The sequence below is a fragment of the Mytilus trossulus genome, chromosome 14 (genome assembly GCF_036588685.1).
Source record: "Mytilus trossulus isolate FHL-02 chromosome 14, PNRI_Mtr1.1.1.hap1, whole genome shotgun sequence".
Classification (NCBI taxonomy): Eukaryota; Metazoa; Mollusca; class Bivalvia; order Mytilida; family Mytilidae; genus Mytilus; species Mytilus trossulus.
Genome location: NC_086386.1, coordinates 76,305,143 through 76,368,124, shown reverse-complemented (window position 1 = coordinate 76,368,124; position 62,982 = coordinate 76,305,143). Strand labels below are relative to the sequence as shown.

The 62,982-nt window shown below is 30.8% G+C and overlaps 2 protein-coding genes across 3 annotated transcripts; both read right to left on the bottom strand.

Annotated features, from left to right (window-relative positions):
• Window positions 1-6,047: 6,047 nt before the first annotated feature.
• Window positions 6,048-38,031, bottom strand: LOC134696619 (transient receptor potential cation channel subfamily M member 1-like). Of its 2 annotated transcripts, XM_063558487.1 has the most exons (20): window positions 37,847-38,031; window positions 35,770-35,939; window positions 35,295-35,423; window positions 34,885-35,073; window positions 33,979-34,119; window positions 33,549-33,593; window positions 33,068-33,109; window positions 29,041-29,082; window positions 27,731-27,836; window positions 25,938-26,060; window positions 23,201-23,300; window positions 21,584-21,806; window positions 18,236-18,454; window positions 16,227-16,367; window positions 15,663-15,917; window positions 14,979-15,156; window positions 13,381-13,531; window positions 12,417-12,598; window positions 9,236-9,365; window positions 6,048-6,690 (listed from the first exon to the last, which is right to left on the bottom strand). In XM_063558487.1, the coding sequence occupies exons 1-20, from the start codon at window positions 37,908-37,910 to the stop codon at window positions 6,537-6,539; spliced, it is 2,784 nt and encodes a 927-aa protein (XP_063414557.1). In that variant the 5' UTR covers window positions 37,911-38,031; the 3' UTR covers window positions 6,048-6,536. The 2 variants fall into 2 exon arrangements, with proteins under 2 accessions (XP_063414557.1, XP_063414558.1); XM_063558488.1 differs by lacking the exon at window positions 18,236-18,454.
• Window positions 38,032-40,102: 2,071 nt separating this feature from the next.
• LOC134698075 (transient receptor potential cation channel subfamily M member-like 2) lies at window positions 40,103-62,616 on the bottom strand. Its single transcript, XM_063560366.1, has 8 exons — window positions 62,556-62,616; window positions 50,131-50,263; window positions 49,217-49,283; window positions 47,839-48,016; window positions 43,297-43,430; window positions 41,964-42,180; window positions 41,186-41,369; window positions 40,103-40,253 (listed from the first exon to the last, which is right to left on the bottom strand). Exons 2-8 carry the CDS (start codon window positions 50,175-50,177, stop codon window positions 40,103-40,105), a joined length of 978 nt encoding a protein of 325 aa, XP_063416436.1. The 5' UTR covers window positions 50,178-50,263; window positions 62,556-62,616.
• Window positions 62,617-62,982: the final 366 nt, after the last annotated feature.

The window sequence follows — 62,982 nt, the reverse complement described above, 5'->3', positions numbered from 1 at the left end:
GACATGTTTCTTGAATCAGACATCAACATTTTAGAATAATTCTTGATCCTTTTTTAAATTGTTTTACTACATGTATCCGAACACAAAAGTGTGTTTGCAGCTAGACGTATGACAGCCGCCGTCTTTAAATTAAAATATATAGCTTTGTTTAAACTATTGTGGAAGGTTTGATATATATATTATACTCTACTTTTGTACTATCTTTAAAAAAACGCCATTGAATCGTAAGAGATACATAACAAACAAAACCAATTTTGATTTTCGAAGAAATTAAACTCATAAGTTTAACCTATCAATAAAGATCCTGGTCTTTATTTACTCATTCTAAACTCGAGTACAACGTACATGTAGTATGTATCATACACTTAGGTTTGACTACTTTGAAAGGTCAGGGGAGAGATCTTTACAATCTTGTTCTTTTTGTAGTCAAAACACAAAGAATTTCAATTAAATTATTTGTGTATTGCCAAGCTATCAACACACATAACCGAAACCTAACAGAACCGAAAGTATCAAACTTAATCAAAACGGAACAATATATCAGAGATCTGAAAAAGCGCACTTGAACCCTTCAATTAAAATTTTAAATAACTAAAATGCTCCGAGGAAAACACATCATTCGTATGGATAACAACTGTCATATTTCTGACTTGTACAGTCATTTTATAATATAGAAAGTTGTGGATTACATGGTTGTATAGTTCGCTTATCAATTCAATGGTATGACAGTAGCTTAAAATTCCGAAATATTGACACTGATATGTGAACAAAACCAACAGCCATGTCATGTAGAAAGAAAAGTAAACAATAGCGATAAAACAGTGAACATTGTTTTATTATCTTAATCATTATAAAACAAAAAAATATGCAAACAAAGATAAAACTCATACTTAATTCGAATTAATATGGTCGTGATACTGAACATTGTTAAACAAAAGTAAATCAAAAGCATACTGAACTCCGAGGAAAAATCCCAAAAAACTAAATGTCCCTAATAAAATTGCAAAATCAGATGATAAACACACAAAACAACAGTTATATTCCTGACATGGTACAGACATTTTCACAGGTGGAAAATGATGGATTGAACCTTGTTTTACAGTGCTTAACCTTTCACTTGTCGCATCAAATTCCATTATATTTACAACGATGCGTGCACAAAACAGACATAACAGGTAAAAAAAGTCAAAATATTGAAATAGATGTGTGTTACATTCTCAAAACAAACAAATATGTATAAAAAATGTGTCACTATCTCAAAACAAACAAATGTTTTTCAAAAAAGCTCAAAGAGCACTCATCAAATTCAAAAATCACATGCATTACTTCGCACCATTTGATGTCATTAGATGTACATGTAAAATCAGAAGAATATAGGACAGACAGTCACAGGTTCATGAATATAGGACAGAAAGTCATAGGACAAAAAGTCACAGACAAAAAGTCACGGACAAAAGGTCACAGGACAAAAAGTCACAATTCATTTTTTCTGAGTATATTCTTTGAATAAAATACACTTTTTTCTTTGTATTTTTCTTGAACTATTGTATATAAATCAATATTGTAAACAAAATTTATCCAAAAAATATCAAAGATGATCAAATAATCAATGTTGCTTTGAACTTAAATGGCTTCATGGTGCCAAGAAATACCTTTTGCATGATTAAAATAGATAAATCTTTATTTTTCAAATATAATGACACTTTTCCTACAATAACTATGAATATATGTATCAAAAAGTGAATATATCAAGATATATCTCTTATATATTTAAATAATTGTCAACAAACTATTCGTGACTTTTTGTCCTATAAAATTTGTGACTTTATGTCCTGTGTCTTTTTGTCCTGTGTCTTTCTGTCCGTTTACCCATCGGAAAAAGTATAAAATAATTTTGCCGTTCAACGGTTTTTCAATAAAAAAAAATGACATGGGGAATGGTGGTATACAGGGTTCATAAATCAAAATAATGTAAGAAATGATATTTGAAACTGAAAAAAAGTTAAAACACAAAAATAATGAACTCCGAGGAAAATTCAAAAAGGAAAGTCCAAAATTAAAAGTCCAAACATATTAAACGAATGGATAACAACTGTCATATTCCTGACTTGGTACAGACATTTTCTAATGTAGAAAATGGTGGATTGAACCTGGTTTTATAGCTAGCTAAACCTCTCACTTGTAGGACAGTCGCATCAAATTCCATTACATTGTCAACGATGCGTGAACAAAACAAACATACTCAAAGAGTAAAAATTACAAAAATAGGGGTACAGCAGACAACATTGTGTTATCATCTTAATCACTTAAAACACAACAAATGTAACGAAGAAGCACAAAAAGGCGTACAGACATCAAATTTAACATCCTCATTTTGCTTATCTTATACGATATTATTATCTATGTAAAGTCTATCCGTAGAGGATGGAAGGTTTTCACTCCTGGTGTAAAATTGCAAGTTTGAAATTCGCACAGGTAGACATAAAATAATTTTGTCGGTCAAAGTATGACGGCATACATAAATGCAGAGTCACGTAAAGTTGATATAACAAAAGACAGACTTAACAGTAAAAGTAATAATAATAAATCACAGACTTAACAGAAAAAGTAGTATTATTGAATAAAATAGTTTTGTCATTCAAAATATGACAAATTCCATAAGTAAAAGTAATATTAATAAATGAAATAATTTTGTCATTCAAAGTACGATGTTTTAAATAAGCACAGAGTCACGTCAAATGAATATTTCAAAAAACTGAGTTAACAGTAAAAGTAATATTAATAAAGACAAATAAAAGAATACTATAAGACGTTATTAAGATGATAACCAACGTTTGTACGTAAAATCTATACTTCAAGACCATCTTGTATTATTTGTGAAGCTGATACGGAATAATTATCAACAAGTTCTTGGAAATGCATCTCTTGACAGATATATGAAATTATCCAGAACTTCTTGACAATTTTTAAGAATCCATATATGCTTCTTATTTTGAACCCTTCTTGGAGTTATTACCCCCAAACTAAGTATGGTACCTTGTGCTAGAATTACAGAGATATCCAAAGATATCCAATCACTTAAATAAAAGTTATTGTCAGGAAATTGCAAATAAACCTCTTATTGGTCCTTTTTGGTCCCCAATTCTTCTTCACCTGATGGTACCAAAACCCCCAACATCAATCCTAAGCTTACTTTTTTGATATTGAACCATCTGAAAAATTTCATAGAGATCCATTCTCTTAAATCAAAGTAATTGTCCCGAAAGCAAATGTGTGTTTGGACAACGATGACTTCGAATAAGACACCATACCAATATACGACGCCAAGAAATGTTTGCGGTCGTTTAAAAACTAGTGACCACGACTTTAAACAAAGTTGACTTATTCAATAGGGAGGAGAGCACAAGTTTGAAAGTCGTGCGAACTATTTTTTAATGTTATGCACACAAATTTTTGAAACTTATGCGCACAATTTAAATGTGTTCGCATGATGTTAGAAGTCATGCACATGCTTTAAAAAGTCATGTTCACCAGTTTTAAAGTCATGCACACGAATTTTCAAACTGGTGCTCACCTGTTTAAATCTGCAGCAAACAAAATGTTTATATTTACAAGGCACCTAAGGGGCTCTGTAAAGATTAAAACCGAAAAGTTTGAAAAGATAAAAAGATCAAACCTTTAATATTCACTTTAATTTCTATTTGATATGACAAAGAAGGAGTTATATGCACATGATACATAATTGATCTTTTTATGTTAGTTTAGATTTAATCAGGTATTTATACTTTTAAATTGTGCTTGTTATCCATGAATTGAGCGTGGGTATTTTCAAGTATCATTTGGTTACTAGGCATTTATGTCATGAATTAGTGTTGCTCAGGAAAGTTTCGCATACCTTAACGCACAATTTGACTGTTATTGTGTTTTATTTTATCACCAGCAGGCTAAAGTGACTTATTTTGTGCATTTTTGTTAAAAATCAACATTGTATATTTTCAGCCTCAGTAGGTTGCTTTGCAAAACAGATGGTTGCCATGGAAATTTAAGCATATTTTTCTACTCAATTGAAATCACTTTTATGTGGCACTTATTTTGTCAGTACAAATTAAATCATATAAGTGTTTTTTATGATAGCTTGACCCCTATTAGGTTGAAAAATTTGTAGTTTTTGAACAAAATTGCTTCCGAAACAGCATAATGTTGGGTAGCTGCTACCAATAAAATTCAATTGTCTACCCATTTTTTTTTCTTTGCATTATATGATAGTCACTCATTTTTCTCAGTACCATATTTTGTGTTATATACATCTAGATTTTTTATAATTTTGACCCAAAAATTGCTTATTTTTGTGTAAAATTCATAAACTTGAACCCTGTGATATTCTTGTTATCATAGCAACCATAAATAAACATTATTTTAAGAAAAGATTTTTTTTTTACTTTTAATTTTAAGGTTATATAATTAAAATATTTACTTGCAATGACCACTATTCTTTATTCTGATATTATATTTCATGTCGGAATATTTTTTTTTTTTTTTACCTCAAATAGTGTCTCAGATTCACTAGTTTCTATGCTAACCATTATTTAGCTGTCAAAAAAGTTTTTTTCCTCACAAATGTTACATTGTTTGTCGTATGATCTTTTAAGACTAAGATGTTTATTTTAAGCAAGGTTTGATGATTTTTTATTGTTTTCACTTTCCACCTAAAGCTCTAAAGCTTGCCACAGTCTCTTCATACCACTGCGCGAATAAAATAATTTTGTCGTTTTTAGTTCAAAGTATTTTTCATGATAATAATATAACAATATCATAATAACATATAATAGAACAAAAAGATTTTTGCGGAATCTTTTAAACTACAGAGTAATGAACCATTGACGAAACACAAAAAGTCCCACATAAAAAAACCCAATAGCAAAAATTAGAGATAATACAAACACATTACCTTACTGTACTTTTAAAGATTCCGCCAATATTTCAACTCAAATGAAAGAACAATATAACACGTTGTTAAGATGCTAAACAACGTCAGTACGTGGAATCTATACATTAGGACCATCATGTAGTATTTGTGAAGTTGATACGAAATATTTATCAATAAGTTCTTGGTACCTTCTGATGAACATTTTCAGAAAAAGGACAAGACCTTCCTTGACAAATCCATGGTTCATAAACTTTCTAATTAGACATGTTAGACACTGACGACGTTTTGAAAAGTCTAAGCTCTTGAATATCGAATAAGTTGGGAAATGTGTATCCCATATGCATGTGAGGTTGATATACTGCTACTAATGTACCAAGATACTGTTGTCCGGTAATTACAAATGACAATATTTTGGCTCTAATATTGATTCTCTTATAGTGTCTTTGCATCGGAAGTAAATACATTTATATTTTAACCAGTTGTTGGCATGTTGCTGGATATCTTCGTCTCATATATTTAATGATGGTATGATATTAAACCCTATTAAGAGTGATTGTTCTTAATATTCATATGAAACCCGCGCGTTTATTTTTTGCGTTAACTGATTGTGTAAAAATGAAATAGATTTTGTGTACATTTGTACAGTGTTTTTATTTTTATTTTGCTAAAACGACTTTTATCTCAATAATTTACGTACATGTGTTTGAACCCGTAACAATTCAAAAACACTTCGAAATAATGACTTGAATTAATTGCAACGAATCCATTCCAATAACGTTAAATGGCGGATTTTAAATATTTTCTTTTCCAAGATTGAAAACGCGTTAACGCGGAAAAAAAATCAATACAAAAGCAAACGCCCGTTTACTTTATATATCTTCTGAAATGTTCGAGTGATCGCAGAGTTAACTTTTCCGCCCTTCTACATGTAAACTTGGTCAGCACCAAACTGTATTTATCAAACGCTTGCAATCTGCTTTTTTCTATATGACTGACAAAAAATAACTACAATTTTTTATACACTTTATTATAAAGAAACATACTGAAAAAAGTTAGTAAATTTAGATACACCATATTGATTAAGTTTTCATGTTTACTGATTATTCAAAATCCACTGAGAACGAAAACTGTTTTAACGCATACGCGAATCATGCTATTTTGTTGTACATAAATGAATTCGAAATACATTAACAGTTACTTTCAATCAGTTTTATAATATGTATACAACATCTTTAGATGCTCATGACCCCAAATGAAACCTTTTATAATTTTATTAAAGTCAACATATTTTAAAGGAAAACGTGTGGCAAAACTAAATCTTGATCTTTTACAACACATACTCTCCACACTAAGAAATGTTACAAACAAACACACCAAACTTAATTAATGATCTACTAGTCTACGTAAATAAAACTCATGTGTGAATATATGTGTTTAAACGCTATGTACAATTACTTTTACTGTTTATTTTATATGAATGTCAAAAAGTCGATATTACTCAAACAAGATCGCAGTTCAAAACAGTATTTAGTTGCAAAAATATGATTACTAGTAGTAAGAGCCGAATTAGTGTTCTGAAAACTGTATCCAAGCATCTTTTAATGTCATATTATCGCCTTTGATAAACTGATGCTACAACTGGTTGACGATAATCTAAATGTCGTATCTCCTGAATCAAAGTGTCTCTCATTTGATGCATTTCCTCTCGTAAATCCTTAATGTTTTGCTGGGTAGGTGTTGATTCCATTTCTTTGTTTATATCCCTGAAATTTTTTACACGTCATTAAAAATCAAATGGTAATTTCGAAGAAGTGTTCAAGGCAAAGCGAATATAACTATTATCACGTGATCAGATGAAAATGTCAACAATGTTTATTGATAATTTTAATTTTCGGATGTTTTAACTGAGGAATAAAGACCATTAATCTTAGAAACGCTTGTCGGAGGTTTATTGTTGATTTGCGTATTCAAGTCTTGAGCCAAGGTGAAATAAGAACCAATGCCAAATTTGAAGCTGGAGTTTTGAAAGTACATACACACGTAATTGATTTGAACGAAAGTAAATTCTGTATCATTTAGAAATTATTACACTAGGGTTTTTGATATCACAAACTAATCGAAGCATTTACTAAATTTTTTCACCAGTACAAGGATAGCATTTGCAAATCATCAAGCAGACATCTTGTTCTTTCATGTATTCCACATTCAATCTTCAATGATACTATTAATAAAGCACAAACATGTCGGTTTTCATCTCAAAAGCTAATCAAACATTTACACAGACTAAGTAAGAAAGGATATAGTTACGATACTGTGGTTTGGTTATTAAGGAGAGCATATTTTGGTATTGATATTGATTCTTTGCATAGGAAATAAATACATTTATTAAAAAAACAGTTGTGGGCATGATACGGGTAATGCGTTTCTAATATTGTTTATGATAGTATGATCCTTGACCCTGAACGGAGGAAATTGTTCTGGATTTTCATTACAAGAAGACATACTCTTTCAATCAGTTAGATTAAGGTCTGAATCTGACATGATGTAACTGCTAGGAGTCCTCTGCTTGTTGATCTGAGCATTACAGATTAATTATATTAGCTAAGTCGATGCATTGACTATAATAAGTGCTTAATTTATTTACAGACAATCCAGATTGTAAATTTTCACTTATTCTAAATTGCGAAATGATACATTTGTATGAGCTTTGTTATGAAAAGAAAAAAAAAGAAATCATTAAAAAAGGCAACAAAAATGCCAAAGTAATTAAAAGGGACGGGACAGTCAAACTCATAAATCGAAAATAAACTGACAACGCCAAGGCAAAAAATGAAAAAGTCAAACAGACAAACAATAGTACAACATGACACAACATCGAAAACTAAAGCCACACAACCCCTTCCAATATCATATATGAAGAGATGATTTCAGATTGGCCTCCGTAAAATTTATAAAACGATGATTTCCACTTCACCATTTGAATCTCTTGACTCTAGTTCGATGGGATAGATATGTTCAACAAATTCACCAAATTTTTAATTATTTAGTGAGAGAACATTATCTATATAGCGGAAAGTAAATTAGGCAATGAAGTCTAAACTAATATTTGTAGTTGTGTATAAAATGTAACCAAAATAAATGTCCTAGATTGCAATAATGCAGAAGTCATGAGAGCAAATCATTTTAATACGATACATGTTTGTTCAAATTCATGATAATAACAACAAAGGGCAAATATGAAGTAGAAATAAGAACCAGTTAGCCTCTGCCGGACTAGATATTAATTGTTCTCGGCAAACATCGGGCTCAGCGTGTAAGGTTTACGGAAACGGTGCTGATATTATCGGATGCTGTTATGGTTTGGCGGAGCTAATGAAAGGTATAATGAGACTTAATGATGCTGATGTAGTATAACTATGACGGTAATTACATAATAACATCATAATATTTCCGGGTTTACTGTGATTTTAGTCTCATTATACTTTACAATTCGTTTATAAACTGCATCTAACCAACATATGTTACGTTAACATGTACAAGTCACAAGTTACCAGAAGATACATTATTTGCAAACGTTTAACCTAGATATGATTATTTAATATTAAAGTTTGTTTTGTTTGTTGTTGTTGTTGTTTCGGTGATTTTCCTTGGGGTGAGGGACTTGAAAAAATGACAAGTTTAATCATTTTGCTTGTCCTCTATCAATTTGTTTTAAATTACTAAATAAAAGATATAACAATTATGTCAAATTTTGTAGGGATACAGTAACAAATTTTCAAAACAGTATAAACAAAGTCTCAACATACGTTTCATTTTTATTGAAAGCGAAATGTATTAAACATGCTCAAAGAACTGAATGTGACTTTACTAATGTGAGTAAGTCTGAAACTAATAAGGACTGTCATAACAAAACAAATGCTGCTTTTAAAAAGAAACCGGACATTCTTATTGAAAATGTTTTTTCTTTCTAACTACAATATATATTACAATGTATAAGTATACTGTTTTCATCGAATTTTTATCAAGTAATTAAATACAATACTTAAGTTCTACGTTTTTGTGCTCTGAATTTATTATTTGACTGTCAAAAAGGCAAAAAAAAACAATATATTGCTCAACTTTTGCTGTTTTTTTTTTATTATACCTGAATGTAATGTTGATATGTACGTCACGTCATAGAAATTACTTTTAAAATACAATAAATCTGTAAAAGACAATAATGATAGGACATTCAGTATAACAAATTAAATAACAGCTATGTGTTTTTTATGTAATGTTATCTGTGTCGAATGAATAAGAATATTTTACCTTTCGTCAGTCATCATTTTCTTCGCATCATATCTACTACGAGCATACTCAGGTCCGTGTTGATAAGTTTTGAATGCCTTTTTTTCAACGACATGTAATCTTTCAATTTCGGCAGCCTGAACATCTTGCACTACAACAGAATAAGCATAAGTTAATAACAAATAACAAAATGTATAATTGTATCAAGTTTCTTATTAGTTATTTACTTTATTTTCAAATGATTTATACAAATATTAAATGTTATGTTTTGATAAAACCACAGGAAGATATGTTTTCTAAACCTGGAAAAAGTAAAGACTAAATGATATGATGACAAAAAGAAAATTTCGAAAGCTAGAGTACACTTACATAAATTCACCAAGGTTTAAATATTGCATTTCTAAATTTCTTTAATTTGTACTATCAATCATTTGATTAAAAGTAGAAGAGATTCTGTTCTTAAAATTCTAATAACAAATAGTTTTGTGAAATAACATTTTTTTTTATATTCAACTTGATTTTTATTTTTGAAAGGTAATAGCAAAGGCAGATAACCACTAGCAAAATTTGGCAACACCCCCCCCCCCCCCCCCCCCCCCCATTTCGTGTTTAAAATAACTTGACGTTTTCCATAATCAGAACTATGTATAGATATTCATAAAGTGTTTGTCTTAAGGATATACACCTCTGAGGAGCAAACAAATTCTAGAATTAAAATTTTTTTCTTCACCTGATTTGTTGGTTTATACATGTATGACTGAAAAGTAATAATTGGTGAAGAAAAAATCACATGGAATTGCGATTCTTTTTTTTGCTACGCCCTTTGAAAGTATCCAATGTTTATGATTTTCCCATTTGCATCACTTTTTATCCATTTTTGGGCTATTATCGTGAAAAAAAATCAAAGTTCCACAATTAAACTGTTTTTCATACTCTTAATAAAGATGAAGTGGACAAATCAGAATAAATTCAACTAAAATAAACTAGGTGTTAAAATAAGAAAGTTTTTTCATATTTTGATGCTTTTTTGTGTAAAATTTTTTCTTTTTTGTTATCTATTAATCATGTTTTTCTTTGTCTAATATGTTCTCCTATTTATTTGTATTGTAGTCCTGTAATATTATGTTGTCATCTCAATGTTTTCTTTAACTTTGCCATTAAAGTGCGAGGTTTGGCATGCCACAAAACCAGGTTCAACCCACCACTTTTATTCCCCTTTAAAAGTGTCCTGTACTAAGTCAGGAGGATGGCCATTGTTATATTATTGTTCGTTTATGTGTGTGTTGCATTTTAACGTTGAGTCGTTTGTGTTTTCTCTTATTTTTGAGATATTGAGATAAGACGTGGCACGGTACTTGTCTATCCCAAATTCATGTATTTGGTTTTCATGTTATATTTGTTATTCTCGTGGTGTTTTGTCTGATGCTTGGTCCGTTTCTGTGTGTGTTACGTTTCGGTGTTATGTCGTTGTTCTCCTCTTATATTTAATGCGTTTCCCTCGGTTTTAGTTTGATACCCCGATTTTGTTTTTTGTCCATGGATTTATGAGTTTTGAACATCGGTATACTACTGTTGCCATTATTTACCATGTTGTCAATTTTATAAATTTGTGATTTTTCTCTGTTTAAAGAACCAAATGCATATTATTTCAACTTCCTTGTAATACAAAATTGAAAAAAAATACGTATCTAAGAAATTTGAAAAGAAAAAGTTTTATGAGATGTTTATGTTTCTGGTAATATCATTTTTTTGTACCCCTCACCCATTTTCCTCAAAATTATAGCTAAAAATACTGACTTGATGAGAAAATTTGAAAAATTCATTACTCAAAAATAACTTATTGGAAAAACACAATGATTTTACAGATTTGAGTTTGATACTGGTAATTCATTGCTATTTTCCACTTGCATCACATGTTTCCAAAACGAGATTTCAATGAGACTGAATGAGACTTAAACGTCAGAAGAATACATCCTTAATGAGATGCTTTACCAAATCTTAGCTACGCCCAACATTTTTAACTTCCACGAAAATATTCAGATTTTTCGACCAAGAGACAGTTTGAAGATACAATGAAGTAGAAAGGACTTTGAGTTGACATGTAAGTTTTGACGAGTTAAAACTATGCATATTAAAGATTATTTTGGTTAATAAGTTTGTATCATATCAGCGATATTTTAGTAAGTACAATGAGGTTGTCTCATGAGCAGTTTAACTCATTACTACGATCACGTGACGCTATTGTTGCTGATAGACTAAGGGTCAATCTGTGACCTGCTTTCCAACTGACAAAGTATTTTTTTGTTAGAAATTTCAACTCAAACGTCATATCTTCATCATCAGTCGTTGTTGGGTTTTTCAATGATTAGGATATTTCAAAATATCTTTTTAAAACGTAATAACTTCTATCATTTTTCTTTTTTTTTGTTGCTTATAAGCTATATCGAAATTTTTGATTTATAAGCATTAAGCTTTCACAAAACTTTGATTTACTGATTTACGCAAAACATATACATTGTAAATGCATGTGCTTATTACACAATGATAAGTCACAGTTAGTAAAAAAAAATCATTTTCAGCATTCAATACTATTTCAGAACTAATTTATTATATCAGAAACTATTTAATATATATAATGTTATTTTATTAGTTGATTAAAATTGTCATATTGCCAGTATCACTTTTTACCGAAAAAAAAGAGAATCATAACAAAATTACAAAAAAAAATGTAATTACATTGTATTTAATGAAAGGTTCTTTTAAGGTATCTGATAAAACATATTGAAATTTAATAAATTTTTTGTGGAATAATTTTTCAGAACGAAAATATTCGATATATAGTATTGGTAATTGTTAAAATACAAGTTTTAGGGATTTTGCCTGCTTGACTTTTGTGTTTTAAATACAATGTACCTTTTGTTTTGTTATTTTTTCAAAATTGAATAATACCCTTAGTTTTGATTTTTGCATTGTTTTGTATTGTAACTTCGGCAGCTATTATAACTGACTCTGCTGTATCGACTTTGCTCAGTTTGAGAGGACGTAATGTTACAAATAGTTTTCAATCTCTGTGTCATTTGGTGGTCTCAAGTGCAAAGTTGTATAATTTGCTTTTACACGTTATCTTCTTTTTATACAGCATAATGCATTTGTAGTAAATACAGAATTACAATGTTTTTCGACATAAATAGGCAATATTTACCAAAGGCGCTTCCGTACTTCTTCGGAGTCCGTTTATGGTCGCGATAAAACACAATTAATCTCCATACATGTATAACTATTGGTATTGGAAACATTGGTCTGTCATAGTATTCATGCACCAATGCATACATGTGGAATTTATAAATCATTTCAGAGTTGTCCTGTACAGTGTCGAATGTTCGCCTGTGAAAAAAAATAAATGATTACGACATACTATGGATTAATTTATTTTCGTGGGTACCAATTTTCGTGGATAAGAGAAAACTTCCATGTTCATGGATATTTAATTTCACGGTTTTGACGAAGCATATAGAAAGTTTGTTATTCGTTGAGCATTTAATTTCATGGTTAGACTCTACCCACGAAAGCAACGAAAATTGGTATCCAACGCATATTAATGAATCCACAGTATATCACTTGTTGTTGTAATAAATTTATGGTATGAAATAAAGAGGTATCTCCGCATTAGATAAAATTAAACAATTACAACGTTATTATGAGGAATTTTGCAATAGCTTGTCCTTAATTGTTTTTTACAATGTAACAAAGGCAAAAAGAAAAATTAAACAAATGCTTTTTGTTTTTTCACTTTATTGTTTGTTCGAGCATGTAATCATCTGATGCAGGCTTTTTTTGTAAAATATTGAAAAGAACTATTGCTTTTAAATTCTGTGAAATTGTCTCTTATTGAGAGTGGTTTAATTGGCAATCATAACAAATTTTCTTTTTAATACTAACACCTCACATTTAGAAAAAAAGGAAATTACCTGTTTCCAATATTGAACGGGAGAAATATTGCGATATATGTTGTTGCGAAGACATAAAAATGCGTAGACCAAGTGTACACATCGAACAGTACAATTCCAGTTTATTTTGTCACTATTCTGTTATAATTAAAAATGAGAGCATTCGAATATCAAGTATATTTTCTCAGGTCAAGTCATATATATGTATTTAATACTTACGAAAACATCGCAATAATAATATTCACTAACAGAATATTTGTCAAAATTAGATACACAGCCGGCAATAGCGCATTGAACTGGTTTTTTATTGGACATCGTGTTCCACTCGTGTAGAGCTGACGATTACTCGTACAGTTCGTAGGTTTGTCGCCTAGAAGATTAACAGTACTAGTAATACTTTTCAATTAAGTTAAACAAGTTATATAAACAGTAAAATCTATTACATAATGATGCGAATGATTATCCAACGTAGGTACTAAAATAAATGGCAGTCGCGCGTGCACTAAGAAAGAACATTTTTTTGTAACGTATCAATAGTTTGAATAGAAGGATGATATTCTGGCACCCTAAATCTATGCGAACAAAAATTTGTTGTTATTGTATTGCAATTTTACTGTACATTGTATCACGTTGTATTATATATTGAATCCTGACATAAAAAAATATGGCTGATTTACTATGCGGGTATATAGATTTATAAATTTATGTGCACATTTGGTCAGTTTTGGTCAATGCGATCAAATAATTTTGTTGTACAAGTCAGCATGAGGTATCAAAACTAATGATGTGTTTTAATGATGCTTTCATTTTGTATAATAAATTCTCTCCTGAAAATTAAATATTCCTGACACTGGCTACATAGACCAAGGACGTTTTACTATTATCTAATATACGTTCTTTCATAGATATACATAATAAAGTGCAAATATGGTTGAATATGATATAGGTATTGGAAATTATTGCCCGTTCTCAGATCCGAGATCGTTTTTTCATTTATAAATTGGCAGATCACAGATAAAAAAGTGTTACAAGCAACGTTGTATGCGTACTTAATTTTCAAATATTTGTATTTAATCCTGTTTATATTACGGAAGTGTACATTTTACATTATTTTCGATGTTTATACTACGAAACAAAGATATTAAAAAACATTTTTGAAAACTTGATTTTAAGCGGTCCTGGTTACAAGTTAACTTAGTGTTGAGCAAACCAGTAAACAGTTAACTTGGGAACAGGTCTGGTTTCGATCGGATTTGTTAAAGCAAAAGTTAACTTATGTTAACTTTGTGTCAGGACTGGTTTCGAAGTTAACTTATGTTAACTTTACGACAGGACTGGTTTCGAAGTTAACTTCTGTTAACTTTTGACAGGACTGGTTCAAAGTTAACTTATATCAATAGCGGACCTGTTTCAAAGTTAACTTTTTTGGCAGACATAAAAACAGTCGTAGGACCAAGTCCGCTTTTCAAGTTAACTATATTTTGGTCATAGGACTGGTCAGAGCAGTCATTAATGCGGTCACAGGTGAACTTTGACCAGTCCAAATGACTGGTTATCAAGTTAACTTGCTGTACAGGTTATGACTGCACCCATCTGTATATAAAAATTGAAATTGTTTGTGTTTTGAAAGTTCAGTTATTCTTAGTCAAGTAAACTATACCTCCGAATTTTTCGACTTACTTTTTATTAAATGCACATTTTGTTACAAAGAAACAAATACACAAGATACACACAGTTGTCAAGTCGATAAGGACAAAGGCAAAAACAACGTCTAAATGTCTAAAAGTAGTAACACGTATTATTATCATAATGGATACCTTCAATCTGTTCTAAATTTAGCTCGCCGTACAATTGCCAGTACGGTAAATAAACAACATCTTTTATCAGCTGCCAAGGTGATGACGTCGAATTCGGAAACAAAATAGCTTGGTACATGATTCCAAAACTTATTAGAAACAGTGCATATAGAGCAATGAAGAAACCAAGGTCTCCAAGCTGTGGAAATAAAATGAGATTCATTATGTGCTCGTCCGCTTTTACTGTTAGCAAACCCATGCAAACGAGTTCGATCATATTTTTTTTTATTATCCCTCTATAATACATTAAGCTTTTATTGTACTCTTATTACAGCATATGCAAAAATTAAATTTTAACATGATCAGTAATTGTTGTGGCCTACTAAACTTGGAATTTAATGATTTATTTTTAGACTTTTATTGCCATGCCCGTCCCAGTTTTTCAATGCCAGTTAGTATTTGAAGCTTTTTTTTCTTTTTCTTTTAGATAGTTTACCTACATATGACTTCAATTTAACTTTACTATGTCATAAAATACTTGTTATGAAAAAAAACGACATGCATGCACAAATATATAAAAAAAAAAGTACACAACAAAACAAAAATGTCTAAGCTGTACGAATGTGAATTGCAAGTAGGGAGAATTAACTTCTAGAAATGCGCAATGTATACTTCGATAACGTAGTAATTGAATTGTACGCTTACCATTCTTCCTATCATTACAACTTTAGGTCCAATAAACCTTTGGATGAAGAAGAAATGCATGCTTCGTAAGATAAACATCGACAAAGTGACAGCATAAGACATTCTGGCAAAGTAAAACTGGTCCGAATTCAGCAAACATCGTAGCAGAACAGACAACAAGAACAGGAGATACATTATGATATCGAATATATTCCAGACATCGTTAGCCCAATACTTTAGATTTTTTGAAAATGATCCCTTGTTTGTTTGATATATCTGTAAAGACATTGTTTGAAATTAGGTAAACGAAAAATCAATAAAAAAACATGATAAGTTTTATTTGTTTTATCTATCTTTAGAAAGTTTTCTTATTCTGAAATAAAATACTAGTTTTTGCTGAATTCAAATTCGTAATAAGTTTCTAATGAAAAATAATATGTCTTGCACGAAATCCATTGCTTCTGATTGTAAACAAAAACAACAATTATAGATTCCATTCGTGAAAAATGGTTGCAATGATCAATTATTCCAAAAAATATAACGCATATGGATCTTGTTCGCATTAAGTAATTGTATAAGACAAACCTGTCTAACTTCATCTATTGCTATTGACAAAGTCCACACCCAAGTTAAATATTCAAGTATAGATGGCGGATTCTCTGACAATGGATACAAATCAGTCAAAACAAATATCGCAAATATCACCACGAATGTCATGTATGTTATCTTCAAGAGAAATATATATTTGTAATACAACTTGATATAGCAACTATCTCAATACATTTCTTCTTAGATTGATATTACAAGAAAGTGTCAGCGTGCTTATGGCTTCTACGGTGTGAGATTCCAATACAAATTGCGATTACACGAGGAGTCTTGAGTGTCTTATTTCACTGAGATATTTAACTGACAAAACTTTAATTGTGTGTTATCGACAAATTGTTAGCTAAGTTTCAATCAGTTGAATTTATGCATGTTCATGTGGTAGACATTGTTTGAATACACAAATGTGTTAATTGTAAAAGTGTCTTTAACTGCCATTTTATAGAACACTACATACTCTCTGCATTTTGAGAATCCGTGATTTTATGTATTTGATACATTCACCATACTCATGCACTTTGTCAAATATAATAAATATTGTCTTAAAAAAGCCTATTTGTTTGAAATAATTTGTTGTCCTAAAACATTCGCCGTACGTTTTATTTTACAGATATATTATTTAATTAAGAAATAATTCCTTCATGTCATGCTTTATGCTCATTTTAACATGGGTAGGCATTATATTTGTCGATATTTTACACTGAGCGTTACCGAGGTGTAAAATGTCGTCAAATATAATGCCTACCCATGTTAAAATGAGCATAGAGCATGACATGAAGGAATTATTTCGATTCTAATAGGACAAATACAATGTTTTTATAGGTCGAAGCGTGCGAAATTACTGTAAAAATGTGTGGCTGTCCCCGTTTCTTCCTTAAGGAGTCTGTGGATTTCAGTTCATATTTGATCTACAAGCAGGGTAAATATACGTTGTTTTATTAAAATATATAATAAAAGTTTATGTTAGCTGCTTAAATGTATATATATTTTAAAGGATAACGATCGAAATAAAGTTAATATAAACAGTAAGTTCGTGCGCATGTGTCAAACATATTTTGTGCTCATTAGAACACGGCTTTGTTTACAAAGCGTAATAAGGATGTCATATTAGAATACTGGTTAGTATTTAAATCATTGCTTATACTTTTAAAATATATACTATTTATAGGTGCATTGATTGCTTAGATAAGTAACCTGTTAAACTCTTAAATTCTGAACAAGTTACAAATATTTGACAATTTGTTTTGAACAAATTAAAAAAAACAGTAATGACAGTTAATTTGAAGTGTAAATCTTCGTTTAAAAGTAACCTATTTCAAATTATGCACACATTTTACTTTTTTTTCCTTACAAATAAAGAATGGTTGTAAGTTTGATGAGTGAGTTTTCGTTTATAACAAACCCAATTTATCGAACAAATATCGATATAACATTTTATCTGACTTTTTTCATGTTTACATGTTAATTAATGTATCGATTCTTGGCTTCTAACTTTCCCACAGTTGATATTCAGGGGAAAAATGTGCAACTATGAAACACAAATATTTGGTAGCATAAAATACATTTATCACGAGTTATAAGTTAACCATTCGACATATTTAAGTAAACCATAAATTATGTAAAGTTATTTTCTTGATCCATACCTCATATATTCTAGCTTGTGTAAGACAGACAGTTGATATAACATTAGACGTCGTGTCACAATGAATAAGACATTTTATTGTGTAATAAAGGTGATTAAGGAATAACGCGAGATTGCAGCTAGCCAATCATAATAACGTTTTATAATGAAATATACATAATTATGTACGCATAACTGAAAGTTTTGGAAAATTGCATCTAGGTTATCTAAACATCATGAACATGCTTCTTTCTTATTCTTACATAAGTAAAATTTTGCTAGATAAAGATGTGTTGGAAATTAGATTTATTTTAAACTTCAAAGAATATTATATGATAGAGGAAGAATACTATTAATAAAAACAACCTACCATATAGACACAAAATTTTGTAACTGGTGCATTGTAAAAGCGGTGTATGAAATTAAGTCCGGTCTCATAGGGTTCTGTATTTCTTTTGTGATCTTTTATTGGGTCCTCATCCGGATATTGATATGGGCTTATTTGCTGTGGTGTCGTTTCTTTCGTTTTAAAAGTAATGAATCCTAATGCTTGAATTAATAACATCGGAAGGAATAATACCATACCAATCTACAATATAATATTTTGAGAAAAGACACCACCATATCAAACTTGTTTCAAATCTTGAAAATAGAATGATAGAAAACTATACTAAAAGTAAAATGCAGGTTATCAAATAATGCCAGGGAGTCACATGAAAATAATTCTAGTTTCATAATGCATATTCTTATCCCAGGAATATAGTACCTTAGCCTTATTTGGCACAACTTTTTTGTATTTTAATCCTTGAAGGCTCTTCAACTTTGTTCTTGTTTGACTATTATATTACATTTTTAACTGCGCGTTACTGATGAGTCTTATATTGACGAAATGCGCGTCTGGCGTATTTATTTACAACCCTGGGGCCGGTAACAAGAAGCATTAGTATGTCTTACGAACGTCTAACGTGCGTCTTAAGATTTAAGAATGTAACAAGACCCTACCTCAGACCTATCTTAGAATGATTGACAGCCCTTAATGTTTTGAAAAAGTGCATGATTTAAGAACGATTCTTACGTCTACATTACAGCATTCTTACTAATTCCGGTAACACAAAATCATTCTTAAATTTTGGACAGTTATTAAGTGTTCTTATAACAAACTTAGCAACTAAGGGGTGTACATTTTTATATGTACCAAGAACAATTCGCAATAGGTTCACTTGGCATTTTTTTGTAAGAGTGGTCCCGTCTACTCTTAGCTGTACATTCATTTGTTAATATGAGAACAAGTTGCTTAAAAAAGTTAATACGTCAACCTCAGAACTTTTTGATTCTAATTATTAATTCATCTGAATAGGAAATTATATATTAGTGTTTTCTTGGTCATGTTTGTGGAGGATGGTAGTTCCCGGCTTTTTTTTTGTAAATCATTGCAATTTTGGCTTGTTGAGAGAAGCATTAAATATAAAGTAAGGAGAAATTTGTGACTTTTTTTCAATTTTAAACCAAGAGTTCCAAATGGTGAAGTTTAAATCATCACTTTCTTACGGAAGACATCATGAGTTGGTTGACCAATTATTTACCGGCTTTGTAATACAATGAGCAACACGATGGGCTCCACACGTGTAGCAGGAATCATCTAAAATTATCTTCAGTTTTTAGTGGGTTGGGTGTTGTTGTTGTATACCTGTTTTTTTATATTATTGCCCATTGTGTCTTTTTTGTTCACGCATCGTTTTCAATATCATGGAATTTGACAAGACTGTCATACAATTGAGAGGTTCAGCTGTTTAAACCAGGTTCAATCCATCATTTTTTTTTACTTTAAAAATGCCTGTAACGAGTCAGGAATATGACAAGTGTCGTCAATTCGTTTGATGTGTTTAATCATTTGATTTTGCCATTTGGTTAAGGATTTAATTTTCGTTTTGAATTTTCCTCGGAGTTAAGTATTTTTGTGATTTTATTTTTTTGAAAGAAGGCTTTTAAAATGTGAAAAAAAATATTGTTTAAAGTGAAAAAAATAAAGAAACATGTGGTATGAGTGCAAATGAGACAACTCTCCATCCAAATTACAAATTATAAAAGTGAACCATTCTAGTAGTGATTTGACCGAAATCAACGGTAAGATAGAACAATAAGTCTACGTCAAATCCTACCATTGGCCTGGTGAATAATAGGGCCCTCAAAAGGATTGTCCTGAGACAAGCATATTCTTATTTAAATAGCAATGTCCTATAAGCAGTAAAAATAATTTCATGTTTGAAGCAGCGCAAATTTTTTAATTCAATTTTACTTTTATAAAAAAGGGCCGGAAGAATAATGGTGGTCTGCGGCCAGAATTGTTTTCCTTAGGTTAAATGGGTAGTTGATTTTTATGCGCATTGAATCGTTCATTAAAACGTTTCTATTATTTATTTAAGGTGATTCTAATTTCTTTGTGATGAACCAAACACGGAGACACCAGAAAATTATTAAGAACTCGTAACTTGAAAACTATTACGATGCAACTTAAGGGAGAAATAAGAGCGATCTACGTACTACCTGAGGGAGCTTTGATTTGCATTCTTTGAGTGATCTTAGAATTATCTTATATTCCCCTTAATTCAATACTTACGACCTCTCTTAATACAATTTCTTGTTACCGGCCCCTCGCACATAGGGTTACTATTAACACTACTAAGTAGAGGTCATTGCTGGCGGAAGTTTCGTCCCCGAATTTATCACCAGCCCAGTAGTCAGCAAACTTTTTTTTACATGAATATCAGTACTGTTATAAGGTAGTTTTTAAACATTTCCTGTTACAAAACTTTAAATCTTTCAAAAAAAACTAAGGATTTTTTCATCCTTGTAATAGATTACTTAGCCGTATTTGGCACAACATTTTGTAATTTTTTATCATGAATGCTCTTCAACTCTGTGCTTGTTTGACTTTATAACTATTTTGATCTGATCGTCACTGGTGAGTCTTCTGTATCATCCTGGTACCTTTGATTACTATTTACACAACTGAATTGATGCCACTGCTGTTGGACGTTTCGTCCCCGAGGATATTACCAGCCTAGTAGTCAGCACTTCGGGGTTGACAGGAATATCAATTACATGGTATTTTTTTTTTTATAAATTCCATGTTACAAACCTTTAAATGTTTAAAAAAAGAATCTTATTTCAGTAATAGATTTCTTAGCTGTATTTGATCTTAGCTTTAAATATATAGATTGATATTTACGATGTGTGTGGCATTTGGAAAAGCACATTTAGCATACTATTGTGACCGAAGGATTTTAATAAGAATGGGAACTAGCGCAAAAGCGATCAGATAGTCTAGTCTTACAGTCATCAATACTTATATCCTTCCACACATTTATGTTATTAAATGTTTGAATTAGTGCGGTAACAGAGAAGTATAACAGATTATATAATCGATAGTATACCTATTATTCCTTTGACGAGTTAGACTTCGAATAATTTCTTTACAGAAATGAAGGAGGAATTTTAACCACTGCTATCTCGCCATTGATAAAAGATTAAACTTAGTAATCTCTTGTAAGTAAGGCAGAAACATTGTTTGTTCTAGAAAATACTTACAAAACGTGTTAATATTTGCGATCAACGAATTGGAAATTTTCAATTCAAACTTATTTCAGCATTATAACGCTTTGTCAAGCTTATAAGCGCTGAACGCATCAATTAATACTGTAAATATCATTCAACATACCCTCCAGAATGGTGTATATTCTTCAATATCTCCATTCCATATACTATTGAGCTTTGCTTGACAGGCTGTATGTGCCATAAACTTCTCCAGTTTTTGCGAAACAGCAATTTCTAAAGGTGTAGATTTATATCGGCCAACCTCTGTAACCAGCGTGGTAAGAGCGTTTTCTCTATCATCGCTGTACAATTGTGTCATCACATTGCAGGCTAGATTTTCAAAGTGTCTGAAATAGATTTCAAAAACGGTATACACCCAAACTGGTAAGATGAAATATAAAACATAATCAATACAACACAAAAGATTCAGACCCTTAAAAAAGACGTAAGAACACAAACTTTTAACAAAACAAATCCCAAGAGCCAAAAAAATATAAATTGTTAACTAATCTAATAATCTCCGACCAAGTGACGTATCGATTGGACATAAATGTGAATTTGTGTTTTATGTTTGTCTTATATGAAATGAATTCACTGCTTGGATATCCTAGCTTAATTAAGGGACTTCTCTGTGACAGTAGTAAGTCTTTTTCATTGATAGACACAAACCGTCGTTTAGAAACAATTTGTAAGAAGTAAACATGTAGGTTTAGGAAAAGGCCTAGGGAAAGTAGTTGTTAATTATTATAAATGATTGATATGTTATAATGGAAAGAAAAATAAAAAAAACTCTGAACTCCGCGATAAAATTTCAGACGGAAAGTCCCATCATTGTCAATAAGTACGATACAACATTCTCGTGAAAATGTTTGGAACATTACCTATACTATACATGGCGAAAACGGGAAAGGACGAATTCCTGTTAAGTTTGGGGATGATATTTAGTCTTTAAATAATACAGATGTTTGCATTGGATCATAAAGAGAAATGGATATTGCAAATATTGTATTACATATTACGTGTCTGTAATAACTAAAATCTGATGTAACTGTTAATGTGCATTAAGCTGTATTTGGCAAAACTTTTAGGGATTTTTGGTCCTCAATGCTCTTCAACTTCGTACTTTATTTGGCCTTTAAACTCGTTTGGATTCGAGCGTCACGGATGAGTCTTTTGTAGACGAAATGCGCGTCTGGCGTATATACAAAATTAAGTTCTGGTATCTATGATGAGTTTATTTAGTATAGTTGAAAACAAACAAATACAAAACAGCAAATAATTAGTATTTGTAAGTTCGTTTGTGTTTATATGATATTAGTCTAATTAACGTAGCTGTCCAACTAGGCAGTTTTCCCGTATTAGGAACTGGGTTGATTCGATAAATTTTTACGATAAGGTGTATATGGTAGAGTTAAGAACGAGGAATTCTTTAAAAAGCAGAATACTTGGTATGGTTAACATTTGTTAGTAATTACGATTTAGTTCTTGTTAAGTATATGACAAAATAATGATATAATGCCCGTTAATGAAATTATTGTTGTCACAAATCATTGATTTCAGACAGTTCAACAAACGAAAGATTGAATGTATTTTTTTTTTAAGATTTGAAAAAATGGAAAGTAAAACTATACTAATCATAAATAACGCAACTACACATTTTTCCTTCTGCTTGCTTTATAAAAATAAGAAAATCTATGTCTATTTTAACTCAATTATTATTGTGTTCCACTCAAAGGCTTACCTAGAATTTTCTTTTAATGATTGACTGAGGTGCATATGTTTAGAAAAGTGTGCCTTCTCAGACAATTCTTTAAGCACTGCACTAGCAAATAAAGCAGAGCCTGCAATTAAAATATAATCAATTAACACTATGAAATAATTCGAACCGATCAATGATAATGTAAAGAAAGTTTTAAATGTTTTAAATATAAATTAAGCGTCGATGCTAGTATCCTTTCACATATTGATAGGGCTCTAATCAAATGAACAGTACTTTAAAACTGCTTGCGTTCGAAGTTCTTTCTGGATTCATCCTCAACGGGTACATTCAAAACCGAATAGAAATATAAGCCAATGATGTATAAGTATTGAAACAGATTCTGTATGACCACAAACTTTAAGGGCGTTGTTTGCATACATTAAGTCATATGATATTCGGAAGTGTATTATTCGCTACAGCTGTTTGTGTAAAAGATTTTTTTAATGTTCATCATGCAAAAATTCAATGAAGACCTACGGTGTAGAACGACCAACTGAAGGTAGCGAAAGCCAAGTAACAAAAGAAGAAACCATCGATATTTTGTAAGCGGTTAAACTTACCAAAATGACAAAACTTGTCATATAAAAAAGAAACTGATGGTATCATTCAAACATGAACTTTGGATCAGAACCAGGCATGAGGTAATGCAAATTTGTAATTGTTATGCCTGATATTTCATTACCTATTCCCAAGTAATTGCATGAAATGTGTATTGCAGCAATTTTTGCATTACGTGTACTTGTAATATAATGCATTACTTAAGCAAAACTTTGTGTAATTTCATGCATTACATTGCATATCATGGCATTACTTTTTTTTTCACATACTATATATTGTTGGTCATCACCATTCCGTTATAAGTCGATTTGAGAAAAAAATCAGGCAATAAACGCTGTTAAAGACCTTCCGAGGTAATGAAGACTCCCTTTACCATTTGCTAGGGAAAATCCAGCATAATGAAGGATGGTCAGAAGGAAACCCATTGCATACAAGACAATCCTAAAAAGAGAGTGGTGGCCATACATGAGCCTTTTAACAAGAACTGTTCGAGATCGACTCATCGCTACTGGTTATCGTACGATAAGACCATTTCGGAGACCTTTTTTGTTAACAAACAGGCATACAGTCTTCCGTATCCAATGTAGTGCAGAGCTCGCCAAAGTTGGAAATTATCATCGTGGAGGAAGATCAAATGTTCAAATGGAATTTGGTTCGTCTTCCTTGGCCCGATCGTAGCCCGGATTTGAACCATATCGAGCATATTTTGGACACTATTGGGCGATACTAATTGTTTGGCGTATAACGATCAACCATAATGTGAACAGTCATCTGAAGATTAATTTTGAAATGTCTGACATTGTAAAGTTCGACTACAGTAAAAGTTGTAAAATGCAGTTTTTTGTACAAAAAACACTTCATTTTGTTATTTAAATCGTGGTCATAAAAATCATTTTTTTTCAAACATTGTTTGTTCATTTCAATGCCAATGTTATCATAAACTATGTTTCAATAATATTATACACATATTGTATTATATTTCATCCAAAAAAAGAGGCTGATTTTTCAAGTTTTAAAAAATCAAGGTGTTGCAATACTTTTTTCCATGTCTATATATATCTTTAACAGATTGTTGGAAAGTTGACTAATACAGAAATGAAGTTTTCCAGATTAACTAAGAACATAATAATTCAATAATCATTTCAGGTTTTGTTTCAGATTTCACCCTTTACATAAATCATTGTTGAAGACCGTTCGGTGACCTATAGCTGGTAATTTCTGTGTCATTTTGGTCTTTTGTAGAGACTTGTCTCAATTCACAAATGTGACTTACTGAATTAAACTTCTTATCGGGTTTACTTATTTTGTTTTGTTTCTTGTCACACTATTTTTAACATAAACCATATAAGTATTAAGACAATGAATTTTCATTTCTGTTCTCCTACTGTAAAAAACAAATTTCTTTATTTTGTAAAAGTATTACCGTACTCCATTTACTCCTTACAACACCTTATTATTTTTATTAACCTTAACTTCTTCTCTGGCATTTTGCCTCATGCAAATGCAGACCATAATTGTCTATTTGATATTGTTTTACATTTTAACACCTTTTTTATTAGTTTTGTAATAACTTTTTGTCATAGATCAAATATATTCGTTAAGCATTTGCTTACAATTTAATGATTGTTAAGGGCATAGGCAGCTATCTTGAAAAAACAAACATAGCATCGTAAAAACAATTCATTGGGTATCAAAGTACAAATACACTAATTAAAATCTTATTAAAACGGGATAGTGCGTTATTGTTACCATGGGTAAATTGTTTACATGCTCGAAAAAAACATTAAAAAAATAAAATTTACCAGATAATAGATCGTTTCGATCAACTCATTCATAGTTGATTTCAATAAAAGCGAATTGTACATACAGTTATTCTGGTATAGATCACAATACATATGTTTGAGTATTTGTCTTGTCGTATAAGACAACGAGGGTTTGAAATTGCTAAAATATATGACAAAATATGGAGACCTTTCTTACTTCCAAAGCTATCTAAACACCCCGAAAATCTTGAAAATATGTTATATTGGATATGTTTTATTTTCAAAACGCGTTTTTGATATCGAGTACCTAAATTACAATCAATAAAATACTTAAGCAAATATTAAAGTCTGTAATTGATATAATTGTATTGCATTTATTAATGAGTAAAACCTCTTACACGTAAGGTCGGTTTCTTGCTCCCAAAATATCATCGCCATTTCTCTCCAATTTACCAGAACTGCCCAAACAAACAGATGATGGAAAGGTTTGTCTTTATGGATTAAATCTAGCTCTTCTTCACCTGATAAAAAGGAAAACCTGCACTGTAAATATCCATCAAAATGTTAAACATAAACTACCTATCAACAAAATGCTAAAATTGAAAGATTTGAAATACTGTTGGTGTCTTTTAAATGAGGATAATCATAAAATTACGAATCGCTAATTTATATCCGGTCAAGGGTGTTATCTTTTATGAGACAATATTGAGTTTGAAACAATCCAATTCATAACTGCACAAATAACGGCAATATAATATTGCCTTTGTTGCATTACGGACCACGGAATATATTTCTAAATATACAGTGGGTATTTTACTACAATCAGATGTGTTAAGATAACTCGTTCTATAATTCTAAGTGTGTGTTTATAACAACGTTAATTATATGGACAATGTTTGGAATGATATCAGTATCGAATAGAATACATTTCAGACATCCAATGATTGGAATGCAAATTCTACAGTAAAATAAATAAACACGTATTATTTCACAAAGAGTACAAAATCAAAATGTTACAGTGATTGCTTATCAAAAAGCCAAATCACAAAAATACTGAACTTAGAGGAAAAACAATTCGGAAAGTCCATAATCAGATGGCTGGCAAAATCAAATAACTAAACGCATAAAAAACGAATGGACAAGAACTGTCATATTCTTGACTTGGTACAATCATTTTCAAATGTAAAAAAATGGTGGATTAAACCTGGTTTTATAGCGCCAACCCTCTCAATTTGATGATAGTCTCATCAAATTCTGTTTTACTTACAATGATGCGTTAACTCAACAGACACAATAAATAAAATACTCAAACTATGGGTACTGCAGTCATCATCGTGTAACAATTTAAAAAGGAATTATTTAACAGAACACAAAAACATCCATCTACAAACACATTCATTGATTTGAGTGTCTGACGTCAGAACAAAATTATACGTCACATATATATGTTGCTCAATGTACATTTAAATAATTTAAAATTTTACATAGGCAATGTAAGAATACAGGGTTAAAAACTCAAAAGTATGTAAGAATAGATTTTGGAAATAGACCGAGATTTAAAATAGTCTAAAAATTATATAGAGTTTAAAATTTATCAATATAGTTTAAGAGTTGTGGGCATGTAGGGAAAGTGTTGCTTAGTTTATGGTTTGTGTTGTTTTGTTTTGTTTTGTTTTGTTGGCTGTTTCACTGATGATTATTATTCTGTTGGTTTTATTTACAATGACATTGTTCCCAATTGTGCCTTTTAATAGACAATTTGTTATTGTACTGTAATGAATCGCAATATATTGCCAATCTTTGTTAACAACTGTGTTAATTCCGTTTTCAGAAATGCCAAACCTATTTCATGAAATGTCCACACACAGAAAATGTTTTGACCTATGCATTATATTGAGAATCCAACTTGTTAAAAACTACAAAAAATTCAAACAAATTATCTGAGTGTCTTGTCCAATTAGTCATTGCAGTCACAAACGACACTTTTGGCATCTGCTAATGATATTACTTTAAATCATCCAGATGTAGTTGCGTCCATAAAGAACATGTTTTACCTCTTTTGGATTTCATATGATACATCGTTTTCTCTAATACTTGTAGCTTGTTATACATCTAAGTTATTGAAGAATAATGTCTTATCTAACACTGAACTTCGTGCCTCTTTCGAGATGACAAAATAGAAACAACTGACCTTTGAACTCGTACAGCTTAAATCTTGGATTTTCAAACAAATCTATGATAAAACTGTTGACAGCTAAGAGTACTTTGTTGTTCTTTTTTTCCTTCTTTATCTTCATCTGCAATGTTAAATTTAGGGAACGTCAGAGTTATATCAAAACTCCTTTTACAATTAAAGATCATTTTGACATTCTATACTCACGTAAAAGAAAATGACTAGTTACAACAATGTTTACTGCCTACGAACCATAAATGAAATGAAATGCAAATGAATGAAAATTTTGAGACACGTGTCAATTCTTAAACATAAAATTCCATATCAGCATAGAAAACCACACACTAATGTTATAATGATACGTTCACCAAGTAAAATATACAATTTCTATATTAATTGTCAACTGTATTGCAATTTTCAATGTTTTCGTATGTTGTAATGCTTTTTTAGTGGCATTTTATTCAAATCTTGCTACGTCAATACTACTTGCAATTTTTCTTTACTTTTGTCGTTGTTTATCAGATAATGGACATTTGTGTAAGTAAAAATCAAAATCACGCAAAATATAGCCAAAATACAGAATGAATTAGCGATACATTTTAATATAAATCAAAAAATATTCTGCGTGTTTGTTTCTGAAAAAAAATTCCTATACTCATTTTGATTTTCACAATAACGAAAACGTAAACTATATAACAAGAGAGTCTGTGTAGTTTTGGGGATTAAATGAGTAAAAATACTACATGAAAGTAAGATAAAAGCGACGGCTACAAGCAAGACTAATAGATATAGGAAGATGAGGTATGAGTGTAAATGAGACACCTCTCCATCAAAATAACAATTTATAAAAGTAAACCATTATAGGTCAGTGTACGGCCTTCAACACGGACCTTTGAATCACACCGAACAATAAGCTATGAAGGGCCCAAAAAATACTGGTGTTAAGTCATTCAAACAGGAAAATCAGCGATCTAATCTATATAAAAAACGAGAAACGAGAAACACGTAAACATTTCATAAACAAACGACAACTACTCTACATCAAATAACTGACTTAGGGCAGGTGCAAACATTTGCAGTAGGATTAAAAGTGTTAATGGTACTAAACCTTCTCTCTTTTTTTTAAACAGTAGTATAACATCCCAACATAGAAAAACACACGATAAAACATCAATTGGAAGACTTAACTCAATCATATTATCTTATTTGGTAAACCAAACTCACACATATTTGGATATGAATAACAATATACACGTATATAAATACTCGCTCAATAACAAACAAATGTAGGAGATATACAAAAAACTTTAAAATGCCAAATATCCTACCTTTTCCTTCTTTTTATCCAATTTACTCTGTAATGCACTTGTCTAGAAAAAAAAGATAATAAAATAAAACAAATATATCTAACAATATAAACCTATAAAGTTGAGATTTGTTTTTAAATGAAGATAGGTCCAAAAGGTCCTAAATCAGTTAAAAAAAGAGCATAACAAACACTTTAACAAATCCCAGACATGGCAGGAAATTCAAACATTCAAATTCAACCAAAATAAAAAAAGACAGAAAGTATCAATCGTATGTCAACACCGTTACCCGTTACTGGCAGCTTGTTCAAAACAATACCAACTATCGGCATTCCCATAGGAACAAATAGTGCCCCCTTCTTGTCGACGTATTCTTTTATTCTTATTAAATTACATTATACAGAAACTTGTTGGGTAAACAGTTAGCAATATTCTTTCCGCTATATACATGATAAAGGTATTCGCTTATACAATATTTCAAAGTTTGGTGACTTTGTTGAATGTATCTATTCCATCGAACTAGATATAAAAGATACACTAGTTACAGTTATGTTTGCCTAATATCGTGATTAACGTCTCAAAATTGACAATGAGGGTCGGTTTATAACAAACCTTTGAACTTTTAATTACTATAAAGCAACATTCCAGCAGATCCGGCATACAGATTATATTTCGCCCAATTGATACGATATTCCCGGGCTAGTATGTCCTATCATGATTTTCTAGTGTAAGGTTGATTCTCACAAGAAACCTAATAAACTAAGAGTTCCAAACGCTGGAGTGGAAATCATCTTTTCGTAAATATTGTATGGACGGCATCAGGCGTTTTTTGACCGTTGTTTAATAAGTCTTTTACAATCGATATCGGATATATTCCGTATGTCGTATTTACAATTCTGTTCCCATTTCACGAATATGACCTACCGATTATTTACCGGGTTTGTAATTACATCAGCAATACAAATGGTTCCACATTTTATTGGTGTTCTTGATGCTAAAATTTAATTTTCTATCCACCCACCCCCTCTTAAATCAAGACAAAAAAACAAAACAATTCCGAGTTTAATGATGTTATAGTGTTGAATTTGTAACCTTAGATATTCATAGGATAGCTAGCATTCCTGTAATGTTTCAAACTTCTGTCTTCATTTGAAGATAGTTTATGATTTTTAAGTATCGTATACCTGTATTTATAGTAAAAAATTGGAGCAGCGCCAAACGTGAGAGAAACACTACAGAAGTCAAAAAGTCTGAAAAGACCAGTTTTTGTTTGAATTTACATGAATTTTTACTCGACATTCTGAATTTGTATGAATATGTTTTAAAAGTTCTTGACATAGTATTGATTTGTCTAATAAGGTTCTTGATTTTTCTTAACAAGTGTCTTGACAGTATGAACATTGTCTTTAAATTTATCGACACTTCCTGTATCAACTGTTACATGTAAGAGTCTGGATTAGTCCTGATCAATCCTTGACTGTCTTAAATTTGTCTCAATCTGTCGTGACATATTCTTGACATTCTTAATAATGTCTGAATATGTCTTGAATAAATGCGGTATGGGCTTTGCTCATAGTTATAGGCCGTACGGTGACCTATAATTGTTAATGTGTGTGTCATTTTGGTCTTTTGTGAATAGTTGTCTCATTGGCAATCATACCACATCTTCTTTTTTTATATATTCTTGACATTCTTAATAATGTCTGAATATGTCTGGACACATTCTTGACAGTCTAAAATATGGGCTTGACACTAGTATAAATTTAGCCTGAAATGTGTAAAGACTTATTTTGCATTGTTTATGACATTTTATTGCTGGTATTTATACTTTTTTTATTATGGCTAAACTAAACTTGGTATAGTAAGATACCCATTTGTGCACCTAAGTTGGAATACCCTGAATAATCCCCCAGGTAGTTTAATTTTGATTTATTTTTACCCAACACTTTCACTAAAATTAATTTGGCTCGTTTAATTTTCTTTAAATTTTGACTAAGTATTTACTTTGACAAATATATATTTAGAAAAAAATTTGAACTAACCGTCTTATCAGAAAAATTACACTGATTATATACCAGTTTGACAAACACTTATTTTGATCATTGAGAAGCTTAATATTCCCCTAACAACACAACGTAATTAAATTAAACTGATTTTACAGAGTGATCTCCCTGTAGTGTTAGGTACCACCAAAATTATTTGTTTTCACTTGGAATATAAGTCGAAGTAACTGACAAACATCATTTAGATTTTTGCAATTTTTTGCCAGTCAAATATGCTTTACTAAAAAAGGTGTCTTGAAGGCAGTTTTAAAATGTGACCATGTGTCTCCTCTGGACCCCACCATTGATTTGTTTGGTTTGTGTGGTTACAAAAGGGGGAGGGGGCTTTCACGTTGGTCAAATAATTCGTTCTCATCTTGATTCAAAAACCTTATTCATATTTTAGAACAACCCAAAACAAATTCTCATTCAAATTTGAGTGTTGAATTTTATAATTTGTTATCACAATTTTTGTGATAACTCCTTCCTGAAAAAATTGTTTAGATCTATATTATGCGTGTCTACTTGAGATCCATTTCATAAGACCAATAATAGATGGGACCAATTATGAATAATTTTTTTTTAATTATTCCTGGAGTAGATAATAATTTTCTTTAAATCTGTGGCATGGTCAACTGATAAGTGGTAGGGCTGCTTACAGGTTAGTCAGTAATTTCTTTTTGACAGTTGCGTGTATTCTGGGTGTGGAATACCTTAATTTTATGGGAAACATCCTGTCCATGTATAACACTTAATATGTTTTCCAACAGATAACATTACACAAATTGTTCTTCTGTTAATTGAACGATTTTTGTATCATCATAATTTGCTATTTTTATAAACCACATTTTTGTACAATTATTATTTTAAATATAAACGTTGAATATTAAGACTGTAGAATGAAATATGTCTACAGTATGATTAATTTTAATCATTTAATTAATAGGAATTTTAGGAATCAAAATTTGTATTTTTTTAAAAACCCACATTTGAATTGCTTTAAACCAACATACTCACATTTAAATTATTTTACACATTAGATTTATACCATATTTGCATTTGTAAGAATATTTAGATACCAAAATTTTAAATTATTTTACATGCCTAACTTTCATATTTGTTGTAAGAAAAGAGGGACGAAAGATACCAAAGGGACAGTCAAACTCGTAAATCTAAAACAAACTGACAACGCCATGGCTAAAAATGAAGTGTAACTTAAAACAACAGTATACTATGTAAAGAAAATACAGATTAAAGTTATATCATGAATATTTGTCACGATTTGTTAAACTCAGAACTGTCAAGTTAATTTAAGACACAATTCAAAATGTTCAGAATATGTCAAGCCATACTGAGAAAAAATAAGAATGTCGAGAATATTTTGAGAAATTTCAAGACAGTATTCAAATGTCAAGAATATGTCAAGAAATTTTAAGACCAAGTTCACAATGTCAAGAATATGTCGAGTAAGTTTCATACAAATTTGATATAAATGAGAATTTGTCAAGAAAAATTAAGACACAAGTCATACTTTTGGAGAATGTCAAGTAAAGGTTTTTGCAAATAAAGACAAAAACTGGTCTTTTCAGACTTGTGTAGTGAAATATAAAGGTATTTTGTATAAACATATGAAAATATACAAATAGATACATACAAGCAGGAAATATCAAATACATCCTTACTAATTGTGAAAGACCATGCCTGGTACATGTGGTAGCTTAATTCTTTTTTTCTTGCATTAATCATCTGATTTTCTTTCCGTAAGAAATGTTAGAAAGTGTATAAAATGTAAAAAAATTGTAATATGTCTCAGAAGTTTTCGTACACGTTGCTCTTCAAAAACAGTTGATTGGTTGCAATACAGGTCTGTATGATCAATCTGAGCTGTATCACTTAACATTTTCTTATCAAGTCATACATATATTAGATAATGTGAACGAATTAACAAAGCCAATTACACATATACAATCACTATTCACAATATGACAACATTGATAACCACTTACCAAATGGCTCTCCATGTCTTTGTCGTGATTTACTTCCCAATGCTAAAGGAACACAAATAAATATTTGCCGAAACGCTTTTGTATGCAACAATATTGAGTAGAAATTGGTCTGGAAGATCTGAAATGCATTCCTAATAAACCCGTTTTGTGGATGTCAAAACAGTTAATGAATTAAATTCAATGAATTAAATGCAAGGTAATCAAAAATGCGAAATTTGGAATAAACTGTTGAATAAGTTGTAATAACAAACATAATATCTTATATTTTAAAGTAATGTTCACACATTCCTACAGGATTGCAATCGTGTGTATACTATCGATCTCTGATGTACATCGTATCATCTAAATTAGTTTACTAAAACGGACATTGTCGTGTATATTGATATACTTTCAAACTTTTTAGGTATGAGACAATTGCAATAAAATCATTGTACCATTATTAAAGATTTTTAAATCTATTTTAAAACGATTGTGAATTTACCTGTTGAATAAGCACAATTGCTGAACAATCTTTGATTTCAATGCTCTGAAATTAATAATCATGTTTGCATGTAAACAAATCACTATATTAAGGCAGCACTAGCAAAGGTATATAGCTTATAAATTGCAACAATTAATACTAATTTATAATCCTGGTACCTTTGATAATTATTAATCATTTTGGCGTTAGACTTTTCGGCAATGTATGTTGTAAGTATTTATCATTAAACTGTTAATCATATTTTAAGTTTCAACAAAGATATGCATTGTAGCGTCAGTACCAAAACTTTATAGTGCATATTGAATAAATTTGATAAAAAAGTTCATTTAAATACAATTCTTGTATCAGCCTCAAAAGTTTAAAAAAGTTAAAGTAAACATTACGGGTGTACATGTATAGTATACGAGAAATAAAAATCCTTTCTACTTACCAGCCTAAAAATATTTGGTAAGTTGTCGAGTACAAATGAGCTCATGCTTTCTATTTTCTGCATTACCAGCATCACCAAGTCCGTTTTGTTTGCCAAAAGAGACGACTGGAAGAGTTCTGAAACACTGTCTTTTTCGTATTCCTGTTTTCAAAATGTATAAACTTTTTTTATTGTTTGGAAACGCCTTTCAAGTTTTCATTTGTCCCTAGCGTTACTTTTTTCAACTGATGTAAATATTGATATTGTAAGATCTAAATGTTGTGTTTGTTCTCTGGGAAACTGTTCATCACTTATAGAAAAGAAACAAAGGCAACAATAGTACACCAATAATGTTCGAAAGTAATAAATGCATTGAGAGAGACAAATCCGGGTTACAGCCTAGCTAGAACCGAATGAAACGCATCAACTGCAAGAGAAAAACAAACGATACAGCAGGAGCAATGTAGATCAACAAACACAAAATCTAACATCCATAGAAACGAACTATTTGATAACAGATAGTGTTCAAACAAAATTATATCGGGTTTCAAATTGTATTCATAGTCTGTTTTAAATATTTACTTACCATTATAGAGTCATAGACATAAGACAAATTAACGATTCGATGATGTTTTATTATGAATAAAAATCCATAACTTGGTTACGTATAAACCAAAATACATGTATATAAAAATCGATTAGAAACATATCCCAACAAATATAAACGATTCTCCAAAGTTTAATGCAAATTAGTTTAAACATTTGTTAGTAATTGTTCGACCTGTTGACAGAGTGATGAATGGACAACTATATACCGTAAACGGGCGTATATATATATAAAAAAAGAACTAAAAAATACAAACACAAACACTAACGTATTCAAAATTATCCTTTTGATGAAAAAGATAATTTTCTTATCGAACTTACATCAACGAATCCTTGTACTATTCTCCGTAAGTCACCTTCCTGTTCTAAGAAAAACTGATCATTCATGTTCTTTATCAACGCTGCAAACGATTTTGAAACATTCGTAAAGTATGTAGCCTTGTTAATGATCGCAAAAAAGTTTGGCCTGTTCTTGCCCATTGGGTAGTTCGTCCTGTATATTCCTTCAAACTGTAAATAGAAATATCTTCTGGCTGTAACCATCACTACTACTGCTTTGTTAGCTATATAACATGTATAATTCTGATCGACAGAATCAGCACAAATATTGATTTTCAAAGAATCTAAATATTTTAGTTATTTTCATTGAACTCAACTAATCTAGAAGCAACGCGAATGAAATGTCATTACATCTTTGAAAAATATGTCTAGTATAGTATTAAAAAAATTACATGTAGTACATCCTTTGCGAATTCCGTATAATACTCTAATAATATTTTCTTTTTATTCTTCTGACTGCATTGGTCGACTACTTTTAATGTTTCATTTTTCAAATGGGTCATCCTTGTTTCGTTTAGTTCCTGTAATTTGAAAAGAATTATATCAGCAAAACACAGTAGAAAACAATCAAACAAATGAAAAAACAAACAGAATAATGCATTAGGATTTTGTAAGAAAAACATTGCAGAACAATTACAAAAAGGCAGCAATAAGGAATTATTAGTTTTAATGATACTATTGGTTATATTAGATTGATTTATAATAATTCTTACCAAAAAAAAAAGTCATGGATATTAAATATTTTCTTGTTTACCTCTTTGTAGTAGTATACAACTTTTAACACGTGTATATATAAAACAACTATTGATTGACATACACATCAAACATAATGATTATATGACAATTTCTCAAACATGTATACTTTACTTGTAAACAGGTAAGGTCGTTTCTGTTTTCGGCTATAAAGATTTCTTTCTTTGCAATATCATAATTTTTCCATTTTGCAACAAGTTTAAGTTGTTTCTGTACAGCATTGATTTTTGGAGTATATCTGCTTGTCAGCCCTCTTTCAAGATTGTCTTCCGCATGAAAGTATTCTTAGAAAATATGAAATGACAACAATAGTACTAAATTTATAATACTGTCAGCTGATACAGTTACAAACATGATAAATGAATGATGCTCACTTTAGATAAACAATTACAGTTCTATATTATACATTCTTATGCATATAATGCCGAAACTTTCATTCAATTTTCCCCACATAGTCAGGAGGCACCACAGGACTTTCAAACCCCTTCTATACACATGGAAAAAGGCAATGCAACACCAAATTGAAATTGAAATTTAAAAAACACTCTTTATATTTTGGTGATCTAATTTGGTAAAATAGAACTACTTAAACATTATTCAAGTATCAGCTGAGTTAAATCAATACATATCGACTCGATAAGTTTTTATCTGCACATGCAGCTACTCTACCCGTAAACAGCAAAACAGATGCTTTTATCCTCATTGTTTTCAACAGTTTATTTAACCAAGTTATGTGATTGACACTTTGTAATGGGTCCTTGACAACTCTTAACTGCAGCAAGATGGCAGATTATCAGCATTAGAGAAGCAGGGATGTCGCTGTAACAACTGCACGTATTGTTGGTCATCACAATTCTACTATAAGTCGTTTTGAGAATAAAAATCACGCAATAAAAACTGTTAAAGACCTTCAGAGATAATGAAGACCCCCTATACCATTTGCTAGAGAACATAAATAATAATGAAGGTTGGTCAGAAGGAAATCCATTGCATACAAGACAATCTTAAAAAGAGAGTGGTGTTCATACAGGAGCACTTTAACAAAAAATGTTCGAGATCGACTCATCGCTACTGGTTATCGTGCTACATGTATAAGACCATTTCGTAGACCTTTGCTAACGAACGTACACACAGTTTTCCGTATCCAATGTAGTGCAGAGCTCGCCAAAGTTGTAAATAAGCATCGTGGAGGAAGATCCAATGTTCAAATGGTATTCGGTTTATCTTCCTTGGCCCGATTGGGCGGAAAGTGCGCAAAAAGACATCCGAGTTCAAACACATCATGAAATAAACAATGCCCTTCATCAGAAATGGTTGCTGCTACCTTAGCAACAAATTAGTCGATTTATGGCAGGAATCAGAAAACATTTAGATGGGCTTATCCGTTTGAATGGAGGCTGCGCACAAAGTACTAATTCTTTGGCGTATAACGATCAACCATGATGTGAACAGTCATCTGAAGATTAATTTTGAAATATCTGAGATTGTAAAGTTCGACTACAGTAAAAGTTGTAAAATGCATTTTTTTTGTACAAAAAAAACCCACTTCATTTTGTTATTAAAATTGTGGTTATATAAATCATTTTTTTTTCAAACATTTTTTGTTCGTTTCAATGCCAATGTTATCATAAACTATGATACAATAATATTATACACATATTTTATTATATTTCATCCAAAAAAGAGGATGATTTTTCAAGTTTTAAAAAATCAAGGTGTTGCAATACTTTTTTCCATGTGTATATTTCAATTCTTACCATTGATCAATGTTTGTAAAACTATTTTACATACACATTTGTAATTAATTTTGTTGTATTTTCTTGATGGGAAGGACTTTGATTCAGTATTTGCGATACAAGTTAGTAACGTAGTTCATGAACTTTAAATGATTGAAAATGTTTAAGAAACATGTCCCTAGAAGATGACGCAATGATTGTAAAACATAACATAGAAAAAAAAACTATTTTGAAAAAGTACAAAATTTGTATATAACATTTTGTTTACATTTAGGCTCAAATCCTCCAAAAGCAAAAATGCATAAAGTGTGTATATGTGTATCCAGCTTCTCGTTTAAATGGATTGTACTATAACAATATAGCAATACATATTTGTTAAGGATAACGGAATTAAAGTGGTTTATAGCAAAGTGTGAAAGTGTTAGTTGCAAAACTTTTTTTTTATCTACGGTTACCTGTATATTTGCCAAAAATTGCCTTTTGAATCAGATCGTCTAATTTAGTTGTTTGTTCCTCCATTGAATATACATGAATCTACAAAGTTAAAAAAAAAGACTGACTTAAATTCCGGGATAAAGCGGATCTTATAACTGCACAAAACACATTATCATTTCGTTCAATAATGATCCAGTTGTTATAAAAAATGTAATATAATGATGATAACAAGAATGTGTATGCAACTTTGTCTTTATTGCATCCCGAGTGAAATAATGGCCATAAATCAAAAGACACTATATTTCTGTCACTTCTCATGTGTGTTTTTATTTGGATGATTGCAATGTGATTTCCCATATCATTAATGAAAAACGAACTGACAATACAATGTCGACAGTCAATTTGACAATTCTACATAACAATATATAAGACAAATGTCTCAGTAACAGGTAAACAACTAGAACACTAAGGGTGATATCAAAAGTTTTTATAGGGTTTTGAGATTCCGTTTTACGAGTACATGTGATAACTATTTTGTTAATTATGAAGTTACAGCTCTGATGATACATCTTATCCGATAGATCAAATTCCAGTAAACGACAACGGATTTGTGGAAACAATTGTCATAGAGTGGAAAGAAGTACCAAATTCAAATTCGAAAAAAAACCTGACAACGCAATGACTAAAAAAAATGACAAACAAAGGTACATGAAGCACAATATTGATATACTAAATTGAAAAGAGTCATACTTTTAACATTTAACCAGTGATTCATAACGTATGAATTTCTTGATTTTATAAATTGAATGCTATGGAAAAATACAGTTTTAGAAGCTCTGTTGTGGCTTTTCAAACTATTAAATCTTTAAATGTAAGTTTATTTTGATGTAAAATTTATCTGTTTGAAAAAAAAAAAGCGAAATACTTTGCTGGCAACACAACATGTCACTTCCGGTTTGATTTTTCAAGGTCGGGTTTTAATTTAATGCATAACGTCCTTTGACTTTAAAGCAAAGTTTTATCAATATTTTGATCTGATCGCCTTGGTGAGTCTTAAAATGATGAAACGAGCGTCTATTGTATTAACTTATGAAAATTTTGATAAATATTCGGTTATGCGGTGTTAGAAAAATATCTAAGCGACAACTTTTGAAATAACAAAACAGCGCATGAACCACAAACAATAGAAGAAAAAAATAGATGTTCAAAATAAAAGCAAAAGGTCTTTCAAAAGAAAATTTGAACCACCTTATAATCTGAACAAAAACGAAAGGTCTTTCAACAGAAAAATGGAAAGCCCTTATAATCAAAACAAAAGCATTATGTTTTTTCAACGAAAAAAATTGAAGGACTTTTTATTTGTATTACATTTTACTAAACAGCAATGTAACACATTCAACGGACATATTAAATGTTAAGGATATTTTGGGAAAAGTCTTTAAGCGATGACTTTTGCGCTTTTTGAGGGATCATTCCATATGGATAAGTTTTCGGTTACATAGGGGGCGATTTCGAAACACATTAACTGTACACCAAACATATTATCGTCATGCTGCGAAAAAACATTTATAAACAGAATCAGTGAAATGAAAAATATAATTAGAACAAGTAGAAAAAACACATGCACTCGTTTCATCTTGGATATTATACACATTTCTTTTCTGTTTGACTTTTGCACGATGATACCAAACCGTTTGCCAAAGATCAAATGGCTTTCTTATTAAAACAGTTTGAAGATATTTCATTACATAATTAATCTACTTATGGAATCAAGAATGGCAGTATTTTAGGAGTTTACTCTTTTACTTACAATAGTCGGTTAAAATGTGTCTTTGTTAAAATTGTATGTACATGTACTGGTTGTTGTTAAATATGCCAAATAACAGCACCATAATGTAGGGGAAATAGATGTTTTATTTGACTCAACAGTTCGGGAAATAGATTACTTTTGAAACCGTATAAGCTCATATAAACCTGGTAAATTACCGCAAATAGCAAATTAACAACCATTATTTCTAAGTTTGTAGTCACCAACTATGTTTGCAACAGTGGACAGTTAAATAAAACTACATGCAACACTTGGATACATCATATCAATAGCAAGCAGAAAAAGGGTACTTGACCAGATTTACACAATTCGCTATATTATATTAACTTTCATAACGGGAAATGACTATGGGACCAATTGTGTGCACATCGCTGTCTAAAGATGCGTTTGTATGTAATTTAAAGAAGGTCGCAACCATACCTTCTCTACTGTTTATCTACAAATAAATTCATACCAATTCATGTTTCGTCAAACACTCCGTTGCCCACTTAGTTGCCTCTTTTTTCATCTCATAGGATTTATCTTCAAAGCATTTCCTTATTAATTTGTGTAAATTTTCAACGTATTCTGACAGCTTTACTTGTTCACTGTCAGTCTTCCTATTCAAATTATACATCAAATCAAAATGATAAACGTTAAGTGAAAGAAAAGTCTCACACTTTATATTTTTCAATTTGTTTTGTTACCAGGTTACAACATAAAAACTGTATCTATCATACAAACCGTAGAATTTGCAGTTATTGCATGTTGGTATTTTATTTTTCATGTCACACATTCATGATTAAAACACATAAAAAAATATTCAGTCCCTTGACCCTATATTAGCATCTTACGGCTCACGTACCAATGAGAGTATTCAAATGCTGATTGTTACATGTATCAATAGTATTAAAAAGTACATGACAGAAAGAAAGAATACTGTAGAATGCACGTCTCGAAAATAATCAACTCCCGACCACATCAGATTTGAAAGAAACTACTGTCTTAAGCACATTCGTAAATGAGTAAAACGCTCAGAATAGTCCATACTTACATTAGGTCGATTTCTATCCGACGCAGCTCAATTATGTTATTACATTTTGATTTTAAATCAATCATTTATGTATATTCTATCTAATCTGCTCTCAATTCGACACTATTTGTTTTTAGATAATTATCTGTTGTCTTTGAAAGTATAATTGCATGTGTAAAATGGCATAATTTATTATTTTCATGCACGATGAGCAACTGTAACTCGTGTATTAAAATATTTCTCATATCTAAACAATAAGATTTTAATTATTTAAAAAGCTAGGCAAGCCTCGCGCTTTTAATAATTAAACGTAAGTGACTCGAGTTAATAATAACCGTAATATACTTGTTGCAGTTGTATCTCGTATGGTTTTCGCAAAAAAAAGGACCACTGCCTGCAAGGGATATAATTAAGTGTATGATACAAGATATAATTATTTAAAAAAATATCTAAATAAATTATGAAAGCTAGAAATTGGAAAAATTAGAAGACCACACATGTAATGCAGAGAATGAAAACCTATTGTGTTCTTGATGACACATTGAGAGAAAATCTGCTGCTCCACCAGAACCCTCAATGACAACAACAGGGTTGTTATTTTTCAGTACACTCCAGGTTGTTTTCAGTGCGTCAATACCTCCTTCTAGTAGTACCAAGACAATAGGCAATATTGCATTGGTTTCATACTGAGCATGTTTGCAATCTACATTAAAATAGCAAAAACACCAAATATTATATATTTTCTATACAAATCGTATATTTTTGAAAAACACAACATTAAGCGATATATGTGTTGAATGAGTAATTTATGGAAGCCATACGTTTGTTGGAAATTTACGCATGGTCTGGCCGTGATATTCGAATTTTATCCTCAGCATAAACGATATTTTATATACATGATACAAGGTCAATACTATAGAAAAAACGATTTTCAGCGGGTCGGATTGAAAAACACGACTAAAATTTCTAATGATCATGGTTGTCTTTTTTTTTAACTAATCTATAATTTCTCACCATCGAGTTTTTTGTTTTAATTTTACATTTTGCAACGTACATTAATGGTCATTAGAGTATTTAAATTTTTCCTTATTATTTTGACAGTTATCATTGTTAATTTTTAAACTACTTGCAATTTCAGAATATTTGGTAATGTAATGCTATTTGCATAGCAGTGATACTTAAATTATGGCAATATCCTCACTTCACTAGAAATCCATTTGGTGCTAAGTTAAATTCTTAATCACTGAATCAGTATTCATGTTTGTTTGGCTCGATCTTAATATTATCAAACACTTACCTGTGTCATTAATATTCGACAAGAAACTTTCAAAAGCCTCTCTACATTCAGATGAAGCACTACGTTTGGAGTTTTTTTCAAAGGAATCTTTCACGACAATAAACTGGGTATGGTTTGGATCTAATGTCTCCTTTGTTGACCAAATAGGAGTTCTAACACTTTTGACTGTTTCTTTGATGATTTTTTCAACCTTTACATGTTTACCAAGAGGTTTAATCTTGCAAAAGAAAATCATTTTATTATAGTATATTGCTATATCCCTTATCACCAAACAAGCAAAAATGAGAATAAATATTAGTTTTTACTCTTTGTAAGCAAATAACAACATGTTGATTGAAGCTGATATTGACATATAGTTATCCATAAAACGTTTATACAATTATTTCTTTTCGTATTTGCTTATACGTTTTGACATTGAAGTTCATTGTAATTGTATCCAAATCAATCGTCCTATTCTGTAAAGAAAATGTTCGATAAATTTGAACCAGATTTTTAGAACGGAAATATTTATTGAAACAGAAAAACATGTTAAATTTATTTGAAATCAGAATGACGTCATCTAAAACAATGACAACAGGTATTTGAAAAGAACTACTTATTATTTTATCATGTTATCTATAATCCGAAACAGATTCTTCTCTATAGATAACAAATAAACGGGTTGACAGTAATTCACTAGGTCATTGTCTGTGTTTTTTTCAAATAATATTTAGATTTATCCCCCACGACAGATCTAGTACCTGTTCACGTTTTTCGTCAACTAATATCTGTTCAGTTGTTTTAGTACACATCATCACCATATTAAAGTTACTGTACATTTTTCAATTGAATAATTATGTTTTTAAAACCTATTTTCACTTTCAAATTGATAAAAAAAAGCGAAAAACAAATGTATTGCTATTGTACATGCTTCATGCATAAACGTTATGAATTTCATTTGCTGTAGGCATTTGTGTGCTTCCTTGTTACAATCGTTCTTTTTTAAAAAGTGATTAAGATGATAAGACAATATTGACTGTTGTATCCCTATTTTTAACATTTTTCTTTTATTGTGTCAGGTTTTTTTTCACGTATCGTTGTCTATATAATGAAATTTGGAGTCATTGCCATACCATTGAGAGGTTTAGCAAGCTGTACAAATAGGTTGAATCCATTATTTTCTGCATAGGAAAAAGCCTATACCAAGTCAAGAATACGACAGTTGTTGATGTGGTTGAGCTTTGTATTTTGCCATTTGATTATGGATTTTCTTTTTTTAATTTTCCTCGGAGTTGATTTTACTTTTTATTGGAATTTAAATCAATTTCACAACATTACATTAACAGTTAATTACCTCATTTATTACTCTCTCTGACATAAGTCCAACAATAGGAATGTTGTATTTTTCTAAAGTTGAATGTTCGTTTACCGCTTCCTCGATGAAATTGACTACTCCTGATTCTGTACCACAAGTAACAATCCAAGAATCTACAACACCCATGACTCACATGACATAATAGACTTTCCTGTATATTACAGTGTGGGAACATAACTGTACGGTTTTCAAATACTTTGGCAATTCGGGAGACTGTCAAGCGTAGCTCCGTAAATCGAAAAATAACAAGTCGCTTGATGCAAATTTTGCTGAACTCTAATGTTACTAAATAACGTCTCTGCTTCAAGTTTTGATTGCTTTAACATTCTTTGTGTAAATATAAGCTAATAAAACAATACAAAAGATCTATGCATCCAAACGTTTCCTTAGAATAGTGGAGCTCCGTGTAAACGATCAAAAATGTGTTACAACAGCGATCAAAAATTCTAAAATAACATGGAAACACCAATCGTTGCTATCAGAATGTTTACATGTGCCCTTTCTGAATATTGTCCTACCTGTCTTAAACTTTAAAGTTATTTTTCAAGTTGAATTCCAAATAAATTCAGTTTTCTCCATGTCGGGTAATTTGATTGACTGTTCAATCGCTTGCAAGTGTACTATACTATCACTCGGAGCCTTCCTGTATAATCACTTGGAGCTTTTCTGTTAATCGTTTGGCCAACTAGACTACTCCCGAAGAAAGGTAATCTAGCTTACCTCATGAAGACGTCACAGTCCAGCTAGCAAGTAAGCTAGACAAAAGAATTACCTTTACCTACACACGCATTGCATTTTGCTGTAATAGTTTCAAGTGTTTATGTTGTTTTTTTGGCATATGGATAATTATAACAATCAGGTAGATTATGCTTACTTATATCTCTCCTGCCACATTCATGGTCAGCTATGTTTCAATGAGACTTCTGTCATATACATATTTATAAACAGTACTGCAATCCAATGCAACATATGCCTTATATGATTTTGTCTTTCCGTTTCTTTTACGATTATATAACAGTTATTTGGTATTGTTATCATTTTTTTTTACTGTAACCTAAATTACATATTCGAAAGTGTAACTGATGTTTGAAGATTTTATTTCAATGGGTGCAGTCTGCCTTAGTGGATCCGGTATGCGGGGAGAGGGAGTTCGATTTGGTTTTATTTTGTTTGCGTTGTTCATTGGTTTGGATGTTTTTAGTAGGCTTGATCCGCACCTGGTCTGATATCGTCAATGATAGTATTGAATGATGACCCGATCATTCAACTGATTTTTTTATAGTTTGGTCTTGTGTTGCGCCAGTTATGGAGAGAACAGAGTTCACACATACTTGTTTAACCCCGTCAAATTATTTATGTACCTGTTCTAAGTCAAGAGCTCGAAGTTTGATTTAATGTTGTTCTCACTAAAAAAAAACTGTTTCTTTCTTTCCTCGGATTTTATATTAGAAATATTGAAAAGTTCCTGGAGCGTGACACTGCTAAAAACTAATCTGTAAGGATTTGTGTTTTGATTGCCTTTCAGATAACAAGTCCTACACGATCACTGATAAAATAAATTTTACGGAAGCTATTCCACCAGTAGCTTTAGCTTGTCACGTTAATACATAGACATCTCATTTGAAATTATACCGCTTCTTATTTTGATATAATATTTATTGACCTATACGTGTCTTTTATTGAATCCGTGATTAGCTACCACAATTCCCCATTCGAATTCCTTTATCTAGTTACAACATCCCGATCCTGTGATGAAACATTCTTTGTTCAAATGATCAAAGACGTTTATATATATTTTTTAAATTGCTGGTAAATGATATATTAAGTTAAATTCAAAATATGCTTACCCTTCCAGAGCATCTAGTCACCTTTTAGGTAAACATAATTATTTTACCTCCTATACATTTCTAGGAATATGATTGGTTAAAAGCGCCATCGTGGAGATTACATATTAGGTTTGTCGGGAGGTTTGGATTATTTCATACACAGTTAGATGTGGTGTTACGTTTCTTTATAAAAACAAAACGGTACTGAGAAAAAAAGTACAGATTTCAACAAACGCAGAAACTGATGATTAAGATTAAAATAAATAAAACACATTCAAACCTTACAAGTTGTTATTGTTGGTACTTGCTTTTGTAAGATCAATGGAAGTAGTTTCTTAATGTTAACAGTATTGAAGACTTGCTCATTTTGAAAGGTCACACGAAAAGATAAATTCGTTACATAGTGTGCTAAGTCAGTAAATTTCATATGAGGATGCGAGCGAAATTAGCTCTCATCCCATTAGGAATTTACTGACCCAATATATACCGTATTAGGTCACTAGCACATTATGTAACTAATGATATTTATTTTGTACGAGGATTATTTGCATATTTATTTTAGATTAGTGATTTTTTACATAATTTGTACTGTCTTTTTTTTTGTATCCTTCAGTTGTTGTTTGTTTATGTGTTAAATATGTGTTTTTCGTTCATTTTTTTTACATAAATTATACCATTATTTTTCTCGATTGAATTGTTTTACATTGTTTTTTTTGTCTTTTAGAGCTGACTATGTAATTTGAGCTTTGCTTATTGTTGAAGGCCGTACGATGGCCCTATATTTGTTAATTTCTGAGTCATTTTGGTCTCCTGTGGCCGGGAGAATATATTTTTATATTTATTGTACGAATTTTGTTTTTGACTCTGATATAGTCACCTTAAAAGGTGTCTAAATGACTGGTTTTGTGTTCAGTTTGTTTCATTTCAAATACCATAGATGAATATAATAGGACAGACAAGAATAATCAATGCAATGCATATGAATATGCAATGTATTTAATAAATTTGGCCAAGCGATCATACAGAAAAGCTCCAAGTGATTGTACAGGAAGGCTTCGAGTGATAGTACAGTACACTTAAAAGCGATTGTACAGTCAATAAAAAAATCTGGCATGGAGAAAATTAATATATTTGGATTTCTACTGGAACAATGGCTTTGAAACTTTCATACGGGTCAGACTATATATCAGAAAGGGTACATCTCAAAATTATGATAGCAACGATTTGTTTATCGACGTTACTTAGAAATGTTTGATCGCTGCTGTGTGACATTTTTGATCGTTTTCGACGAAGCTCTACCATTCTAAGGGGAACGTTTGGATGCATATAACTTTTTGATTATTTGATTATTTCATATTTACATTATGAATTTTTAAGCAATAAAAATTAAAGCAGAAACGTTATATATAGTAACATTAGAGTTCGCCAAAGTTTCCATCAAGCATTTTGTTATTTTTCGAATGTCGGAGCCCCGCTTGACAGTCTCCAGAATGATCAAATTATTAGAAAACCGTACAGTTCCGTTCCCACGTAACTGTTTCATATTTGCAAAAGTAGTCTACTAATTCTCAGAACTCATATGCTTTTGAAACCAGAGAACACATGTACAGTAACAAGATTAAAGATAAAATTTCCTCTTGATACAACTTACGAGTTGGTCAATAAGGTGCACGTTTTATAAGTCTGTTCATTAATCATCCGCGATCTGAATGAAGATTAAGTACAAAATATACAAGAGGCTATAAACAAAACTGATGTCTAAAGATCCTTAAAACCTGTTACCTTTTTACCACATTGTATCTACCAACTTCTTTATGATGGTGATATCTTTGCCGAGTTTTGGTGAGGACATGGTGGTCGATTGGTATTGAACCAGTGTAAGACTAGTCGATCATTAATTTCGTAAATTAGATATGTTTTTTAGTTTCCATTAGAAGGTGGTTGGTTTTTTTCGGTCATTCAGGCATTCTCCATTTACAAAAACTGACCACCACGAAGAAACTGACATATATGAAAGTGTCGTTTAAACTTACATTCAATTAATCAATTGCTTTTTTAAGCACATAACTGTTCATAAATACGTGAATCGTGAATATTAACCCTATTTTAAATTTGAGAAAAGCTGTAAGATGGGATTTTGTAAGTGAATACGAAGTACTGAGAAATAAAAACAAAAAAATGCCACCGTCTCTTCTTTCATATGTTCTGATATGAAGTCGTCCTTTGGTGTTTTTTTATAATTGTACAAATGTCATTAGAATATTAAAGACATTAAATTTTCATGTGAAGACCTTACTCATAAGCTGAGCACACCCAGTGCGTATAATTACTTTCCTAACTAAACATTTCGATATCATTATTGATTATTCAAACCTAACATGTAAAAAAAACCGCCTAAATATATAACTGAAAAAGTATTTGTCTTAATCAATTGAAGTTCACGGAGAGGTTCATACAAAAAATAAAAATAACAGTTCTCTTGAAAATTTTCATTTTAAATATTCGTATTAGAAAGATTATAATGGCAACTAGTGTTATTTCTCGTTTTGCTTTCGTGTAGAATAGGCTACCTTATTTTTTAAAGCCACAATAACCGAACTCAAATGTTTAAATGTGTTTATCGTACACGTGAACAAGTTATTTAATGAAAGAAGAAAACAGAGAATATTTTAAACGATTTTTTTTTATATTTTACCAGTGCTTTTGACAGCCTCGATCAACATGTGTTTCAAATTGTTCTTGTCTTTTAAGTTGAACTGATGATGTATTCCTGTGATCGCTATGACTGACTCCGGTGAAGGTACACCCCATCGTTTCGGTAGTTCTCTCCGCAGTTGATCTCTTTGGTCTTCAGTGTCAGAAATAAGTGTATACTGTAATACATATTTAAAAACTATAATGGTGTAAATAAATTAGTATCCTTGTTCGGAATTATTGAAAAAAAGATAAAGAAAATATAAAGCTTCACCTTCGGTTGTCGTGGTTGACTAAAATCAAGGTAGCGCTATCAATTTGATAATGTAAGGAAAACATTCCAAATATAAGTTTTCATTTGTTTGAAATGAAATAAGATAGTTATATCAGTATGAGGCTACAAGGCTATGTTTATTATATAATTCTAATTTTGTAACATGTATTAATATATATTTGGAATGTTTTCCTTAAATTATCAAATTGATAGCGCTACCTTGATTTTAGTCAACCACGACAACCGAAGGTGAAGCTTTATATTTTCTTTATCTTTTTTTCAATAATTCCGAACAAGGATACTAATTTATTTACACCATTATCATGACTATAGTTTTGAAATGATAAATATATATTACAGTATACACTTATTTGCTAAATGCCTTATCATTTTATCTCATGTGAATTGTATGCCATTCAACCTTAAAAAAGATGCATACTAAAAAAAAAGCGACTGTTCTATCCATAAAGAGAAGGCACACAAATTTGAATTATACTCTTCGACCAGATGGCAAAAAGATTCAGATTCAATATGATTTCATTTGTAACATATACGATTTTTTTCGGATTTTTAATACTAATGATCGATCAAAAATTCTCCAGATTTAGACCTGATTAACTGACACAGTGTAGAACATGCATAATACACATGTATATGTACTGTTGCATACATATATATATATGTTATGTTGCCGTGCATAATATCTTTTGAAAGGTAAATGTATATGTGTATTAAACCTATACTGTAACATGTTCGTCTCTTACTACAAAATGTAGTTTTAATTCATGTGTGTTTGTTGTTTTTACATTATGACGTTTAAAACACTCATTGCAAAATTACTCTATGTGAAAAGAAAACACAGGCGGAAGTTTCCAAAGGGATAGTCGAGAACGACCAAAAGTCAACTAGTGAAAATTATTTACGACCAATCAAAACGAACTCAATCTTAAAGTACCGACACATTGATGTTTGATGTTTCTATTTCTTGTAAGCATAAATATGTTGAAAATAGGGAGTTTAATCATGCTAAACTAACTCCTGACTTAGTGATGAAAAACAAATAAACCACCATCGATTACAAGATTATAAAAAACATAGTACTTACCAACACTTTCCTGTATTTTGAGTTCCTCGGAAGATACATTGAATAATCGGTATTAGGCTGTATAGATCTGCAACCATAAAAGATATCAAAATGCATTCGTTTAATGATGATATACTATTTAAAGGACATTTATAGTTATTACAATAATTGTCATTTTTTTTTTTTTTTTTTTTTTTTTTTATAGATATTGAATTTTGAATTTTGATATGATTAGACAACCATAGAAATTTTTGGTGAAGTTGAAATCCAATTAAACTAGAAACTGTATACACAACATATGGGGGAACTAATGAAGGATTAATACAATTACTTTCAACCGGGAAGTGACCATTTCTTCAAAAAGAAAATTGATACACGTAAGCGTTTATTACATGTAACCCATAGTTGTATTCTAGAACGATTTTCTTTATCAAATAAACGCAATGTTTTCACTACTGAATAACATGATTTGTTTTAAAATCATGGATTACACTAATCCTATCTGTTCGTTAAAAATGATAACGTACTTGTTTGAAATATACATTCGTTAATTTGTCCATTTATACGGTGTAATTATAAGTTTTATTTCAAATTAAAAAAGTTTCCAAAGATAAGTTTTTACATCTTTATTTATTACAGTTTAATTGAAAAAAAAATTATAAAAGCAAATGCACCAATTTCCAAAAAAAAAAGCATGAGGCAACCACTAAGATGTTTCACTGTGATTCATTATGTACGTGCATTTCGAAAGTCAGGAGCCTTCAATTCAGTGGTTTTCACTAGTTGCTGTGTTACATATATATGTTTTCCATTCATTGTTTTGTCTATAACTTAGGTAGTCAGTTTTTCTTGTTTGAATAGCTTCATAAGTGTCAGTTGGGAGCCGTTTACATGGTAATATCATTTACTAAAAATAGTAAATACATGTGCATTACTTGAATTTGTCTTTCTGTGCATAATTGTTTAAATTGGATTTCGCCATTGCTTTGAATCTAAATTGGAATACAGTAGTTATTCTTGTTTAAAATCTTTTCTTCTGGTCACAGCAATGTTTCTTCATTTTCTGATCTATTATAAAAGATAATATATTAGCCATATGCATATATCAAGAATCTATGACAGCAGAGAAAATTGTGTCTCATATATAATTGTAATTCTAACATGGCGTCCTTAAAACGCTTTGAGTAAACACCCATGGTAAAATATGAATATACTGATTAGGCTGTTTCGATCGCACTCCCACGTTATATGATTGTTTATGAATGAGATACCCGACGTCATAATACGATAACATCAGAATATAAGCATTTTACGCGAAAATACACGCTTGTGAATCCGAAAATCATCACAACATTGAAACATACACGAACGATGCTAAATTGTTGTATAGGCCATGTTTAATACAAATAAAACATGTAAGTAAATTATCATTTAAATGCATCCAAAAACTATCTAAATACGCTCTTGTGAATAGTTTAAGCATGTCACTAATTCGTTTGCTCCGTTCTTTTATGCCATTTTAAAAGTGTGTTCATGTATGGGAACGGCAAATATTTGCCTCTTATCTAGAACGCTTCGATCCAAACGAATTGCCGTATTTGTCCTATAAGAATCGAAATAATTCATGGGGGATTGAATTTATCTAGATTTTACCACGAGTTGCCCCTTTATGCCGATATTTTACCCCTCGCTATTGCTCAGGGTAAAATATTTGTCATAATGGGCCAACCCGTGGTAAAATCAGGATATATTCAAGCTCCAATGAATTATTTCTTAAACAACACATCGTCTAAATTGCTATTCTGGTACAGACCTATACTGGTACTGACTTGATATTTGCTTTGCTGTCGTATGTTTCTCAAATATTCATACACAGTTGAACTTTTCATTGATTGTTGTTTCTTGGTGAGATTTACAAAAAATACTCTTATTTTGGACACCTGCAATGTTTGCCACCAATGGCGAGTGTAAATCTTCATAAAAGAAAATTATACCAGACTATTTAACAGAAGAAATGCAACTGCCATTTCATATGACATTGTATTCAATTTAAAATTCTCAACTTCAGCAGTATTTGATATCAAGATCTTTAAAGATATATGACGAAACCTTCCGTTACATATTTGTATCGTCCTAATAAAAACATTGTCAATCTTAGCGTGTTGTTCCTTAAAGTTTGAACATATTTTGGAAGACATAAGTCATTTTATGATGAGTAATGAGCCAAGTAATAACTGGGTTTTAAATATAAAAACAAATAAATAAAGTTGTACTTTTTTTAAAAGAACAAAAATCGAAAAGTAAATACATGTACATATACCGTATTTCAGGTCATAATGAATACAGATATATCTTACACTAGACGAATCGGAAAAACGAAAGGTCTGTGCACTCGTTTTCGAGATATTAGTTGCAGAAAATTTGGCGGGAATTATTTCTCTAGATTATTTAGACAGTTCACACTAACTTCCTGATATAAGTGTGTATGTGTCGCATTAGTTGTCCTTCGTACATGTAATAATCCTGTTTTGCTGTAAGTGTTCTATTCCTATCACTTCTTCTAGTTATATGTCACTGATCAACAGTGTAGTACATGTAGTAAACACTTTTATAATCATATCAAAGTGGTCATAATTATGAATTATCAGTTTACAAGACCTTGAATTTTGGTAAATACTTATAATGTTCTTTCAAAGGAATTAATTACTTATCTGTATGTTGGCAAGCTTTGTGAATTGTAACGACATACTGTATTTGGTCTTTTAAGTTTTAATTTCAAGCGTCATAGATTAGTCATTTATTGAGAAAAAAAAATCAACGATCGTACATATTTGCACTTTTTCTTCTTTTAAAATATGTTTTATAAATTTTGATATAAGATGTTTTTGAATATCTGCAAAGAAATAATGGAAAACAATAGCATGAGTTATAGGGCAAAATGTGTAATGGCAATCCATTGATAAAATCAGAGGATTCCAAACATCTGGAAAAATATCAAAATCAAGAGTAGCGAAGATCCTTAACGGTAAAATGAAGAATATCTGTGGTGTCATTACTATAATGTATATCACTAGCAATATGTGTTTTGGCCTCTTATATTTTGATAGATTGTGAGGTTTGTAAATGAACTGAACGTCGTGTTTTTTATATTGATATATATCTTCATTATGTTTTGTTTCACATTGGCGTTTATCATATCGACGCATTCTATATCTTGGTTTTTGGTATTATTTTTTATTTTTTTATTTACACCATTCGAAATAGATTTTGTTTAACTGAGCATTGATAAAATAGATAAAGAATAATATGCAAAGTCATGTTAAGGGAGATCCATTTCACGGCTAAAACGACAACTTATCAAATGTAAAAGTTACCCTTACTTTAAAGTATACATGTGAGGCTATGTCACACAGAATTAAAGGATCATTAAAAGTTACAAATAGATGTTTTGTTGTTGCTCACAAACTTCCCATCAAGTTATGCTTGATACGTTCAATAATTTATAAATACAACAACAAATGGCAGTTTTTAACGACCTTGACTGGCTAGACGACCCTTGTACGGTCGGCTTATAAATACAAATGTGCATTCACTTAAATAGCCTCAAAGTGTTCTTTTAATTATGGACTTTTCGATTTGATTTTCCTGTAAGATCAGTATTTTTGGTGATTATTCTTTTTAAATAAATTATAAAAATGATAAAAGGTTTACAAATATATGTCTTAGTTTAAACAGTAATTATCAATAACAAATTATAACAATCAAGATGAAAATAAATTATTGGATCGGCAACTAGTTTTAATTACTTATTTAAATCTGTCTACCATGAAATATCATAAATCTATATTGATTTTAAATTAGAACATTTTTTTTTCATTTTAAAATACATTTAATTTGCGGTTTTGTCCACATGCCAATTGATTGTAATTAGGATGTTATCTATTTGTACAGAGAGGATATTTAAATGATATCTGCTAGTGATTTATAGTATTAAACATTTTTTTTTAGCATGAATGATTACAATGCAATATATATGAATGGCGACTCTTTATCACTTCTTTTTCAAAGAAATTATTTGAAAATATTATACAATGTTCGATAAAGTAATACGCAGATAAATACTGAAAAGGATAAATGACAAGACGTATTTTTATACCAAGGTGGAAAATAACAATACAAGACAGAAACTACAATATTTACTTTTGATTATTCATCTTTGGATGAAACAAAATAGTTCACAAATAATATAATTATATATATAACAAATATGTATATATCATATAGTAAGTAGTTTCAGCATTTTTTGGTCTATTTCAGTCTATTTATTTCATCAATGTTTATTCAAGATTTGATTTTTTTTAAATTTAGTGAACCGAGCGTCACCAATAAGATGTTGACTTGTGATGAAATGTTTATATAACGAAAATAGAATAACTATATTTTCCCACGATTCGATAGTATAGTAGAAAGTTATTGTAATATCGGTACTGGTGAATACTACCCATACGAGTTCTTCGTATATACACGTATGATTAGTAAAAGAGGGACGAAAGATCCCAAATGGACAGTCAAACTCATGAATCGAAAATAAACTGACAACGCCATGGCCGGAAATGAAAAAGACAAACAGACAATAATAGCAAACACAATATAGAAAACTTAAGAATAGGCAACAATAACCCAATAAAAAACTAGGAGTGAATGACATAATATACATGTACATATTCAGCCGGAATATGGTCCCTTATTGGTCACATCTAGCCAGGGTTTCCGCTGGCGGTCGCCATTTTCGCAATTTGCGAAAAAATAATAATTGTGGCGATAAAAATTCGTCATTTGCGAAAGAATTTGGCGAAAGAAATATATACAACGATTTATATTCCTCCATCTTGTTTTTTTACTTTTTTTCGAATTTTTCGGACTTTACCCAATCAAACAATACTTGGAATTCACCTTGACCTCATTAAGATTCGGACAGAAAATCAAAAATCAGCTGGTTGCATTTTATTGCTATCGACAACAAAGGACTAATTATTAAAGGTGTTGATTGAATTGTTTGACAAAATGATATGGTTAAATGGCTTCCGTTAACGGTCACATACAGAAGTTATTTACATCTTTGCGACGCACGTGTTTGAAGCAATTTTTTATGTCTCCTTCCTTTTAAAGATAGTTTAGAAAAGAAATAATTTGGTGTGACGAAAAATGTTCAAAAGCAAGAAAAATCTCCGAATTAAAACTTTAATTATCCTTTGACTCTAAAACTACTTTAAATTCGTTTGAGTGACACACGTGTTTCAAGCATAGTTTTTACGTCTCACCTTTTTTATTACGATGGTCAAGAAGAGAAAACTGTCGTTATGAAAAATCTATCAAAAAGGTTGGGAACAACCCCTCGAATGAGAGTAACACTTCAATGTAATGATAACACATGAAATGAGGGATCCATTTCATGTGATAAAAGCTTTGGTTTTGTTATAAAACCACTTCTTAGTACAAAAGTGCACATCAGTATTTTTCTTTTAAAGAAACTTGCCCTACGAAGTATACTGGTATTATATGATTAAAACATGTCCATTAATTTGTTATGTTCTAGGACTTATATCTTCTTTATTGATAAAAGAATAGTGGCACCTTTTGAGTTTGAGAGAATATTAATCAAAGACACAATGGGGGAAAACATCTTATTTAAGCGAGGGGGACAGAAAAAAGGTACATTTGTTAATTGGTTAATGGTTAATTGGCGAAAAAAATTAAAAAGTGGCGAAAAAAATATTGTTTAGACGAAAGAGGTGGCGAAAAAAATAATTGACCCAGGGGAAACCCTGCATCTAGCAAAGCATCAGACTGAAAAAAGTGAAATAAAGTTCTCTTTCAATTGAACTATTCTATTCTGTATTGCATCTACTTGGAAATACATATCTAACTAAAGGAATTTGAAGATATCGCAAAAAGTGTCACAAGCTACGAGATATAACTAAAATAGATAATGACCTTGTTTGGTTCAATCACTAATTAAATACTGTATGTAACGTGTTTTCAGACTGTTGAACGGTTTGTTGTCTATCAGCCTATAGATACAATTTTGTCATGTGACGTCAGCAACGTTTTTTTTTCGTAATGTATTCCTTTTTAAAATGGAATTTAGAATTAAGTTATAAACAATGACTTTAATATTTTTCTATCTTTTGAGGATTGATGTTTACTTGCATCGTCTTTGTAAACTGATTTCGTGATTTTGCAAATCTGTGCATACGTTAATTGTTTGATTTTTATCATTTGTCTTCTTACAATCTCAAACATTCTTTCATAAACAAGATAGATTTTCAAGTATATATTCACTAAATGGTTGTGATATATATTATACTGCAGCATAACTATAGCGGATTTTTTGGTTGTTTTTTTTTAGCAAAAATAGTGTTTTAATAACGTTTGCCTTTATTATCAAATTATCAATGGTAAATGACTTGAAAACACTATATTCACATCTATCATTTCAATTATTTAGGAGTGTGTCTAGGTAACATTTTTTTCCCTCCTTTTGGGTTCATGTATTGGTATTTTGGTTTTGTAATCGTCATGTCCGTTTTAAAATCAGATTCAGAAGACAATTTGGCAATATTTCTAAATGTTTAGAGAGAAAGGAACACGTTATATACAACTCTTTAAACTTGTAATCGTTGGAGCTTTGTATTGCAGTAGTATACAAGGATTCCATCAAGGCATATCAAAAACATGTGATTCTGGATATGCTTTACCTTCCTGGCAAAAATAAAAATAATTATAAACACGCGAATGTATACTAAACAAAAACAATGTATTGGGGTGGTTCATAAGGACAACATATTAACTACTAGTATATATGATTTCAGAAAAAAAGGGAACATGCTTTCATGTGAATTGAACTTGTTTCTCGAAGATATAAAAATCAAAACCAAAGATAAATGATATTCAAATATAAGAAGCAGGGGTGATTCCATAAAAGATAAAAGTGTCAAACTAGTTGTTTCAGAGGATTATAAAGTTTGCTAACGTATGACTTTCAAATTGAATAATAATCCTGCTTTTTGTTTTCGTTCATGCACACGCATCATAGATTTTAGTAAATAAAAATTACCAAAATTATTTGAAACAAACAATAGATTTTACAATTTTCAGGCGACAGAATTTGTTAACCAAGTTAAAGCAATTAAAAGATTTTAAACCTCTTTTATCTCAAAATTGAGTCATATGTTTTTCGAATTGGGATTTTTAAAAATGATTACTAAAAACTTTATCATATGTCAGGATCACGAAACAACAATTGAATTTGAAACTTTATCGAGTCCTCTGAAAAACCACAATTGAATTTAAAACTGTATTGAGTCCTCTCAAATTAATAAAAAAAAAAACGACGAAAAAGGGTTTATTATGATATACTCACTGCATGAAAATATGAGAAAGCGTGTTTGACATATCTCCACTTAAAGTAATTAGTGAATGTATGAAATGATTTTACCTTTACAATTTTTACTGATTTGCTTTACCAAATTTGATGAGAATATATTGAGTATCAAACAATCTCGTAAGTCCGGTTCAAGCAATATAATGCAAACAGGATCATTTCCTCACTATATGAGGTTATTATAATTAGAACCATACAATTGAAATAGATATACTATTTCAATGTCATGCACATTATAATCGGGAATCATGCGTTATAGTAAAGATAATAATTAATTAAGTATTTTCAAACATCAAATTTAATTGGTTATTTAATGAAAGACATGTATTTGTACAGGAGCTATTTTAAACTGATGATATACATTTTTAAAATCGTTTAGTAAACATATTAGAATGCTTACAAGGCATTATCTGCACGCGGTAATTTAAAGCATATATCACATATTACAGTATAATACGACTTGTTAATTGGATATCTGTTCTGACATCTAACTTTGTCAATTTAAGTTAAACAAATTAACCTGCTGATCTTTTGATTATTGACTAACATTGTATATATCAAACGCAAGTAATTAAAACGACGTGTGATGTTTGTTTTTCATTCTATGAATTGCATTGCTGTACAGATACTTGTTATATTATGGTTGCTCATGCTATCACGTCAAAATGTATATATAGATATAGGAAGATGTGGTGTGAGTGCCAATGAGACAACTCTCCATCCAAATAACAATTTAAAAAATAAACCATTATAGGTAAAAGTACGGCCTTCAACACGGAGCCTTGGCTCACACCGAACAACAAGCTATAAAGGGCCCCAAAATTACTAGTGTAAAACCATTATATATATATATACAACTCGTCTAAACATCAACCCAACAATGTTAGATCTGTAAATTTGCTTTCGCAAAATGTTTGGTTCTTCCCTCGCCGGGATTCGAACCCATGCTACTGTGATATCGTGACACCAAATCGCCTGCACTGCAGCCGTCCCGCTAGACCACACGACCAACTGGGCTCTCAATAAAAGAGCTCTCGGTGGGCATGTGTTACCTTTCCTCGTCAGTTTTAATCTAGCGGCGTACTACAGTACATGATATATAAGGCATGAAGATGTTATTGTTACAGATCAGCTAAATTATCTATAGTAAAGGATCCTACAAATTAATGTAAGATACAGTCACAGAAAATAATTATATCCATAAGTACGTCTGAGTCAGTGACAACCCTACAACAGATGTGTCCATCGGATCGCCATCAATGATGGTGATACATGGCTGTGTACATAATGTATATACAACTCGTCTAAGCATCAACCCAACAATGTTAGATTTGTAAATTTGCTTTCGCAAAATTTATATATACAATGTTTGTATTTCATTGTGTTAAAAATTTACTTTTTACACATAACAAAGCAGCAAATAAGTCAAGTAAGGGCTATGTGTATCATATTTAATGGGTACTACTCGTTACTTATGCCAGCTATGTATTGAAACAATGCAGATTATTGGCGATTAGAAAAAAAAAAGTTTCTAAATGCCAAAGGTAATTCGAATTTTGCAATATAAATGTGCAATACTAGAAAATACCAGATCCGTCTCAAAAAAAGTACAAAAATATTTGTGTAATTGTAAAGGCATGCTAGATTTTTGGTGTTGTATTCTTAAATCTTTGCTACGTTTACTGTCCAAATTGTGACCTTGTTTATGTAGTGAAAACTTTTTAATACAGGGTTCAACGAATATTTAAAAGCACGAAGTATATATCTATTAGGACTTGGTCAACCAACAATGGACAGTTTCTAAAATGCGTGGATTCTAGTTTTTGAAATTATTTCAGTTATCTGTCCTGCCTTTACTGCTTATTGCACTTTTGTCTGGACGTATTTATTTTGATTGCCTTTTTTGCATAAATATCCTCACCATTTTAATACAAAGCAACCTTTTAGAGAAACAAATGTTGCAACGCAACTTAACTTTTCATCTATTAATGTACATGTATAATTGTGCATTGGTTGTTAAGATAAAGAAATTGAAGTAATAAAAAATGGATCTTTGGATTGTCAATTGAAATGTAGACAAGAACAAAAAGCAGTTTTAAAATGAATATGTTAAGTGGTTTTAAGTTGAATCATCAACTCACATATTCTAAAAAAAACACGTAGAAACCAGTCGTTAATAACAACTTGAGCAAAACCAATATCATCAGCAATTATCATCACTGGTTGATACTATCAATTTAGTTTATATACACATGGAAAAAAGTATTGCAACACCAAATTGAAATTGAAATGAAAACAACACTCTTTATTTTTTTGTGATATAATTTGGTAAAATATAACTTGTTAAACATAATCTAAGTATCACCTGAGTTTCATCAATAAATATCGACTCGATAAGTTTTTGTCTGCACATGCAGCTACTGTACCCGTAAACAGCAAAACAGATGTTTTCATCCTCATTGTTTTCAACACTTTAAATAACCAAGTTTTTAAAGTTATGTGATTGACACCTTGTAATGGGTCCTTGACAACTCTTAACTGCAGCAAGATGGCAGATTATCAGCATAGGAGAAGCAGGGATGCCGCTGTAAAATCTGCACGTATTGCTGGTCATCACCATTCCACTATAAGTCGTTTTTAGAATAAATAAGGCAATTAACTCTGTTAAAGACATTCCGAGATAATGAAGAGCCCCTATAACGTTTGCTAGAGAAAATCAAGCATAATGAATGATGGTCAGAAGGAAACCCATTGCACACAGGACAATCCTAAAAAGAGAGTGGTGGGTATACAGGAGCCTTTTAACAAGAACTGTTCGAGATCAACTCATCGCTACTGATTATCGTTCGATAAGACCATTTCGGAGACCTTTGCTAACGAACAGACACACGGTTTTCCGTATCCAATGTAGTGCAGACCTCGCCAAAGTTGGAAATTAGCATCGTGGAGGAAGTTCCAATGTTCAAATGGAATTCGGTTCATCTTCCTTAGCCCGATCGTAGCCCGGATTTGAACCATATTGAGCATAGATTGGACACTATTGGGCGGAAAATGCACAAAAGGACACCCAGTTCAAACACATCATGAAATAAACAATGCCCTTCATCAGAAATAGTTGCTGCTACCTTAGCAACAAATTAGTCGATTTATGGCAGGAATCAGAAGACGTTAAGATGCGGTTATCCGTTTGAATGGAGACTGCGCACAAAGTACTAATTCTTTGGCGTATAACGATCAACCATGATGTGAACAGTCATCTGAAGATTAATTTTGAAATGTCTTACATTGTAAAGTTCGACTACAGTAAAAGTCGTAAAATGCATTTTTTGTACAAAAAACACTTGATTTTGTTATAAAAATTGTGTTTATATAAATCATTTTTTTTTCAAACATTTTTTTTAGTTTCAATGCCAATGTTATCATAAACTATGTTTCAATATTATTATACACATATGTTTTTATATTTCATCCAAAAAAGAGGCTGATTTTTCAAGTTTTAAAAAATCAAGGTGTTGCAATACTTTTTTCCATGTGTATATATTGGGTTTCCTATGTTGTCACGTGCCTTAATACTATTACCCGACTTATGTTATTTATGTTTAGACATCATGTGTTGTTATATTTTAAATGGACTATACTTCTTTCATCTTTTTTATATTACAACAAACCAAGGTTTACAATGCAAACATTATATTTATATTAAACCTGTCACTTTGGCATATTGGATAAAACATAATTATATGCTCGAAAAAGTAAAAGAAATCATTGTATGTGTTTACTGTCAAAACATATATACACCTGCACGGACAACATACAAATATATAATTTGGAAAAATAATCAAACTTTTTTTTATTAAACTTCGTAAAATCAGCGTTATAAAAATCGTAGGAGAAAAATGTTTTTTCAAACTTTGTTTGTTCAAGAGATGTGAACCATATCATTAACTTCAAAATAAAGCTGAAATACATAATATAACACAAAAGATTTTTTTTTGTCGATGAAATATAAATATCCTCGACAAAAATATGTTTTTTTCTACATATATCTAGTTTTGAAATATGTATTTTTGTATTATTGTCTTTTATTTGAATTGTGTATGTGTCTATCAATTTGGCACACCAGATGTATTTAGTCCTTACCTGCACAGCACTTTAACTTGACAACTAGTCATTTGGACTGGCAAATTGAATCAGTGACATATTGTTTGACTAGTCTGACCAGTCCTAGGATCACAATCAAGTTAACCTGAAAAGGGGACTTGGTTCTAGGACTGTTTATGTCTGCCGAAAAACTTAACTAGGAAACAGGTCTGCTCATTAAACATACATAAGTTAACTTTAAACCAATCCTGCCAAAAGTAAACATAAGTTAACTCTGTTAACTTCGGACCCAGTCCGGACATTACTTTACATCAGTTTATATTGAATTTGACGACTTCGATCGAACCAGACCAAATCTCAAATTAACTTACATGTATGAGTGATCTGCTCAACACTACGTTAACGTGTAACCAGGACCGCTCTACATAGATTTGTTGAAAATACTTTTCAATGTTTTTGATCCTTGCTATCAACATTCTATAAATTGTATAAACCATATAAAGCACTTTATAATGTAAGGAAGCTACCATTTTTTTTTATGGTAGGTAATAGGATGAACAGTGTAAAACGGCGTTTTTTGTTGTTGTTGTAATGTATCTCCTGCCTTTTTACTAATAAGTTTATCGTGACTTTTTGCGCATCAATTGTTATCCTACCTTTTTTAGCCAGAGTATATCATTATATTAAAAACAAAGTGTGAACAAAACTGACGTAACAGGTAAAATTGTCAACTAAAGGCACTAAAATTTTACCTCTATTTGAAAGTCATATATCGACTGAGAGAAAACAAATCCGGGTTACAAACCAAAACTGAGAGAAACACATCAATATTAAGAGGGAAACAGCAAAAAAAAACAGAAACACTAATGTGCAACAAAAGATCAAACGACAATGTAACACTTATATAGAAAAGAACTATAAAATAACATCTGCCATTTTCCACACTTTTTACAGAACATTTTTAAGAAAAAAATATGTGTTGAACCTTGTTTTGTAGCTAGCCAACCTGGTGCCTTTACGGCAATTTTTGATATAACTCTGAAATGACAACATAACATGACAGAAATACAGTACAACTAAATGTTACAACATGTTGGACAGAGACATACACAAATAAACAATACAATAGTACATTACGACATGCTAATAGTTATACAAGTAATTTAATACGCCAGGCGCGTGTTTCATCTACATACACTAATCAGTGACGCTCAGATAATTTTTTTTAAAGAAATTAAAACAAAGTTGAGGAGCATTGATGACCAAAAATTCCAAAAATATTTCCCAAATACGGGTAAGGTTATCTATGCTTGGGATAAGAAAATCATTAGTATTAGAAAACAGGAAATTTATAAACATTTATAAAAATTACCATATAAATGATATTCTGATATCATTTCAAACACTGAAGGGATAAAATGTTTGTTACAGAATCGAAAATCCTTTGGTATGTACATACAATGCCAAATTCAACATTTCAAAGCTAATCAAAAGTGAAACTAAAGCTGATTAGATTAAAGCTGATAATATCGAGATAAAGTTTTCTAAACGATAATAAAACAACGGTTTTCTTTTTTTTTAATTCGAAAGATGAACTTCTGTTGCAAACTTCAAAGACAATTGATTCGGTAACTCCAAAACATAAAAATTGGATTACGGATAAAATTTCTGTCAAACACATTACATATCCACTGACACAACCTATAACTAAGATATATTTTCACTTATTACTATAAATATTTTCTGCTAATAATGAAACAGAAAAAAAATGCATGCAAATTATTTGACGGCATAAGTCTATACATTTCTGCCTACCTGTAAACCGACAAACTGTACGGTCATTATGATAGTCTTATGACTAGCCGGTTTATGCAGGTTTAACAGAAAATGTAATACATAAGGTGTGTTCATGTTTACCTCAATTGGACAATTCAAGTTATTATCTAGTACTTGATCATTTAAAAATAGATCATTGAGAAAAAAATCAGACTATATATGTATTGGGTATTTAACATGTTCAATGCTCTTTAAACGTTTACTTGTTTGACTGTTTACCTATTTTGACACCATTCGATACTATTTACAATTGAAATAGTTTTAACGTCTTTTGAAAATGTCATAAATAATGGATATGTGCAAGTTTAAAATATCATCCTTATGCAATATTGTCCGTTTGATACATCAATCGAACAATTGACCAAAGAAGAGTATTAAACTGTTTCGATATAAAACTTTGATAGAA

Bases quoted from the DNA above. Each gene is read 5' to 3' on its own strand.
- LOC134696619 (XM_063558487.1), bottom strand. From the start codon at position 37,910: ATGGAGGAACAAACAACTAAATTAGACGATCTGATTCAAAAGGCAATT. The intron at 21,807-23,200 runs GTAAGCCTTTGA...AATCTATTTCAG, and splicing joins TCATTAAAAGAAAATTCTAG to ACACTTTGAAAATCTAGCCT. The intron at 6,691-9,235 runs GTAAAATATTCT...AAAAAATTTCAG, and splicing joins AAAATGATGACTGACGAAAG to GGATATAAACAAAGAAATGG.
- LOC134698075 (XM_063560366.1), bottom strand. From the start codon at position 50,177: ATGGCGAAATCCAATTTAAACAATTATGCACAGAAAGACAAATTCAA. The intron at 49,284-50,130 runs GTAATGCACATG...TTATGGTTGCAG, and splicing joins GCACAGAAAGACAAATTCAA to ATCTATACAGCCTAATACCG. The intron at 42,181-43,296 runs GTAATTAACTGT...TTCTTTTGCAAG, and splicing joins CAGAGAGAGTAATAAATGAG to ATTAAACCTCTTGGTAAACA.